The 70877-nt window shown below is 52.1% G+C and overlaps 1 protein-coding gene and 1 long non-coding RNA gene across 2 annotated transcripts; both read right to left on the bottom strand.

Moving 5' to 3' along the window:
• Window positions 1–12697: 12697 nt before the first annotated feature.
• Window positions 12698–19904, bottom strand: LOC135976809 (uncharacterized). Its single transcript, XR_010594104.1, has 2 exons — window positions 17967–19904; window positions 12698–15226 (listed from the first exon to the last, which is right to left on the bottom strand). It is a non-coding gene; the product is annotated as an uncharacterized LOC135976809 (long non-coding RNA).
• Window positions 19905–23970: 4066 nt separating this feature from the next.
• Window positions 23971–55152, bottom strand: LOC101934398 (IgGFc-binding protein-like). Its single transcript, XM_005314188.2, has 17 exons — window positions 55043–55152; window positions 53328–53926; window positions 52044–52593; window positions 47621–48210; window positions 46420–46993; window positions 45308–45507; window positions 42674–42815; window positions 41852–42183; window positions 39894–40464; window positions 38607–39202; window positions 36389–36953; window positions 35431–36026; window positions 33508–34078; window positions 31958–32157; window positions 28297–28677; window positions 27327–27610; window positions 23971–24108 (listed from the first exon to the last, which is right to left on the bottom strand). Exons 2-17 carry the CDS (start codon window positions 53691–53693, stop codon window positions 24102–24104), a joined length of 6525 nt encoding a protein of 2174 aa, XP_005314245.2. The 5' UTR covers window positions 53694–53926; window positions 55043–55152; the 3' UTR covers window positions 23971–24101.
• Between the last annotated feature and the right edge of the window lie 15725 nt (window positions 55153–70877).

Consider the following 70877-nt stretch of genomic DNA (forward strand, 5'->3'; position numbering starts at 1 on the left):
CAGAGCTATAGAAGAGCTGGGTGTTATGAATGCAGGTGCTAACAGTACTGCCTAGTAGTTAGGACCCAGGAGTCCTGACACCCAGCACTCTGCCCAGCTGTAGGCAAGGAGTGGGAGCTGGGGGCCTGGGCTCCTGGGTTCTGTTCCTAGCTCTGGGAGGGAGAGTCCTGTGGCTGGAGCAGGTGAAGTCAGTACAGTGGCATGTCCTGGCAGGGCTGGCTCAGCTTTTTTATGCTCCGAGTGGCAAATGGAGGGTGAGGGCCGCGATCAGCAGCACTTCAGCGGCTGCTCTACCGCACTGCTTCATTCTTTCTTTAGCGGCAATTCAGCTGGTCCTTCCCTCCAGGAGGGACTGAGGGACCCGCTGCCGAAGACCTGGACGCACCACCCCTTTCCATTGGCTGCCCCAAGCACCTGCTTCCTGTGCTGGTGCCTGGAGCCAGCCCTGTGTCCTGGTGCACTAGAGTTGCAGACTGATGTCTGGCTTCTTCCACCTAGCCCTGGACTGCCCTGAGAACAGCCACTCTGCTCTGTGCATGGACCCATGCTCTGCAGCTTGTCTGGCAAAGGAGGCTGGAGTCCCATGTCAGCGGGGGTGCATGGAAGGCTGTGAGTGCCACAAGGGCTACTACTGGGATGGCCAGGCCTGCGTAAGGCCAGGAAGCTGCAGCTGCTACAGCAATGGCACCACCTACAAGGTAGGGAACAAACATGGCATTGTCACCACAGGGGCAGTGTCCCAGCCTTTCCCAGAGCTGCAGCTGGGAATCTGAAAGGAAGCTGATGGTGCTTCATCCTATGGGAAAAGCTGGGTGAGGCCAAAACCACCAAGCTCTTCCATGGAAGCAACTTCCCAGTGACTGCTTTCCCAACTGCTCCAACTCAGCTGAAGATAGGGCTTGATTGATGGGCTGGCTGCAACAGCAGGGACTGATGTGCAGGCCTGTGTGAAGAATGGGACTTGGGTCCAGACTCTCCATTGTAGATCATAAAATATCAGGGTTGGAAGGGACCTCGGGAGATCATCTAGTCCAACCCCCTGCTCAAAGCAGGACAAATCCCCAGACAGTGGTGTTGAGTTTTTTGTTTGTTTACCCCAGTTCCCTAAATGGCCCCCTCAAGGATTGAACTCACAACCCTGGGTTTAGCAGGCCAACGCTCAAACCACTGAGCTATCCCTCCCCCTTCCAATGGCACCTCTCTAACTACAACAGCTCAGTACACCGCTAGCAGCCTCCTCTGCCCCCAGGGGCACAGATCCTGCTGGGATCTCCTGGGCACTGGCAACAGGAGAAACTGAAGTGTCTTCTGCATGTGGCATGCACACTCCTCCCTGGAGACTCTCACTTTAGTCTAACTGCGGTCATTGGAAGACCAGGGCATCTGGGTGAAACTGATGCTGCCTTCTGGCCTCAGGATCCCAGACTGGAGCCAAGCAATGGCATGTTGGCCTGTTCTTCTCCCCTAGCCTAGCTCTAGGCAAAGCCGGCCCTGCTGGAGATGAGGTTAAAGGCAACCCTCTAACCCCAATGGGTTATGCTAGTGTAAGCGGGGGAATGGTCCCGCTATTGTGGGGAAATTTCCTGACTTCTGCACTACCCCGGTGAGGTGGGCAAGCGAAAGGATCTGAGTCCCCGCTTCCACTTCCTTTACCCAGAGGCCTCCCTGCCCTTGAGGGCTCCCCTTCCACTCTCCTGTCTGGCTGAGTCCTCGTAACCCCAACAAGGCTGGGCCCAGGATTCCTGGGGGGCTCGACCCCCAACCCTGCTGTGGTCACCTAGGACAGGGGCTAGGGTGTCCCCACTCCGGGGTACTCTCTTTACACTGGGCACCTCCCTGACCCACTGATTATTCCATACAATTTAAAGCAAATACAAGTTGTTTAATTAACAATTAATCTAAAGAAAAGAACAAGGAAAAATGGGAAAGGTTAAAGGAAAACACATCACCCTGCTCTGTGGCAGGGAACATCACAACCAGTGTCTCTGGAATGTCAGGGCAGGTCACAGTCTGCTTCTTGTAGGTCCCAGGCCTCCTTCTCAGGCCCAGGCCGTGCTGCAGAGACGCTGCGGGTTGGACACTTGCAATGGTGGTGGCCACACACCTCCGGGCTTTGAGTGGTGGGACCCTTCTTCCCAGCGTCAGCCCCCCGTAGGGTTAAGGTCCCCCTCCCGGTCTGGCCTGCAAGGGCCCTTGTCTGGGGGTGTCTTTCTGTGCTGGGCCCTTTGCCCAGGTTCCCCCTTGGCTGGCCCCACTTGCTCACCACACCTGGCTCTGCAGCTGCAGCTCTGCTCCCAGCACAGGATCTGCTCTCCCCGGGCTGCGTCTCTGGCTCTGTGGCTGCAGCTCCACTCCCAGCACAGGATCTGCTCTCCCTGGGCTGCGTCTCTGGCTCTGCGGCTGCACCTCTGCTCCCAGCACAGGATCTGCTCTCCCTGGGCTGCGTCTCTGGCTCTGCGGCTGGCACGGTTCTGCTCTCCAGCTCAGCTTGGGCCCCTGCTCTCTCCTTAGCTCGGCCCCACTCAGTCTGACTCAGGCCATTCCAGTTCACACGGAGGACGGGACCCCCTCTGGCCTCCTGACTCCCTGATTAGCCTGCCCGCCCTGTCAATCAGGCTGATCTGGAGCATTGGCCTCTCCCCATGGTTCCTGGGGACCATCAGTCTCAGGCTCCTGATTTGCCCTCGACCCTTCCCCTTTTAGTGCTGGGAGCTAGCCAACCAAAACACCCCCACTGAATGTTAGTAAGGGGGCAACAGTCCCCTTACATTCCCCCTTGCTAAAATACTGCCACATCCACAATATTCACACCGGTACATCCGGGCCCCATGGTAACAACATAACCCATGTCATTGTATATCAACAACCCATTAACAATTATCAAAAGAACATTTAACATATTTAACATTCCACATCTACTTCTTAATACCATACATAACAATATTCATTAAAACACTACATAGAACCAATAACATAATTATCTCTAAGTCTAACAGGAAGTACACCCTTATTAGCCCTCTGGGACCTTCTTAAGACTGGTGGTTCGTTACCCATATTTTCTATTTCCCTATCCTCGGGTAATACTGGGTCAGTTTGAAGGATCTGGCCATTCTCGTTAGGGTTTGGGTTTGCCCCACTCGGTCCCTCTCTATATTCGGTTTGTGGGACTAGAACCATTTCCCAATTGGTTTCAGCCTCCTCGGGGTGTACTGATCTACGCCTCCTATGGTCCCTGTCTGGACTAAGAGTGCAATGTTTCAACTGGTCCCTATGTACTACTCTCTCAGGACCTCCTCGTTCAGGCCGGATGGTGTAAACTGGTAGCTCAGGATTGTTGTGAGCGACTACAATGTGGGGATTTGACTCCCATTTGTCCTGTATTTTATTACGCCCCCGGTGTCTATGGTTACGAACTAGTACACGGTCACCAGGCCTGATGAGAGCCCCACTGGACTTGCGATCATAAGTCCTTTTCCTACTCCGGGCTGTGTCTTTAGTTGTATTGAGAGCAACGTCACAGGCTATCTTCAGCCTGTCATGGTGACCTTTGACCCAGTCATCCAAATTGGTCACCTCATCCTCCTCAGGGCCCTCTCTGTCCAGAATATCCAATGGCAACCTGGGATCCCTCCCAAACATGAGATAAAAAGGAGCGTAACCTGTCGACGAATGGACATGGCTGTTATAGGCCAACACCAGCTCAGGAAGATGTTCCTGCCAGGCTCGCTTCTTTTCTGGCGGGAGCGTTCTTAGCATGTCATGCATTGTCCGGTTAAATCTCTCGCACTGAGCATTTCCTTGCGGGTGATAGGGTGTTGTTCGGCTTTTGGCTATGCCATACAATTTACACAATTCAGATATCACCTCTGATTCAAAATTCCTCCCCTGATCCGAGTGTAACCGTGCCGGACAACCATAGTACACAAACCAGTGTTTTATGAGGGCTTCAGCCGTTGTCCGCGCTGTCTGGTTTCTAGTTGGAACTGCAACAGTGAATCGGGTGAACATGTCCGTGAGAACCAGTATGTTCTCATACCCCTCTGAAGATCTCTCTAGCCGTGTGTAATCCATCGCTAGGACCTCCATTGGGGCAGTCACATTAGTACAGGTCAAAGGGGCTCGGTTGGGAGGAAACACATCCTTGGCTAAGGCACACCGTTTGCACTGACGGATCCACACTTGCACGTCGCTACCCATCGTGGGCCAGTAATAGTTTCTCCTCATTACCTCCAGAGTGCTCCTGTCTCCAAAATGCCCCCCATGATCATGCCTGGCTTCATAAACTTGACGGCGGAGTGACACAGGCACCACTAACTGCCACACTTCTTCACCATCTCGGGGATGATATGTTACCCGGAACAGCACTCCACGATGTAATCTAAGTCGTTCCCACTGTCTGGCTAGCTTCTTAGACTGGGGGTATCTGGCCCCAAATCTCCGGTCTGGCCTCGTTTGGCTCATGACTGCCACTAAGACAGGTCCAACATCACCTTCTCGTTGCAGAGTTTGAATCTCCTCCCATGAGTACCCCGAGATTATTGCGCTCTCTCCTCTTACCAGGTTTTGTACTGCATCCTTTACCGTCACTTCGTCCTCGGGCTTTGGATTCTCTAGCCACAAACACGTACGCACAACATCTGCAGGAATGACTAGGAAGTCTTTCTCCAGATCCTCGCCCTCTTCTGACTCCTCCTCCAGAGGCAATCTAGACAGGGTGTCAGCATTGATGTTCTGCCTTCCAGGTTTATACTGTACTTCAAAAGTGAACTCAGCGAGTTGGGCCACCCAGCGGTGTTCAATTGCACCTAAGTTAGCCGTTGCCAGGTATCGGAGTGGATTGTGGTCTGAGATTACCGTGAATTTAGAGTACACTAAATAATCCTTAAATTTTTCAGTGATAGCCCACTTCAAGGCCAACAGTTCTAGTTTAAAAGCACTGTAGTTTTTGTCATTTCTTTCTGACCTCCTCAGCCCTCGGCTCGCATATGCGATCACACGCTCGGCCCCCTCTTGCTTCTGGCTGAGCACCGCACCTAGGCCGTGCAGGCTCCCGTCTGTTGTCACTATAAATGGCAGGCTAAAGTCAGGATATGCAAGCACAGGTGGTGACATCAGCCGATGTCTTAATTTGTCAAAAGCTGTCTGACAGGCATCATCCCACACAAAACATTGATCCCTTCCCTTCCTTTGGGCAGGCTGGCCCACTAGTCCATATAGTGGTGCAGCAATGTGTGCAAACTTTGGAACAAATCGTCTGTAATAGCTCATGAAACCTAGAGCCTGCCGCACTTGCTTGGCATTCTTGGGGACCGGCCAATTTTCCAGCGCCCTGGTCTTCTCTTCATCTACCTGGATTCCATCCTTTGAAATCACATGGCCCAAGAATTTGACTTTTTCACGTAGGAGGCAGCACTTACTTGGCTTCAGCTTCAATCCATGTTCCTTCAATCGTGTGAAAACCAAGTCCAATTTTTCCATATGACTCTCAAAATCCTTGGAAAACACAATAACATCGTCCAGGTATATCAGCAAAGTGTCTAAGATATAGTCTCCTAACACCCCCTCCATTAGTCTCTGGAACGTAGCAGGTGCATTACACAAGCCGAATGGCATACGTGTCCATTCAAACAGCCCAAACGGAGTTGTCACTGCTGTCTTTTCCCGGTCTCGTTCTTCCACTGCAACCTGGAAATAACCAGAAGTTAAATCGAGGGTTGAAAACACTCTTGCACTTCCTAATGCATCCAGTGACTCTTCCACCCGGGGTAGCGGATAGGCATCCTTGTGCGTTACCTCATTCAGTTTCCTGTAGTCACAGCAAAATCGCACCCCACCATCTTTTTTTATTACAATCACTGCGGGTGATGCCCACGGACTGTGGCTTTCTTTAAGGACACCTTGAGTCACTAGGTCCAGAATGTGTTTTTTTACCTCCTGGAACACTCGTGGTGAGATCCGCCGGTATCTCTGTTTTATCGGGACAGCATCTCCAGTGGCTATTTGGTGTGTCACTGTGGTGGTGTAACCAAAGTCCCGCTCATCCCTGGAAAAGACCTCTTGATGTTTCTCCAGTAGCGCCCGCAAACGGCCAACCTGTGTAGGGGTTAGCTGTTGGAGGTCCACTTGGACTGGAATGGGTAGCTCTCCATCAGGTGCCGCTTGCGATGTGGTAACCTGTGTGCCTTTTTTTACTTCTATCACCCGCAGCTCATCCCCATTTTCTTCCAAGGCCACCCCCAATGGGGGCACCACTCCTTCAGGACGGTGTACCTCTGCCACTCTGGTTCGGGGGTACAATTTTATGGCCTTCTTACTTGAGTTTAACAGCCTGACTGGCACTTTTCCTTTGCTGGCATTAGCAAGTACATTTGCAACCAGGAGCCCATTAGGGAGACTGGCCCCAGGTGTTGGCTCGACAAGCACTCTGTATCCGTCAAAGTCGCTTGGCACCCGGCAGCGCCCATCAATAATCTTCTCACTCCAGGGAGGTATAACCACCTTCTGTCTCCCTGCCACCTTAACATAGCCAATTTGTCCCGTTGGACCCGGGAAACGTCCATGTCTCTCCACTTGGGCTAGTATCCGCTTCAGTGTAGCGTCCTTCCTAGGCTGCCCGTGACGGTTCATCTCCAGGGTTCCTTCTCCTACCAACAGTAATTCTTTCAGCTCTCTTATAATATTCATCCCGAGAATTCCCGGTACTCTGTTCTCCATTAAAGTCTTTCCTGAAGCTGTGTCCTTTAGGATAAAAATGCATTTCCCAGGGATTGTTCGACCCATGTACCCTACATCAGCTTCAAGACACCCCACCACAGGGATGGCAAGTCCATTAGCTGCCGTTAGCTGTACAAATCGGGTATTATGCATGGTCAGATCTCTCTCTTTTAAGTAGTTTCGGAAATATGATTCAGAAATAGTGGTGACTTCTGAGCCAGTGTCTATCAAACAGCGGGTTCTCACCCCTGCTATGGTTATATCCACTGTCAAGCAGTCCCCGAAAGCTCGGCCACAGAAGTCGTTGAATACACTAACATCATCAGGGTCCTTTTCCTTGCTGCTGACACACTGCCCTTTTCCTAGGGACAGCCGTAGAAACCCTTCAGTCCCCACTTGGCCTTCTGATGGTTGGCTGCTTGCTCCTGGTGCCTTTTGAATTTCAGGCGCCTGGGACTCCAGTCTCCTTCTCAGTGTACAATCTCGGCTAGTATGTCCTGGCCTTTCGCAAGTATAACAAATGTATCTTCCCAGCTCGTCCTTCAGTGGAGATCTTTGTGATCCTGGGGCCCTTGGATATCTTGGCATATTAGTGGGAGGTTTTCCTTTCATCACCTCAGTCATCACTTTCAGCATCTCCCCCTGCTGGACCGCCAGTTTTTGGACAGCTTCACTCAAGCTTTCCAATGTTAGCTGTGTTTGGGGCAGGGCCTTTTCCCCAGCAGCTGCATTCACAAGGCCGCCACTTCGTGTACGGGGGTTAGTCTTTGCTGTCTCTGCCACAGGAACTTCCTCTTCTTCTGACCACATAATAGCAGCCTGCATGAGTTCATGGAACTTCTTACTGGGCTCTTCCTTAAACCTCCTTTTCATTTCACGGCGGAGGGAATCATCCTGGAGCCCCAGCACTAACTGCTCTTTCAGAACCGTATCTGGGTCTGGAACTCGCTGAGGGTCTCGCCGCTCCACTCTGCTCATTTTCTCCTGGAGGTCATATGCATATGCCCGGATAGTTTCACCGGGCTCCTGCTTTCTCTCAAAGAACTCCTTTAGTCGGGTTCCAATAGGTACCTTGTCCCCATACACTTCTAGGAGGAGTTCAAATATCTTTTCCACATTTTTTTTGTCTGCCACTGCCATGAACTTTACTGTGGCCTTGGCCTGGCCCTTGAGGTGCTCCTCTATGAAGTCCACATGATCTTCTTCAGGTACTCTTAGCACACGCAGAGCCGCCTTCACAGACTTGACCCACTCCTCTACTGTAATGTCTCCTGGTCTAGTCGGGAAGCCACCAAACTCCGTGACCTTCCGCTCCCGTGGGACATAAATAGTAGGGGGTTTCTTAGCTTCTGCTGTCTGTTGCTCTATTACTGCCTTGGCCAGCGATAAGGCTTCTCTCTGTTCAGTTCTAGCTTGCTGTAATGCCTCCGCTTGGTCTGATAATCTGCGCTGAAGTTCAGCAAACTGGGTTCGTAGTTCTTCAATTCCAGCCATGGTAGGGTGCTCAACTAGGCCCGGACCATGCTACTAGAACTTAACCAGAAAACCAATGGGATGGACCCTGTGGATAGGATCCTGTTCGTGACGCCAATTATGTAAGCGGGGGAATGGTCCCGCTATTGTGGGGAAATTTCCTGACTTCTGCACTACCCCGGTGAGGTGGGCAAGCGAAAGGATCTGAGTCCCCGCTCCCACTTCCTTTACCCAGAGGCCTCCCTGCCCTTGAGGGCTCCCCTTCCACTCTCCTGTCTGGCTGAGTCCTCGTAACCCCAACAAGGCTGGGCCCAGGATTCCTGGGGGGCTCGACCCCCAACCCTGCTGTGGTCACCTAGGACAGGGGCTAGGGTGTCCCCACTCCGGGGTACTCTCTTTACACTGGGCACCTCCCTGACCCACTGATTATTCCATACAATTTAAAGCAAATACAAGTTGTTTAATTAACAATTAATCTAAAGAAAAGAACAAGGAAAAATGGGAAAGGTTAAAGGAAAACACATCACCCTGCTCTGTGGCAGGGAACATCACAACCAGTGTCTCTGGAATGTCAGGGCAGGTCACAGTCTGCTTCTTGTAGGTCCCAGGCCTCCTTCTCAGGCCCAGGCCGTGCTGCAGAGACGCTGCGGGTTGGACACTTGCAATGGTGGTGGCCACACACCTCCGGGCTTTGAGTGGTGGGACCCTTCTTCCCAGCGTCAGCCCCCCGTAGGGTTAAGGTCCCCCTCCCGGTCTGGCCTGCAAGGGCCCTTGTCTGGGGGTGTCTTTCTGTGCTGGGCCCTTTGCCCAGGTTCCCCCTTGGCTGGCCCCACTTGCTCACCACACCTGGCTCTGCAGCTGCAGCTCTGCTCCCAGCACAGGATCTGCTCTCCCCGGGCTGCATCTCTGGCTCTGTGGCTGCAGCTCCACTCCCAGCACAGGATCTGCTCTCCCTGGGCTGCGTCTCTGGCTCTGCGGCTGCACCTCTGCTCCCAGCACAGGATCTGCTCTCCCTGGGCTGCGTCTCTGGCTCTGCGGCTGGCACGGTTCTGCTCTCCAGCTCAGCTTGGGCCCCTGCTCTCTCCTTAGCTCGGCCCCACTCAGTCTGACTCAGGCCATTCCAGTTCACACGGAGGACGGGACCCCCTCTGGCCTCCTGACTCCCTGATTAGCCTGCCCGCCCTGTCAATCAGGCTGATCTGGAGCATTGGCCTCTCCCCATGGTTCCTGGGGACCATCAGTCTCAGGCTCCTGATTTGCCCTCGACCCTTCCCCTTTTAGTGCTGGGAGCTAGCCAACCAAAACACCCCCACTGAATGTTAGTAAGGGGGCAACAGTCCCCTTACACTAGCTCTGCCTGGGTTGGCACTAGGTCTCCCTGCAGGTAGCTGGCATAATGGCACTAGCCTGGCTTCAATTCCTTCTTCTACCACTGTCCTCTTCTCTCCAGCTGGGGGAATCACTCCTGTCCGACCTGCAGCCCTCACCGGTGCCCCAGCAGGAAGCCCTGTGGGCTGAGGAATGGTGTGCAAGGCTGCTACGCAGAGCAGCATCCCTGCCTGGTGGCCCCTGGGCAGCTCCTCTCTACCTTCGATGGCTTGTCTGGAGCAGCCCCGACCAGTGGAGCCCATGATGTGAGCAGGGTCTGCAAGCAGAACGCCACCGGCTGGTTCAGAATCGTGCTAGAGAGCTGGCAATGCCCGCCAGATGCCAGACATGTGGCCAGTGTACATGTTCCTCAGTGCAGTCTTCATTGCCATTGACACAGAGGGCACAGTCTGGGTAAGGACTGCCTCAGCAGGGGAGGTTAGATGATCCCTTTGATCCATGGGGCTGTAATTTAGGATTGCCTTTATCTCAAAGGCACAGATCTAGCCACTCTAGCATCAGGAAAATCACCTGGCTCCCTGCAGCATAGGGATTATGAAACATGGCTGGACAGCTTTTTCCAGCCAGTAGATCGCAATAGTACACTAGCAGGACATCTCTAGCCACATGAAAACTACTGCATGGGTTGCTCACCTGAATGGTGAGGGAGGTGACTCATACATGAGAACCCAAGGCACTGGGATGAGGAGGTAGGCCAGGCCAGGAGCCCATTTACTGTGGTATCTGGTCTCCAAAGGTGCAAGCAACCCGACAGCAGCCAACATCTAGAGAATCAGAAGTGAAGCACTAGAAGGAACCCCAAATCCAGCCCTCTGTGTTAAGGAATCTTGCTCAGCTCTGGTCTCTAGAGCTTTGTAACCGCCTCCTAATCTGTTCCTTCTCCTCACCCCATTAGGTCAATGGCCACACGGTCTCGCTACCCACCAGCATCGATGCTGAACTGTATCTAACCAGGTCCCAGCAGGGCATGGTGGTCCAGTGGCTGGAAAAAGTGGAGGTCCATCTCAATGCCAGCAGGGTGCTGGACGTGACTGCAAATGGGTCCTACGCTGCTGAGCTCTGTGGCATTTGTGGGAACTTCAATGGTGATAGCATGGATGACTTGATGACATGTGGAGGGACACCAGCCTCGGACACCCAGGAGGTCCTGGCTTCCTGGGTAGCTGAGGACTTTGCCTCTTCATGGTAAGTCTTAGCTAGCAGGGTGACACATTCCCTCTGCGGAGGGGATGACAGAGGGCTGCTATACAAGCTACTTATAGAGGCAGGATGGCTGTTTTTCAGGGACTCAGACCCAGGTTCAATTCCCCAGCTCTACCACAAGCTCCATGTGACTTTGGGCAGTCCCTTAGCTTCTGTGTTGGTGCCCCATGATCAGGGCCGGTGCAACCCATTAGGCGACCTAGGCAGTAGCATTTGGGGGGCAGCATTTCGGGTCCTTCGGCAGCGGCCAGATCTTTGGCCGCCCCAGTCGTCATCGGCATTTAGGCAGAGGGAGCTGGGGCAGGGGGGTGCAGGGAGGGCCGCCTACAGCAAGTAAGGGGGGGCAAGGGGGCATGCAGGGGAACTCCCTGCCCCAGCTCACCTCTGCTCCACCTCCTCCCCTGAGCACACTGCCCCGCTCTGATTCTCTCCCTCCCAGGCTTGCAGCATCAAACAGCTGATTGGCGCCGCAAGCCTATGAGGCGGGAGAAGTGGAGCGGCAATGACGGCGTGCTCAGGGAGGAGGCAGATCAGAGGTGAGCTGGGGTGGGGAGCTGCCACGGGGGGGGCACTTTAGGGCAGGGTGGGGGAAGTTGCCACAGGGCATGGGGGTGGGGGGGGCAAGGTGGAAGTCTTGCCTAGGGCGTGAAACATCCTTGCACCTGCCCTGCTCATGGTACAAATGGGGCACTATTAGCCTCACACCCCTGGGGAGATGGGGTAACAGAAATATAGGGCAGGAAGAGACCAAGAGGTCATCCAGTCCAACCCCTGCACTGAGGTAGAACCAAGTAAACCTAGACCATCCCTGGCAGGTCTGTCTAACGCAGGGCTGGGCAAAATTTTTATCCCAAGAGCCCCATCTGGGTGGGGAAATTGTATGCAGGGCCATGAGCGTAGGCTGGAGCATGGGGTTGGGGTGCAGCAGGGGGCTCAAGGGAGGGCTTTGGGGTGCAGGCTCCAGCCTGGCACTGCTTGCCTCAAGCAGCTCCAGGGTGGCAGCAGGGCTGAGGCAGTCTCCCTGCCTGCCCTGGCTCCATGCTGCTCCCAGAAGTGGCCAGCATGTCCAGCAGTGGCTCCTGGGGGGGGGGGGAGGGCAGGCAGCTCCACCGCATGCTGCCTTTGCCTGTGGGTACCCCCCCCCAAGCTCCCATTGGCTGCAGTTTCCTGTTCCCAGCCAATGGGAGCTATGAGGGGCAGTGCCAGTAGGCAAGAGCACTGCACAGAGCCCTCTGCCCTCCCCCAGGGGCCGCAGGGACATGGTGCAGGCTGCTTCCAGGAGCAGCGCAGGGCCAGGGGAGGCAGGGAGCCTGCCTTAGCCCCACTGCACCCCAGAGCTGGCAATCCCGTGGATAGGATTGAAAGCCCTGATGGGCCAGATCCAGCCCATGGGCCATACTTTGCCCTCCCCTGGTCTAACCTGTTCTTAAACCTCCCTGACAGGGATTCCACAACCTCCCTTAGGCTCTGGAATAGGCTTCCAACTTGCCTTAAAATTAAATTTTGTTTCCTTAACTAATAAAATAAAAAAAATCTCCCTTCCTGCAAATAAAGTTGCATTATTGCCTGTCCTACTTTCAGTGGACATGGAGACCAATTGATCGCTGTCCTCTAACAGCCCTCAGCCTTCAACTATGTTCTCAGGTCCCCACTTGATCTTGTCTCAAGACTAAACGTGCAGTTTTTAACTTTTCCTCATAGGTCAGGTTTTCTAACCCTTTGATCCTCTTCATTGCTGTCCTCTGGTCTCTGTCCAGTTTGGCTCCCTCTTTCCTGCAGCCTGGTGCCCAGAACTGGACACAGTACTTGAGCAGAGCAGGACAGTGACCTCCCATGCCCTACATACAACCCTCCTGTTAATACAGCCCCAGAACGATATTAGCCTTGTTTGTGTCGGAGAAAAACAGAGTTCTCACTATTTGTTTAGGTATAGCAAGTCAGATGCTTTATTAACTCTCACAATTGCGCAGAGGGAGAGAGATAAGCAGGTCTCTCAACAGGTAAACAATTACAGCAAGCATTTATACCTTTTGTTACAGACAATAATGAGCAACAGTTGCATTTTGTTTATACATAGGTCATTCTGATATCTTGTTTTGCTCACTAATGTAGACTCTTAGTCTACATTCCATATTATCTACACAAGGTCGCAACAACTTCTCACACAGTTCTTTCCCACTCGCCTCACACATTCCTCGCTTCTACAAATCTCGCGTTATTAGGGTTACAGTTAGCCTGACTCTTGCTAACGAACTGTCATGCATTGCATCCCCTTCCTGTCAGTTCTTTCTCTGCTTCCACAACCCCCCCTTTTGTATACTAGTACAACAAACATTTTCAAATCTCTATTTGCATTAAATCTCGGAATTCAGATTCTACATCAGATGCTTCAACCTTAGGGGTTTTGATTGGATGTAATGACAATGCATGATGAGCATGGACATGAAAGGTATTACTATTATTACGTCTTTTACAACAACAGTAACATAATCCTAAGCTAACTAATAACAAATACAAGCAATAACATTCCCATAGCAATACTATAATGGGGTTGTTGTACAGCCTTAGTCATAAAGCACAATACATCATACTTAGTACATAAGATAGATACTCTATAAACAGTATGAAAGGCATACTTTTCTACTTGATATACATTTTGAAGCATGTGAATTTGCCCTTGTACTTCAGAGATTTTCTGAACCTCTGGTAACAGTGAAAACAAATTTTAAAATCGATCAGGTACTAAACTAGTCCAATTAAAGGGTATCTGGAACCTAAGGGCTACTTGCAAAATTCTATCTGCAGGCCAGTAAATAATATGATTGCCTGCAGTGGTAATGAGATTAAAATGTATGTCTTGCAATGTAGTGGCTTTAACATACACACAGCTATCATTAGCTTAAAAAAATAAGTGTCCTGTCAGGGTAGTTCCTTGTCCCCTACCCTCCCAGCAAACGTAGTCATGAAGAGTAACAACTTCTCCTGGCTTCAGTTTACGGATACACTGAAGCTGTGGGGGTTGTAACGGCCAAAATGTCCATTGACTCCCTAACCCCATCCAAATGTCAGATGTAATCCCAGGAGCACTGACTAAAAATCGATTGGGCATACCAGGAGGTCTAATTTCCCAGATGTCTCGGTGAATTACCCAATCCCACATGCATCCTCCCCATGGACCCGGCAGGATTCGGTATGTGGGAGCCCACACCCCCTGAACCGGTCCATATGCTTGGAAGGAGCACTGAGAACGTCCACACTTCCACCCAGAAAGTTTCCAAGTATGTCTCCATGGCCACAGATCAGATGGTACTCCTGATGTGTCTGTAAGGGCAGTGGGCCAAGCCTGATGCTCTAGATCATTCCAAATGGCCATTAGCTGGTCATTCAGGAAATCCTGACTTCTGAACATGCTAGATCCCACTGCAATGCCTTCCCAGCCTCAGTGATATTCAATACCATCTCTGTCAGCAACTTCTGGGTCATTGAACTAAGGGCAGAAATAACATGTAACTCACCAACTCCAGCCTGTACCTGGGTTAGTTGTGCTCCAGAAACAAGGCCAATGGCCTTCTCTAGTTGCCCCAATTTCTCATCATGTTCTTGGTTCTTAAAAATATTCCAAACTGCTGCTGCATTATTGGCCCCATCCCAAAGGGATCCGGTCAAGTCTCTCTTCTTTCTAGAGGAAATAACCCAAGCCCTCTGTTGTGCTAATCTAATGGCAGCCCCCTGTGAGCAATTTGGGTATGTAGAGGTAATCTGGAAACTGGATAAGGGTAATGAAAATTTAACAGTCCCTAGTGTAGTGTTAATCACAGTTCATTGATATCCTAATACATTTCTTTTTGGTGTAGTACTATACCACATTCCCAAGCATGGGTCCCACAAGTTTCTTCCTGCCAGCGTATAATTCTTTGTTTCTTCACCAGGGTCAGTTCTTAATGTCTCTTGTAGTCAGGAATCCCTGGACTTTGTGGTTTCAGTGAAGCAAGTGTTCCTTCTTCTCTTTTCCTGAAACAGTGTGGTTTAGCATCATACAGGGGAGAGGTTACTAGCACATCACCCTGTAATGGTTTTGCTTCTTCTAGAAAAAATCCAGAGGCACAGTAGGTCTGTCAGTGGACAAGGGAGAGGTTACTAGCACTTCACCTTGTCTTTTTTTTTCTTTCTTTCTTTTTCCTGCTGTCCAGAAGACACAGCAGAGCTAGAAGGAGAAATAGGCTTATCATCAGTCGGAGGTGGAGGGGTCTTTTTACAGTGAGAAGCATGGGTCCAGGCAGGTAGTCCTTGGCACTTCACAGTGGTGGTGGTGGTTAACAGGACTTGGAAAGGGCCTTTCCAGTGTGGAGCCAAAGCAGTCTTTCGTTGATGGACTTTACGTAGACTCAGTCTCCTTGTTTCAATAAATGGCAGGGCTGCTAGGGTCTTTGGGTAGCACTTCTTTTATCTGTGAGAAAAGAAACCTAACACATTTCATTAGTGCCTGGCAGTGTTTTGCAGATCTCATAGTTGCTTGGGCACATTCAGGCCCCCCTTTTCTTGGCTATCAGCCAAGTCTTAGCTGTGGGCAGTGTCCTTGGATGGTGCCAGCATCTTATCTTTGGACTGAGCTTGCTAGCTATTTTTCCTCAGTTAACTCGTTCTGATCTTTTTCCTTCTCCCCTTCTTGGCTTCTTTTAACCTACAAAGGAAACTTCCACTTTTCACTCATACACCTTTTCCCAACAATGAACACATACACATTGCCATTATACAGTACATTAGCCTTATTATTCAATGTATGCCATGTACACCCTTCCAGTAAAATAACTTTATTACAGAGCTTTGGACCAACAAACCAGGACAAGCACACCCACTTTTGAGGAGTCCACTCGGTACAACCTCAGGTGTCCAATAGCTTTCCTCCCTCCCCAGCCCTCTGGCTAGAAATCTGAGGTAGCCAGAAGGATCCCATGGGCAATATGGGGAGTGGGTTAACCTTCCATGTCCTTGCTTCCAAAGACTGTTGGTATGCAAATTTTAACAACAATTTTTTTCAATTAAAAAAAAATCTGGCCAATGAAGTTTCTTTTTCTTACTTAAGCAACTGTATTAGACTTTAGTATATCACATTTTCCTGATTTATCCAAACACTTTTTGTATTCCAAGTTGAATAAAACAAGTATCTGCTTTTTTGATTTAACCCTTCTATTTAATTTTGAACTAGACGGTCTTATGAAAATATTAAACCCAACAATTCTGGCCACAAGACAAACACCACAAGACAGGACAAAGAACACAAAAATAATTCCTATTGTACCAGTAAATGCATGGTACATTGAATGCTGTTCAGCTGGCATCCGTTTTCTCTGATGATCTGAAAGACAAAAGAACAGAGGTCTACCCCTTCTGGGTAGTCAGTCATTGCTTAAAATATTTCCTTTATATACACACATACTCTTGTTGATTTTAGACAAAACAGAGGAATTACCCCATATTTCCTTGTATTTGTTTCATAGGCAGCCCAGGTTTCAGTGGCTTCTACCTTATTAGTTAGAAAATTGCATTAATACAGATGCTTTCTGGCTTGCTTCCAGATTCAAAGCTATCCACAGCTTAAAGATTCTTACTTAAGAAGTCACAATTAACTTTCCCAGACTTTTGATTGCCTTTTACTTCTAACTCCTGCTTTCAAACACCCAGTGATCTGAAAGAGACGACACAACCTATATTGGTAGGTTTGCATTTCTTTTACCTCTGCTACAATATACACTGCACATGTTCTGGGGAAAATGCACATCCTATCCACAATTCAATTTCCACAACACTAGCCACATCAATTTCTGCACAAGGTGTAACTGTTTCTTTTGTGCTTACAAAATCTCCATGCACCCCTAGTAAAGTGACAGTTCGACCACACAGAGCCAGGGGCACTGTCCTTCTCTCTCTTTTTACCAGATCTTTTATCTGCTATTTTGTTACCCAAAAACAAATTCAAATCTTTATTCTTTCCTGAACACCGGGTAAAGGCCATTTACTTAACATATAATTCAAAGGGCTATCCTTAGAGGGTTTTACCAGAGACTCACCCATCTGCCTGCTGATACTCTAACAGAGAATTACACAGAGAACAGAGGGAATTATGGCCTAATAGGATCCTATTACAGGAATTTCTACTAATACTGACCGCTACAGGGGACGGGACAGAAGGATCCCAATTCAACCTCAGAGCTTCATCGCACGCGATGGCTTCCACTCTGAGGAATTACAAATGAGAGGCTCAGTTCCGTCCACACACCTAACACCTAAATGTATAAGACAGAAATTCATTAACCGGAGTCGCTAGTAACTGTCACCAAAATATCGGGTCCACCTAGCTGAGAGCCAATAACAGCCAGACAGGGATAAGGAAGAGTTGCTTTATTCTGCAGAAGAAAGGAGAGCCTTGCACCTTGGTACAAAGACTCTGTCTTACACACATTTTACCATTTCAATTATTATCCTGGGGATTTGAAATCCCCATGCTTATAATTACTTACTCCTTTCCTTCCACTATGCCCTCAAAGTTTCCAACCTGTTCTTCAATCTCTCTATCTATTGCCTGCCCGCTTGGGCCCGATCCTGCTTTTCTCGCTGAACCGTCCCTTCCATGGGCACCAGCTTTTTCACTACCAATTTAGATAGGAGGGTGGGCTTCTCAACTAGCCCCCACCCTTCCTGGTCTCTTCTCTTAAACATTCTTACTCACAAGGCTACCCGAGTCCTCCCTCGTGAGGCTTGCCACTTGGGCAAAACGCATGACCCATTGGCATTTAACTATTCAATTTTCTCTTGTGGCAAACACACTGCTCTTACAGCATATGCAAACACAAATGGTTAAATTCTGACAAGTCCCTGAAGGACCGGTACTTGCTTAGCCAGTGCTTCCTTTTCTGCCTGGAAGTCCTGTCTCAAGGCTTGCAACTTGCCCTGGGCGTAGGTTTGAGTTGCTGCCTGGTTCATGATCTATGCTCTTAATTGCTCAATTCTAGTTATCAAGTAAACAACTCTTCCCTTTTCTCCAACTTCTCTATTGCCCAGTCCTGCTACGACTGGGGTAGATCCACCTGACACCCTTCCCGGTCAGCCTGGGTGGAAAGAGGAATGCTAAATCCCTCTCCGGTTCTCAGACTTACTGCGGCTGAGAGTAGGCACACTTTCATACTCACACACGTACGTCCAGACTGGCCATGTCTGTGTATAACGTTCAGAGAAGGTGCTGTGCAATCTCCAACTTGCTTCCTCTCTTGGGAGGGCAGTTCTTTTACACCCTGAGGTCTCCTGGGGCATCTTTTCAGTGATTCCAGTCCAGGCCGGCTGCCTGTGGCTTCTTCAGCTTCCCCAAACCACGCCGGCTCCAGGGTCGCAAAGGCAGACTGTTGGATCTCACTGGACAGTTAAGCTTTGCAAATGTAATCTCAGCACTGTAACTTGTATTGCCTTTGGTTTGACTATGTCTATATTTTTTTTCACAGTCCGCTGGGGCTGAAAGCAGTTTTTCTTTGTACTTAGCCTGGTCTGCATTGATTCTTGACCTTGAACGCAGATTAACTTTCTCTTTATCTCTGGACCAAGCTGAATTTCAAATTAACCCGTTCCTTTCCTCAATAGACAAATTGCTCCCATTGTGTGTCAGAGGCTTTTTGGTGATTAAAAGCTCCTCTGAGATGTATGATCTTATCTAGATTGAAGGTACCTTCTAGTAGGCATTGTTTAGATGAATTTTCACGCGTGTAATGATTTCAATTCTCTAAATACCTGCAGGTTTTAGTACCATAATGTACGTACATGAAATAAGCTGGGGTACCCTTAGTGGGTGAGAGGGAATCCTTAGACTGTCCCCCACCCATTTTCCAATCACACACACAGGGAGGAGGATGCCCTGTCCGCGCTAGTGGCACATAAACTAAGGATCTCTCCTTACAGGGTATTCACACAGGAGAGACTAACGAGGATGGCCACGACCCTCCTACACCTCCCTTCAGCAAAGAGCGTCGGCTAGTCTCAGAGAGACGGCGCCGCTTACTCTGTTGCATCCAGTGAGATGATCAGACTGTCAGTGGCTCACACAGAGAGGAAAAGGGGGAGGGAAGATGGGTTCACACACTCCTAGACCCAGGTAGCCTCCTCGCCGGACGATGCCAGGCCGAGTTAGCCCACCGTGGGTCGGATCGCCTAAAAGATCCTCTAGTTACCGGGCTTGCGTTAGAGTAGTTCTGGTCACGAGCCAAAAGACTTCGCAGAGTACTCTGGGCGTCTTCCGGTAACACTCAATTCACACTGGTGTACACACACACACACACACACACACTAAGGCCTTATTCCAGGTACTATTCCCAAGTACCTCCAGGTACTATTCCCAAGTACCTCGATGCATCACTCGAGGCGGTAAAAACCCCTCCTGAGGGGGTAACAACCCCTCAACACCAGTGCATTCCTATGCACCTCGCATATGCATACAGGGGGCGGCAACAATTCCCCTAAGCCGCTCAGCATCTGACCTTGCTGCACAGTCAATAAGTTCGGATGGCGTGAGCCCAACAGGGACAGACGGCCCCACGGACAGTCCTCCTCCGACACCCCAATAGAGATTTCAAAAGGTCTCCTACCTCTATTGTGGCACCATGGGGTTCGAAGGGGAACGATCCGTAGCAGCTGCCGGTGCCTCTGCGGGCGTTGCCATCCCGGACGAGCCCCCAAATTGTCGGAGAAAAACAGAGTTCTCACTATTTGTTTAGGTATAGCAAGTCAGATGCTTTATTAACTCTCACAATTGCGCAGAGGGAGAGAGCTAAGCAGGTCTCTCAACAGGTAAACAATTACAGCAAGCATTTATACCTTTTGTTACAGACAATAATGAGCAACAGTTGCATTTTGTTTATACATAGGTCATTCTGATATCTTGTTTTGCTCACTAATGTAGACTCTTAGTCTACATTCCATATTATCTACACAAGGTCGCAACAACTTCTCACACAGTTCTTTCCCACTCGCCTCACACATTCCTCGCTTCTACAAATCTCGCGTTATTAGGGTTACAGTTAGCCTGACTCTTGCTAACGAACTGTCATGCATTGCATCCCCTTCCTGTCAGTTCTTTCTCTGCTTCCACATTTGCAACTGCATCTTATTGGACCAGATTCAATTTGTGATCTTACACCCAGCTTCTTGTCAGCAGTGCACCCACCTTGCACTAACTCCCTGGTTTGTAACTGTGCATTGGGCTTTCTCCTTCCTAAGAAGCTATGGGCTGGGTGCAGGATCCCTGCCTGATATCTGGTCTGTGCCATACAGGTGCTCAGACTGGATGGGCCATCATGGTCCCTCCTGCCCTTAAATCTATGAAGCAACTTCTCCAGCTGGCTCTGTGGACCAGCCACTAGATGAGGGTGTTGCCCTTTGCTATATAAATGTGAAGCACTTGGCTGCTGGCTTCCTCCCTGACCCGGGCTCATGTCTACAGCTGGAGCTGAGAAAGACATGCAACCCTAACCCCAACCCAATACCAACTGCTGCCTGGTTACTTGCTGTGTAATGCCCTCCACGTGGAAGGGCAGTACCACTAGTTCCTACCCCTCCTCTTGGTAGAAGGGTCTAGTGGGTAGGGCACAGGGGGAGGGAAGGATCTGGGGGCCAGGACTCCAGGCTTCTGTCCCCTGTTCTGGGAGGGGAGTGGGTTGGAGACAGGGGGATGGGTTGGGGCACTGGGCATCAGAATTCCTGGGTTCTAGTTAATTCTCATGGGGTGGGGGAGCTGCTAGGTGTGGCGCGCTCTTGAAATCTGGTGACACAGGATATGATCCTGACTGAAACTAAACTGCACTGGGACTAGAGCCATGCTCCTAATCCAGGCATAAGAAGAGCTTCCACTTGCAGGGGGACTCAATTGACCTGCTATGGCATCTCCTGAGGCCACTTGTTCCAGCCATGTCAGACCTACTGCTCCCCACTGATCTAGATTCCCCTTGGCTTTTTTTTTTCTAGCAGTGGCGGAATCCTAACTGGAGGGTCCAGTCCGGATCAGAGCTGCAAACTAAGACTTCAGTGTTCATATATAACCAAATAAAGCTGAAATCTCTTGGAACAGTCTGGTCCCTTGTGCATTCCTCTGGTGTCACCTTCAAGTGCCAGGGCAGTGTTGTCAATGAGGACCTAATACAAGGAAACATTGAATGATTCACTGCAGGGGAACATGGATAACAGAATGTGCTGCATGGCATGTCACACTGGGGGCAGCCCTGACTTTGAGGCAAGTTCAGGTCCATGTATAGTACTCGCCAAGCCATTCACATGCTGTGAACTAGATCTTGGGGGACTCGTCCAGCTTTACACTGACTCTAATGGGAGTCGCTCTGGATTCACACCAGAGAACTGGGGTGTCCATGTACCATGCAAAGGGTGACCTCTGCTGTGTCGCCCAGACATGAGACCCTCATGGAAAGGTGAGTTTCTAAACTTCACTGCCCTCCTACCATCCATACAGCTGGTGGAGGTTTTCCAGCCTCTCCAACTAGGGGTTTTTGGCAACTTTTCTCAAAAGAAAATTGGGGGGGAGGGGCTGACTCTCTGGCTATTTTTATTTTTTTCTCTCAAAAATAAAGCTTTGCACTCATGGGCCATGCTAAGCGTCTCTTCTTCCATTCCCTGTGTTGGCTGGGCTGGGGAGGAAGGCACTTTGTAAGAGATTGGTCTGATTTTTAGGGTGGGGGTGGTGCTGGTGTCTCCTGACATGCATTCAGGAGGGCAGACTAGAGCTGGTGACTTCCCCCTTGCTAACTTGCCATGTAATGCCCTCTACATGAAAGGGCAGTACCACTAGTTCTACCAAGAGGAAGGGTCGGGGGGGGAGGGGGTAGGCCCAGGGGGAGGGAAGGAGCTGGAAGCCAGGATCAGGGAGCCTTTTTAAGTTATTCAGCCTTTCTCCCACCCCAGGGAGCAGGGCCGGCTTTAGGCCGATTCGGCTGAATTGGGCCCCGTGCCAAGAGGGCCCCATGCTGCAGCTCTCCACCCCGCCCCCAGCTCACTTCCCCCTCCTCCCCTCTCCTGAACGCTCCGCCCCCTCCCCTGCTTTCCGCGAATCAGAGATCCACAGGAAGTCTGAAAAGAAGCAGGGGCGGGCCAGCAGCACCAGGTAAGCTGGGGTGGTGGGGGCGCGAGAAGGGCTCCGGGGAGGCGCCGCCCGTTCCCGCCAAGCACGCAGGCCCCAGCGGCGCCGGCGCGGCTTCGGCGCCGGCCCCAGCCCGGTCCCCGCGGCGCGGCTCCGGGTCGGACCCAAGCCCGGCAACCCCGGCCGCAGCGCGGCTCGATTCCTGGGGACAGGGCTTGCAGCAAGCCCCGCCCCCAGGAATCGGGCCCCGCTCTTGCTAAAGCCGGCCCTGCCAGGGAGGTGGGAAGAAACTAAGGAACAAGCTACACTTTGGGGCTTGGTGTTCAGTGGCTTTTTTCCTCCCCACTTATAAGACTTTTTTTCTCTAAGGCAGTGGTTTTCAACATGGGGGTTGCAGACGGTCTCAGATTTCCAAAGGGGGCTGCACCTTTATTTGAGATTTTTAGCAGGGCTGGAAATGAGAAGTTGAAAATCACTCCTCTAGGGCATAAATCAGGGATCTTTCCAGAGGGGGAGGAGCCTCAGTTGTCAAACCCTCACAAAATCTCTACTTCCAGGAGATGTAGGCTGAGCTCAGCCTACTGCTCCTTCTCTCATCCCCCTCTGTCTGAGGGACTCTGTCCTCCTTCACCATCACCACAGCAGCAGGTCTGTGCCCCCCACACTTATCTCCATTCTTCCCCATGCCAGGGTCCCTGTGGGTACCTCCTTTCTGTGAGGTTATTCAGGTTTTCAGCCTGTTAAAAGCCAGTGAGAGGATGGGCTGAGATGGAAGGGTCTTGACAGAATAAGGAGTAATGGTCTCAAGTTGCAGTGCAGGAGGTCTAGGTTGGATATTAGGAAACACTGTTTCACTAGGAGGGCGGCGAAGCACTGGAATGGGTTACCTAGGGAGGTGGTGGAATCTCCATCCTTAGAGGTTTTTAAGGTCAGGCTTGACAAAGCCCTGGCTGGGATGATTTAGTTGGGGTTGGTCCTGCTTTGAGCAGAGGGTTGGACTAGATGACTTCCTGAGGTCCCTTCCAACCCTGATACTCTGATTCTCTTTAGTGGAAAGTAATAGACCTGGTTGCAGCTGTTCAATCATCAGCTGTGTCCTTTTTCTCTTCTCCTCCCCCACCCCCTATCAATTTTGAACCAAAATGGCTAGGGTTGTGCGTAGGGCTGGCAGAACCCTTCCTGATACTACAACTTGATCTACTGTGGTGTCTAAAAGTTGTTTAAGGCCTTACTGTGCTTAGTCAATGGAAACACGGCCTGTTGCAAAAACTCATTGATTGCCTTCTTAAAAACATCCATCAGTTTCCTCCTGTAAGCTCTGGAGCCTGGCCAGCCAGTGAGAGTTGTCCTAGCAGTGCTTTGAGATGGCCTTGGACTGAAAGGCAGTGGAATATGCTGGTTTGAATCCCAGAACTACCCTGGGGCTTCCTTCAGTCAAGGTGACTTCATGCTGCTGATGGCTATCTGAGAATCAGGAACTCTGCCTTGGTTCCCCATATGTGATCATTTCACCTATTTATACCATGGGCTCAGCAGGGTAGGTACCAACATGGCTGGCCCTGTTCAGACATAGTGAGGTTCTGATCTGTCTAGGACTCTATTGTGTGCTGGAGCAGAAGCTTGGTAGAGGTTCTTCAATCTCACAAACTAAGGCCTAACAAGATCCAAGGGATGGAAACTGATATGTTCAGAAGTAAGGCGCAAAATGTTTAACGGGGAGGGTAACTCACATGGGGGAACATCTTACCAGAGGTCATGGGCAATTCTCCATACACTTTTAAATCAAGATTGGATGTTCTTTCAAAGAGATCTGCTCTCATTCAATTAATTGGTGTGGGAATTAAATTCAGTGAAGTCCTGTTTTCTGCAGGATGCCAGTGTGTGTAGATGACTACAATGGTCTGGGCTTGTCTATGAAATCACAGTTCCCTGTGGCTCTGAAATGCTCTGCCAAAACCTTCCGCGCGTGCCTTGCTAAGAGGGATAACATGAACACAGGGTGAGACAATGAAGCTGCACAATGGTATTGGAAGGATTGCAAGGATTTATTGCTCTAGAGACACTGACTGATATTACTGTGTCTTACAACTGGCCCTCAGGTATCACAAATACCTTGGGGTGGTTAGCAATTGTTTAGACAATGGGCCGAGTCCAATGTAGATGCAGGGTTGATCTTTGATGGTTCCAGGTGGAGCTGCTATTTGCTAAAAGAGAGAAAATAGTAATTAGCATCCACATTGATCAAAAACACCCGTGAACTAGAGCTGGGCTGCTGCTGGGTTGGGGGGTCCGCAGGGCAAAAATTCATTTTGGGTCGGAGCAAAAAGGTTCAAGCTCTCAGCAAACTGAAAACTCAAAATTGGTGTCAGCTGGAACACAACTTGTTTTGACCAAATCAGAACAGTGTCTGGCCACATTTAAAATGTAACGGAGGTAAAGGAGACCTTGAAAAGTCCATTTGGAAGCAAAATCAAAACTTTTTGTTTCAAAAACTGTCAAAAGAATGTTTTAATTTAGCAGAACTGTAAAAGGTTTTTACACACGCAAACAATTCAACAGTCAAAACTCTTTCATTGTTGCTCAATCTGCATTTTTTGGTGCCAAAAATTTCAAGCAAAAAGTTTCACCCAGCTGTAGAAGATAAAAGCGGCCACACTGCATCAGACCAATGGTCCATCCCAGCCCAATAGCCTGCCTCTGATGGGCCAATGCACCAGAGGAAATGAAAAGAATGGAGCATTTTAGAGTGATCCATCCCCTGTTGTCCAGTCCCAGGTTCTGGCAGTTGGAGGCTTAAGGCTTGTGTTCCTAGCTATCCACCGTGAACTTCTCTAGTTCTTTTTGAACCCAATTATACTTTTGGCCTTCACAAGACTAGAATAGACTCTACCCGTATGGGGGGGACCCTTTGCTGAGCACTTCAAAATACTTGGACCATCTGCAGCTCCTGCTACAGCTGCTCTATCTATTCCTGGAGGGCTTGGGTTAGCATACCGCCCCATGCAGAAGGTTGATTGCTCCACCAGTAAGATGTAGAGCCAAGTTTTCCAGGAGTTCCAGGCAACCTGCAGCCCTGTCTACACCACCACCACCCAGAGAGAACCTCCATCTCAAAGAGGCCTCCTTTCCCCCCAGAGATGAGCTTCCCCATAGCAGCATCACCGTCCTCCGCTATGATAAGAGATGGGGGCTAGTAGGGTGACGTGTTGGCAAAGGGGAAGCATGGGGTTCTAGGAGGGAAGGGTTGGTGATTGGAGATGGAAGAATTGTTTGATCTAGTGCATCAGAGCTGGACTGGGACCAGGAGCCCCTAGGTTCTATCCCCAGCTCTCCCACAAGCCTGCTGGGTGAGCTAAGGCAAGTCTCTGTGCCTCCGTTTCCCTATCTGTAAAAGAGGGTAACTCTGACATGCTTTGAGATCCACCAATAAAAAGTGCCACAGCAGAGCTTAGGGTTACTAGGAGTACTGAACTGATGGGTTCTGAGAGGGAAAACATGCAACTGCAAAAGACATCAGTTGTCTTTAGTGGGGAGAGTAATTTTTCTTTTTTCCTGTCGCTAAAGGGGAGGGTGTCTTTATATTTTCCCCGTGGAAAAATGACCAAAAAATGAAAATGTTGGCGTCTTGGCAAACAGAAAATCAACAACAAATTATGGTTGGGTGAAAAAATTTTCCCGGAAAACTGAATGAATTTTCTGCTTGTTGTCCATCGAACGTGTTTGGAGTTTTTTGGTCAAAAAAAACCAAAGCCCCCAAACTGAAATATTTCAATTTTGAAATGTTGTTGCAGTACCTTATGGATGCTGTAGTTCAGGTTTCTCATACCCATTCTCTTCTATAGGCCAGGCTCCCTGGCAGGAATATATCTCCCATGATGCACCAGTCTTTCCTCTTGGTGAAGGGAGAGGGTCTATCATGGCAGTCGCCTGGCTGTGCTGTATCATGGGAGATGTACTCCAGCAAAAGAGCCCAGCCTATCCATAAGAATGGTGACATGAGGCACCTGAACTACAACGCCCATCAAAAAGAACAGGAGTACTTGTGGCACCTTAGAGACTAACAAATTTATTTGGGCATAAGCTTTCGTGGGCTACAGCCCACTTCTTCGGATGCATATAGAATGGAACATATAGTGAGGAGATGTGTATATATACACATACAGAGAGCATGAACAGGTGGGAGTTGTCTTACCAACTCTGAGAGGCCAATTAAGTAAGAGAAAAAAAACTTTTGAAGTGATAATCAAGCTAGCCCAGTACAGACAGTTTGATAAGAAGAGTGAGAATACTTACAAGGGGAGATAGATTCAATGTTTGTAATGGCTCAGCCATTCCCAGTCCCTATTCAAGCCTAAGTTGATTGTATCTAGTTTGCATATCAATTCCAGCTCAGCAGTTTCTCGCTGGAGTCTGTTTTTGAAGCTTTTCTGTTGCAAAATTGCCACCTTTAAGTCTGTTACTGAGCGACCAGAGAGGTTGAAGTGTTCTCCTATTGGTTTTTGAATGTTATGATTCCTGATGTCAGATTTGTGTCCATTAATTCTTTTGCGCAGAGACTGTCTGGTTTGGCCAATGTACATGGCAGAGGGGCATTGCTCCCATCAGGCACTATAGCACCAATTCAAAATCTAAATATTTTGGTTTTCCAGTATTCAGTTTTCAATTAATCTCTTTGTCATAGGAAACGGACACTTTTGGAGAGAGAGAGAGAGAGAGAGACAGAGAGAGACAGAGAGAGAGAGAGTGTGTGTGTGTGTGAGGAAATAGTTTCAACATAACCCCAATTTTTCAAATCAGTTTGGTAGAAATTTTTCAACCTATTCTAATTTTTACACAAGGCTCATCCCATCCCCACACGGTGGCCTTGTAATTAAAACACTGCATTCGGATGTGGGAGATCTCGCTTCAGTCCCCGGCTGGGAAACAGGCTTCCTAGGTTCTCAAATGCTACAGCAGTGTCTCCGCTCCTGTTCTGGGCCATGTTGTAAATCACAATTTCTGGGTCTCTTGTTTCCCCACGTATGAAACAGGCATGATCATCCTTCTCTTTGTCTAGTTGGAGACACTGGGGCAGGGAGCTCTCTTGCTATGCAGCAGGAGATTTGTGTTGGTGGCAGCGGGAGGCACCTGCAACTCATGCAATCGCAGGAGGTGCCTGACCCGGTGACAAAGGGAAAGCATCCCAGAGGGATGGGGGGCAACACTGCCAGGGATCCCGGAAGTGAGCTCTGCAGTGGGCACCACTACCAGAGTACCGATAGAGCTGAGATATGGTGGGAAGCCATGTTGGCTAGATGGCTTGAGAGAGAGGTTGGGAACAAGTTGGGTGTGGGTCTGAAAATCAATGGGATTTGGGCATCCTCTGGAGACGCAGAATGGGGTGTTGAGGTTGCCAAAATAGGCTGTCTGCAGAGCCACTCACCACCCGGAGAAATCTCTGGCCTTCCAGGCAGCAACGACCTCCATGAGGTTCCCCGTGACCTGCCCGCTGGGCAGCCGCAGGTCATCGGAGATGTCGCTGTTGAAGTTCCCACAGGGTGCGCACAGCTTGTTAGCTAGGCTCTCAACAACTCTCAACGTCACCTCCCCGCTGGGGCCAAACAGAACCTGCAGTCCCGAAGCCTGGACCACGGCCACACCGCCCTGAGACTCGCTCACAGACACGTTGGAGATCTTCGCTGGGAGCGGCACCGGACGCCCGTTCACCTGGAACACACAGACTGGGAGGTCAGGAAGACATGGGGATGAGTGAGATGGAGCGACAACATCGCAGGGCAGCGGGGCCTGGAGTCCGTGGGCCACGTTGCAGGGCAGTGGGATCAGCTGGTTCCATCAGAAAGTGGAATTCCTCACCCCTCCTATTTGGAAAATGTCCGCTTTGGGCATAGAAACAATTTGATAAATCGGTGAAAAACGTCAAGAAAAACCAGGCCCATTTCCAAAACGGGCAGCACAAAAATTGCTTCCTGTGGATGTTCGATATTCCCACGATTTTAATTTCCAGCAGCTCTGTCTGCAATAACTGTAAAAAGCCGCTATGTCCACGCACAACAGGAGGGGCAATGGACGTCTTGGGTCTGTGCAGAGTCAGTTCTAGTAGGTTAGAGGAGTGGGGTAGGGAGGGTTTGAGAGCCAGGACTTCTGGGTTCTGTCCCCCGCTCTGGGAGGGGAGTGGGGTCTAGTGGGTTAGAGCAGGGGGGCTGAGAGCCAGGACTCCTGGGTTCTGTCCCCAGCTCAGGGAGGGGAGTGGTGGGGTCTAGTGGGATAGAGCAGCACAGGGGGAGGGGCTGGGAGCGAGGACTCCTGGATTTTATTATTTAGTTAGAGCGTGGCTCTAATAGAAGGAAGCTCTCCCCTGTGTCTCAGCCAGTTCTGACCCGGTCCCCTCTTACCCACGTCTCCTTGTTCCTCTTGACAACGACAAAAGCCTCCTGGAAGAAGATGTAGACGGCTGCACCAGCCACCACTCCCCCGTTGCTGCACTGCTGGACCTCTACCACCACCCTAAACCAGGAGGGGGCGCTGTTGTTGCAGAGTGAAGCCATCTCATAGGCCCCACTGTTGAGGATCTTCCCCGAGGCACCGTCGAAGGAGGTGAGCCCGCCTCCGGGGAGCAGTGTGCACCGGCCTTCCCGCTTCACGCAACCACGCACTCCATCCTGGAGCGCGCAGGCCTCTCCGGCAGGGCAGCTGTGTGGCTCGCAGATGAGCCCGCTTGAGGCCTGGCAGGTGCACTTCTCAGAGCAAGCGCCGGAGACGACGCTTTCCCCGGCCTGCAGAGAAATTCCCAAACAACTTCGTTAAATTTTCACTGGCGAGAGTGTCAAGTCTCCATATCAATGGCAGGAAGCAGCCATATCTCCCTCCCCAACACTCCTGATGCAGGCAATGGATGGGGACTCTGCTAAGAACAGATGCAGAAGCACTGATAATACCAAGACAGACTGCCCAACTCAGCTGGGAGAGGCCTGATTTCAGGTGCCCACTCCCAGCCTCTCAAGCAGCTGCTTGTCTCGCCCTTCATCTTTCAGCTTAAGGGAGTCAAATCTCAACATCTCTGGAATCGGTGGTGTCAAACCCCCCCCCCCAGAGTGAAGCAGCGAGCAAACAGAAAACAGCAACAAAGATACGAGTGAGCTGTGTGAACAGCAATTTTTTGCCTTGCTGGCAACTCCAAAAGAAATTGTTTCAGGTCAAACTGAAAATGAAATTTGTCAAAACTTTCAGCGCATTGAAAAGTCCAAAAAATATAGTTTTAGGTCAAACCAACTATTTTGTTTCAACAAAATCAAAATGTTTTGTTTCAATGTCCACCATTTTTAAACCCTCGAGATTGGCTTTATTCATACAACTGAAGGAAATTTTGAAACAGAAAAGCTGATTTGGACCACAAAAAAAAAAAATGTTTTGTTTCACAGCTGATCCTTTTAAAACATTTGCGATTGGTTCAAACAGTGGCATGCCCCAGAATTCACAAAAAAACTGGTCCAATTGGCAGCCCATGGGATGGATCCAGCCTACAGGATTATTCCATCCAGCCCACAACCACACGTTCTACAACAAAACCGTGTTCTAATCTCTGCACAATGTAGGGTGACCAGATGTCCCGATTTTATAGGGACAGTCCTGATTTTTGGGTCTTTTTCTTATATAGGCTCCTATTACCCCCCAGCCCCTGTCCCGATTTTTCACACTTGCTGTCTGGTCACCATCCATGCGAGGTCACTCCACATGGAGGAGGCACTTCTGTGGAACATCACTAAAAAGGTTGGACAACCAACAGCGTGGAAGCGTAAAATTGAATCATCCATGATAGGACAGAGCCAGTGGCAGGAATTCTTCATCGGGATGGAAAGTTTAGTGCAAAATTTGTTCATTTAAAAAGTTGTTGCATGCCTCACTCATCACAAGCCACTGGTCTCAAGATTTCCTTTAATTTTATTAACAAAAACAATCACAACTGTTTGAGACCTCTCTGGCTTTAAGATTAAGCTAGATAAGTTTATGGAGGGAATGGTTTGATGGGATAACGTGATTATAGTCAATTAATCAACAACGTGCCATCGCTGGTAAATAGTATCAATGGTCAATGAGGGTCTGGCTGGAGAATCTTGCCTGCATGCTCGGGGTTCTACTGATCGCCATATTTGGGGTCGGGAAGGAATCATAGAATCATAGAATCATAGAATATCAGAGTTGGAAGGGACCTCAAGAGGTCATCTAGTCCAACCCCCTGCTCAAAGCAGGACCAATTCCCAGCTAAATCATCCCAGCCAGGGCTTTGTCAAGCCGGGCCTTAAAAACCTCCAAGGAAGGAGAGTCCACCACCTCCCTAGGTAACGCATTCCAGTGTTTCACCACCCTCCTAGTGAAATAGTTTTTCCTGATATCCAACCTGGACCTCCCCCACTGCAACTTGAGACCATTGCTCCTTGTTCTGTCATCTGCCACCACTGAGAACAGCCGAGCTCCATCCTCTTTGGAACCCCCCTTCAGGTAGTTGAAGGCTGCTATCAAATCCCCCCTCATTCTTCTCTTCTGGAGACTAAACAATCCCAGTTCCCTCAGCCTCTCCTCATAAGTCATGTGCTCCAGACCCCTAATCATTTTTGTTGCCCTCCGCTGGACTCTTTCCAATTTTTCCACATCCTTCTTGTAGTGTGGGGCCCAAAACTGGACACAGTATTCCAGATGAGGCCTCACCAATGTCGAATAAAGGGGAACGATCACGTTCCTCGGTCTGCTGGCAATGCCCCTACTTATACAGCCCAAAATGCCGTTAGCCTTCTTGGCAACAAGAGCACACTGTTGACTCATATCCAGCTTCTCGTCCACTGTGACCCCTAGGTCCTTTTCTGCAGAACTGCTACCTAGCCATTCGGTCCCTAGTCTGTAGCAGTGCATGGGATTCTTCCGTCCTAAGTGCAGGACTCTGCACTTGTCCTTGTTGAACCTCATCAGGTTTTTTTCGGCCCAATCCTCTAATTTGTCTAGGTCCCTCTGTATCCGATCCCTACCCTCTAGTGTATCTACCACGCCTCCTAGTTTTTTTCCTCCAGGGTAGATTGGCAGAGGCCCTGGAGGTTTTTCGCCTTCCTCCGCAGCATGGGGCGGGGGTCGCTAGCTGGAGGAGTCTCTGTGACTGAAGTCTTTAAATCACAGGATTTGGGGACTTCAACAGCTGAGTCAAGGGAAAGGGGGTGGGTCAGCTTTTGTGGCCTGCATCATGCGGGAGGTCAGACTAGATGATCATAATGGTCCCTTCTGACCTTAAAGTCTATGAGTCTATGAGAATGCTCAACACTGAAACAAAACTTTCCCATATTTTTAGTTCAAATCAACTTGGTTTCAAAATTTCCTTTAATTTTATTTTAAAAGAGAAAACCAAACTGAAAAATCAAAATGTTCCATTTAGAAAACGGTGAAACGAAACACTTGGATTTTTTCTGAATTTTTTGTAAGTTTGTTTTTGGCTGAAACAATTCAGCTAAACCAACACAAATTCGCAAAACAATTTGATGTCACTGAATCTGCATTTTTCTCCAGTGGGGGGCAAAAGGTCTTGGGCAAAAATTCACCCAGCTCTAGTTGCAAGACCACCACTGCTCCACAGATTTCCAGATGCAAAGGACAAAATTCAGCCAGGTCGTGTGGATTGCAACCCTCTGATGTTGAAAGAAGCTGTCAATTCATTAGTTCAGAGCTAGAAATAGCCAGATGCAATTAGTTCTATAGTAGGAATTTCAGAGTTCTGTGTGCATTTCCCAGTTCCTGCCCCTAGCAGCCATTGGTCCCCGGCTGGCAGCTGCAAGGAACCAGCTTTGAAGGTCTGTACAAGCCAAGCAGTGACTCGTGGGCGAAGCTTATTCTGTGGGTGGAGCTTAGGGAAGTACTGTGCCCTCTTCTGTTTTTCCAGTTGGACCCCTTGTGTCCTCAACTCAGCTCCTCTCCCTCTTCCTCCCGCTTCAGTCCTGTGCTAACCCTGCAGGTCAGCAGGTAGCAACGGCAGCAGCCAGCCTGAGAAACTTCACACCCTGATAACCTAGCACCCACCTTGATGTAGCGTCCGTCGCGCACACAGCCACACCTATCCATGGCCACGCACCCCTCCCCATCGGCCGCGTAGCCCACGTCGCACTGGCAGCCTTCAAAGCACTTCCTGGTGCATTGGGCAGGGGTGGACAAGCCAGCACAGGTGAAATCACAGGATCTAGTGCACAGCTCGTAGTGGCTGTTGGCTGGGCAAGCCAGGGCTGGAGAGAGAAACAGATGTGAGAGAGAGGAATAAAACAGAGTAAATGCCCAAGCAACATTGCAGTGAACCCATGTGTTTTAGATCCATCACATGCACCCACCCACCCACACATAGGGGAGTGGGTCTGGTACAGCAAAGCCAGGTGAATAAGGGTATGTCTACGCTACAGACTTAAGCCGACCCATGTAATTACTGCCATGGCTGATGTCCACACTACCCTCCTTCTGTCAGTAATGCGCATCCTCACCAGGAGCACTTCCACCGGCTGAAGAGGGCCAGTGAGGGGGGCTGAGCGCCAAGGGTGTCCATCTGGGAGCCCATCTGCCCTTCTAGCTCCCGGCTCCCAACTGGGTGCAGGGGCCAGCCGCCTGGGCTTCTTGGCTCCCTGCTGGGATTAGGGAGACAGCCACTCGGGCTTCTCGCCTCCCTGAGCAGGGAGCTGGGCAGGCACAGCCTGGCTCAGAGCAGGGAGCCAGGGGCAGCTAACTGCCCAGCTTTCTGCATGGAGCTGTTTAAACTGAAGACAGCCAACAGCCGTGGTAAGGAGCACAGTGTCTACACAGACACTGCCTTGCCCTAACTACACTGACAAAAGCCCGCCGCCGCTAATGGAGGTGGAGTTATGATGTCAGTTGTATTAAGGCACTTACACCTGTGGGACAAGGCTGTAGTGTGTACACTGACCTAGCGAGGTCGCCTATGCTGCTACAGCTGGTACAAACAGGCAACTTGTGGTTATCTGTCAGCACTTTAGCTTATAACAGCACTCTTGACATCTTGAGACAGACGGTCACAAGACACCTTTTGGTTAGTTGCTTGTATCAAATCTTTAGGCCTTGAACCTTAGCTAGTTTGGCGATGCTACTGTTACAGGGTCCTGTAGGCTTTTCCGTTACTGCCTTCAGCCACACCTACACCTTACTTAGCGTCTGCCCATATACCTATAGCAACATGGGTCAATAGCAGTGCAGATGTTCCCACCAAGGCTCTGAGACCCACCCCCCGAATCCTATTCACAGCCTGAGCTCTGGTTTTTCGGCTGGGTCAGTTGGTTGGTTGTGTTGCCATGGAAATGCACCTTTTAAGACACCAGTGTTCTGGGTTCAATTCCCAGCTCCACCAGGGACTCCTTGGCCTGAGCAAGTCAAGTTATTTTTCTGGAGGTTTCTTAGTTTGTTTGGGTTTTTAAAGACCAAGTTGCTGATAATAAGCAGATTTTTGGGGGGATGGGGCAGTGGGAGGGTGGAGAGAGGGTTGGGATCAGGAGATCTGGGGTCCCAGGGAGTGGGGATGATGGGGGCGGGGGCAGACAGGGGTCCCAGGGCTGTAGGTTGCTCTATAAACTTACGGCAGAAGGAGGCCGTTCTCCAGGCTCTGATCTTGGCCCCAGCTGCCTGGCACGCGGCCACGTAGGACTGGAGGCTCTGGCACAGGGTCTCTCCCGCCCCATTGGTGGCACACATGTCGTAGAGACAATGGTTGAAGTACTCAGCAGGGCTGACCAGCAAGTGACAGTCTCTGAAGGGACCTGCGGCGGCTCTGATCAGCCCACAGGAGTTCTCGACCTGGTATGGCGCCGTCTTTGCTGCATCACAGACGAGGCATCTTTCCCCACAGCCATCGGTGCACGTGGCACCATCAACGGGCACCTTCCAGGAGGCCCCAAACTCATCTGCGTTCCGGGCGCTCTTCCCACTGGGCAGCAGGAAGTCGTCGTTCTTGTCGCCATTGAAGTTGCTGCACAAGCCGCACACATGTCCCTTGTAGGAGCTGGGGACAGACACCAAGGCGTAGTAGGAAGCATCGTAAAGGACTTTGAGGCCAAAATCGGTCTGGACAACGACATTCTTCCCCTCTTGGTTCACATGGATTCTCCCGTTGTCTAGGGCCAGGGGCAGAGCATAGAGCTCCCTGTTCACCTGTGCCAAGGAAAGGGACGTTCACCCATCACTGCATTAGATTCCGGAAAGACTGACCTGAGCTTTGTCATGTAGCTTCCATAGGCTGATCTACTGGGGCTTCCTGGGACTCTCCTCTAGCTAGTCCTCCAGGACACACACCTGGGTGAGACAAATCACCAAGGCCTCTCTCATTGCTGTCGATTTCTTTATTTATCTCGTCTTAGCTTAATGCAGGATCTTGATTTAAATGCAGTTGGGAGAGGTTGGGTGGATTTTGGGGAGAGGCTGCCCTAATGTTCGTGAAGACGTAACCCATACTACCACCATTTTTTGTCCCACTCTTGGGGCTAGACTACATCTAGACTCGGCGTAGAAGACCACCAGCATTTCTGAGTTAGTAGAACTGCTCTGAAAATGGGCTTTTTCCCACCCCGGCCCCAAAGAAAATTTCAACTTTTTTCAGCAAAACACCAAATTATTTCTGACATGGTGCCGCAGGGGAGTTTGTTATACAGTTGGGGAAAATGAGACACATAAAGGGGAAGGGACCGGCCCACGCTCAACCAGCAGAGCAGCTGGGAATATAGCCCAGGTGCCCTTGCTCTATTCTAGGTCCTTATCTGGCCTGCATTAATTTGGTATCTGAGCAGCCCTTTAGCATATTTATTGGGACAATCTGCCTGGGAAGCAAGGCAGTGCCATTATCCCCATTGTACAACTGGGGAAACCGAGGCACAGATGGACAAAGAATCTGTCTTCATTGCACAGCTAACCCGAGTGATTGGTACTCGATTCTGAGCTTAGCCGAGCCTGGGTGTGTCCCTCCCCACTGCACAGCCCTCCCCACATTCCCAGGCCCTTGCCCTCACCAGGCTCGCCCTTGTCTGCCTGGGGATGTAGCTTGAGTGATGAGACACTCTGGGATCCTTTCCCAGTCAACTGCGAGAGAACTTGCCTGTCCTTAGGCAGGGATTGTGGGAAGGCACTGGAGGACCATCCACACTTGAATGACTGAGCCTGCGTCAGCTTCCAGCCCACGCTGAAATTCTAACCCACCAGGAGCTAGGTCAGCTAGCCAGGGTTTAAAGCCCCAGCTCAGAGGTTTTTCCATGTGGACTGTAGAAAGGTCTGGGCTAACACACAGGTTACATGTATAGGGACTTGCTCAAGGTCACACAGCAAGCCTCTGACGGAGCAGGGACTGGCACCCAAATCTCCAAGCACCCTCACCACGGGGGCCATCCCTCTCTTCCACTCCAGCCACTAAGCTATGCTACCTCTGGACGTCAGGGCACCCAGGTCAGGCTGAGGAACAACCAGCAAACATGGAGTTGGCCAGCAACGGGGCTCAAAGCACACGGGGACCTTACCACGACTGTCCATTTCCTCCCCCTCTCCACGGTGATGGTGTAGCCTTGGACAGAGACTACCAGCGACCTCATCCGAGCCACGCGACCATCGCCAGAGCTCTCCTTCTCCACCACCAAAGAGAAGTTCGCCAGTCGGGGGACACTGCTGCAGAGCTCGGCTAAGGTGTAAGCGCAGGAGCCCTGGAAGTCAAAGGCCCGTCCATCGAAGGTCAGGTAGTGGGAATCGCCAGACACTACACATTTGCCGCAGCCCATGGGGTGGCAGCCTAGGATTCCATTCTCCACCCTGCACTGCTCATTGGCTCCGCAGGAGGCCTCCTGGCACTCGACGACCCCGTTGTCTTTGCATCGGCACCGTTCCTGGCAGGAGGCGCTGGCGTAAAACTCCTCTCCCTTCCTGTAGTACCTGCCCTGGTGCACACAGCCACACTGCGCGACGGGGACACACTGGTCTCCGCTCAGGAGGAACCCGGCGTCGCAGAAACACCCTTCGGTACAGGGGGCATCGCAGCTGTCCGGCGCCGAGAGGCCGTGGCAGGTGGCAGGGCAGCCGCTCCCACAGAGCTCGTAGTGGGAGTTATGGGGGCAGGTGGGGCCTGCAGGAGAAGATCAGAGGGAACGTGCAGATGTGGGTGAGATAAAAGGCCCATTAAGGTACAGTGGACAGAACTGGGGTGGGTGTGAAACTGGGAGTCAGGACTCCTGGGTTCTATCCCCAGCTCGGGGAAGGGAGTGGGGTCTAGTGGTTAGAGTGGGGAGGGCTGGGAGCCAGGATTCCTGTGCTCTATCCCTGGCCTGGCTGCATGAGCCTCAGGCCAATCTCCATTAGATAGCAATAAGCCACAAATGTGAGTGGCATGTGGGTGAGAAATTCTGAGACACACCCACCGCGTCCCCAGCAGCAGGGCTGGTGCGCATGCGCCCGTCCCTAAAGCAGAGTCCCAAAGGCAACACTCACTGCAAAATGAGGCCATTCTCCAAGGCCCTATCTGGATGCCCCCAGCCTGGCAGGCTGTCGTGTAGGCACCGATCGCGTCGCACAGAGCCGAGTGATGCCCCTTGTACTGGCAGGTGTCGGAGAGACAATCATTGAGGAAGGGGGTTGGGTCGATGGCCCCATGGCACTGTCTGAATGGCCCGTCCCCTCTGGTGATGACCCCGCAGTACTGGTCTCCCTTGTAGGGTTGTCTCTGAGCCTCACTGCAGACTAGGCAGTCCCCGGTGCAGCTGTCCGAGCACCCTGGGACCTCCCTCACCTTCCAGCTCTCTGCGAACTGGACAGCATTGGCAGCCCGGCTCCCATCCCTCATGATCAGATCTTGGCCGGGGCTCTGGTTGCCGTTGCCACACAGACCGCAGAGGGCATTGGTGTAGGTGTTGGGCATGGTGACCCTGACCAGGCCGCTCCCGTCGAAGGTCACCCTCAGGTCGAAAGCAGTCTTGATGAGGACTTGGGCTCCGCTGACGTAGGCCTGGAGCGTCTCCTCGTGGTAGAAAGGCAGGTCCACAAAGACTCCATCCACCTGGAACAGACATGGCAGAGCCTGGGCTTAATTTTGAATGAACACCGCAAGGAGGGGGCAGGGGACAGGGACCCAGGACTCCAGAGTTCTATCCTGTGATGAAGTTGAGGATTTTTGTCGTGTTTTACATGAATAGTGTGTGTGCGTGCCTCAGTTTCTCTGTGTTGCCTGTTTAACAAGGTGGTGGGAGAGGGTTTGTTGTTGCAGAGGACCAGGGGAGACCTCGCAGCTGGAACCCCCAGACAATGGCCTGGAGATGGGGAACCCTAACAACTGGTGACCTGGTGACTAAGAGTCCCATCCCAGCTTGGCAGTCAGCTGGTTCTGGCCAGTGGGAGGACAAAGGACTGAGGAGAGAGGACCCCGGTGACCCAACCAGCCAGAGGGGAACAAAGGATGGAAGAGAGAGGGACCCAGCGACCTGTCTACCTGGGACAGAGGACAAAGGACAGGGGAGGAACTGTTGGGGGAGGGGATATAGGATGCCCAGCTGGAAGGAGGGGGCTGCTGGACTGGAGAGAGAGGGAGCAGGCAGAGCCCACCTGGATGCAGGGGAGACTTAGATGTATTGTGCTGAGGGAGGGCAGGCCTGAGGGCCCTGAGAGTTTCCTGTGCTGGGTTCAGATGCTCAATAAACCCTCCTGTTTTACACTGGCTGAGAGTCGCTCCAGTCTAGAGAACAGGGTGGCATTATTCCCTCTGGGTGTGGAGGCCCTGAGGGTCCAGAGCGAGTGGACTCCCTGAAGAGGCCCACAGCGAGAGACGTGCTGAGGGCTCAGAGAGGTGCGGTTCCAGGAGGAGGAGGGGCCTACAGCTTGACCCCCAAGAAGGGCTGTCGCACTGAAGGGGGTTGCCCCCAGGTATCGTATGGAGCTGAGAGAGAGCACGAGTCCTGTGAGTCCATGACACATCCACAGCTTTGGGTGGGAGTGGTGTCTAGTTGTTAGGGCTGGGAGCCAGAACTCCTGGGTTCTATCCACAGCTCTGGGTGGGAGTGGTGTCTAGTGGTTAGGGCTGGGAGCCAGGACTCCTGGGCTCTATTCCCAGCTCTTCCACTGACTGTCTATGTAATTTTGGGCAAGTCTTTGTCCTGCTGTATGCCTCAGTTTCCCTGTTAATTAAACAGGAATGGTACGTATTCTTTCTACAGAGCCTGGAGACCTGTGCCTGAAAATCACCAAGGAACGGCTGAGTAGAATCCATGACCGTTGTAACAGTAATCTCCTCCCCGTTCCCTGCACCACAGCTCTGCGCTGGGCAGCTGGGCTGAGCACTAACATCGAGGGGAGAGCGCCCCCTACTGAGCCCCCACCCCCATTATGTAGTGTGGATCATACACACAACATGGCACTGAAATTTTCCAACATACCAGCTACCTGCTTAACTATGGGCTCCTTGGTTTACACAGACATCAGAGCTCACATCCTCTGTGGATTTCCACCAGCTGGGATCTGGCCCCATTGACCCCAATAGAGCTATGGCTGATTGACCCCCGCTGGGATCTGGTTCCATTGACTCCAATGGAGCTATGGCCGATAGACCCCAGATGGGATCCGGCCCCATTGACTCCACTTCAGTGATGGCCCATTCCCACCCACTGGGGATCTGGCCCCAAGAGCCCCGCTCTTCAGAGGGCCATGGTTGCGTCCCTACCTGGATCCTGCGAGGGTGCTGCTGGCTGACAGCGATAGTTCTGCCGTACACCTCCACGGTCACCACCTTGGCAAAGGACAAGGCCCTGCTGCCACGGTTGTTCCAGATTGTGATGTTGAACGGGGTGAGCGTGGGGTCCTTGGAGCAGAGCCCAGCCAGCTGGTAGATGCACGTGCCCTGGAAGTCATATCTTCGCCCAGTGAAGGTGGTGTAGTGGTGGTCCCCGGAGGCCGTGCACGTGGAGTAGCTGATTGCGTGGCAGCCACGGACCCCATTGATCACGGCGCATCTCTCGCTGGCCTTGCAGCTGGTCTCCTGGCAAACCACCATGCCCAAGCTGGGGTCACACCTGCACCGAGAGCGGCAGTTCTCATCGGCCCAGAACTCCTCACTAGGTTTGTAGTATCGGCCGTTGTAGTCGCATCCGCAGCTCCCCACAGGGACACACTGGCCAGCACTGAGGATGTAACCATTGTCACACTGGCAGGTCTCCACGCAGGGCTCCCGGCAGGAGGAGGGGGCAGTTCGGTCAGAGCAGCTGGCAGGGCAGGCGTTCCCACAGGCCTCATAGTGGCTGTTCTCAGGGCAGGGCAGGGCTGGGATCAGAGTTGGGCGAGAATTAACAACAGCCAAACTGATCAAACAGCTATCCTGATGCATAAGACCGTGGTCCAGCCAATTCTGTATCCCACTTCCCTTTGAGGATGCTACACACTCAAGCATCACACCCGCAGCAGCTAGCTGCAGACTGGAGTAAAATCCCTTCCTGACCCTGCAGTCAGTCATACCCTGAAACCTGAGAGCTGATTGAAAAATGAGGGTTTTCCCCCCATGGAAAATGTCAATTTTGGGTGAAAATTTCAGCTGACAACAAAGAAAGAGAAATCTAAAAAGTTCTATTCAGAAATGCTGTCCTAGTGCCTCCTGGGGGCCATAGTTCAGGTGCCTCATTCTCCTCCATAAACCAAGCTTTGTGTTGGACTGCATCACTTTTGGAAAGGGGGGGCAGTGCATCATGGGAGTCGATAGCCCTGGTGCATCATGGGAGATGTAGAGCTGAGGATAGAACCCAGAAATCCAGACTCCCAGCCCACCCTGCTCTGACCCACTAGACCCCACTCCCTTCCCAGAGCTGGGGATAGAACCCAGGAATCCTGGTTCCTAGCCCCCCTGCTCTAACCCACTAGACCCCACTTCCCTCCCACAGGATAGAACCCAGGAGTCCTGGCGCCTAGCCCCCCCACACCCTCCCCGCTCTAACCCTCTCCCCACTGACCCCACACTCACTGCAGCCGGATTGCGTCCTCCAATCGCGGACCACAACCCCCTCCTTGCGGCAGCTGGCAGCATAGGCACCCAGCGCCTGGCACAGCATGCTCTTGGCACCCCCGTTGAGGCAGACATCGTAGATACAGCTGTCGAAGAAGTTGTCCGGGCTGAGCTTGCGGTGGCATTCGCGGTAGGGGCCATCCACCTTGGCAATCAGCCCGCAGGCCTCGTCCCGGTGGTAGCGCTGCCGCTGCTCCTCCTCGCAGGTGGGGCATTTCCCCTGGCAGACATGCCAGCAGAACGGGTCGCGGTCCCTCACCTTCCAGCTGGCGGCCCACTCCACCACCGTGCTGAGCCGGGCACCGGCTGGCGTCGCCATGTCGTCTGCTGGGTCCTGGTTGTAATTCCCACACAAGCCGCAGGTGGCGCCATAGTAGCTGCTGGGCAGGGTCACCTGCAGCAGCCAGTTCCAGTCGAAGGAGACCTCCAGGCCGAAGGCCGTCTGCAGCACGGCGCTCAGGCCGCTCTGGAAAAGCTGCAGCTTGCCGTCGGCCAGGGTCAGCGGCAGGCTGGTGACGACGTCATTCAGCTGCAAAGGGGAAGGGTGGGGGCATTAGGGTCGCGGCCATCCACACCCGGGACAGGAAAGGGCGTGCATGACAATGCAGCGGTGGGGCGCAGCACGTTAGGGTACGGGTGCTCCGGAAGATGCTCTATACAATATAGGTTGGCGTTGTATGTTGTGTTGTGTTGTGTTAGGAGTACACATGTATTGGAAGATGCCATACACAATACATGGTGGCCTTGTGTGCTGGGGGTACGGGTGCTACAGAGGATGCAATACACAGTAGAGTGGTAGTGTGGTGTATTGGGGATGACAGTGTATTGGAAGACTGGGGAGGTCTAGGTTGGATATTAGGAAACACTATTTCACTAGGAGGGTGATGAAGCACTGGAATGGGCTACCTAGGGAGGTGGTGGGATCTCCATCCTTAGAGGTTTTTAAGGCCCAGCTTGACAAGGCCCTGGCTGGGATGATTTAGTTGGGGTTGGTCCTGCTTTGAGCAGGGGGTTGGACTAAATGACCTCCTGAGGTCTCTTCCAACCCTAATCTTCTGTGATTCTATGCCATACACAATACAGTGGCAGCCTTGTGTGCTGGGGGTACGGGTGCTACGGAGGATGCAATACACAGTTCAGTGGTAGCGTTGTGTGTTGGGGGTGACGGTGTATTGGAAGATGCCATACACAATACAGTGGCGGCCTTGTGTGCTGGGGGTACAGATGCTATGGAGGAGGCTATAAGCAATATATTAAGTGTTGTGCTGGAAGTACAGGTGTATTGGAAGATGCTATATAGCACACAGTGGCAGCATTGTGTGTTGTGTTGGGAGTACAGATGCTACAGAACATGCTACACAATACAGTGGTGGTGTATTGTGTTGCAGGTACCAGTGCTACAGAAGATGCTATACACAATACAGCGGTAATGTTGTGGTGCTGTGTTGTGTTGAGGGTACCAGTCTATTGGAAGATACTATATTCAATACCATTGCAGTACTGGGTGTTGTGGTGTGTTGGGGGTACCAGTGCTACAGAAAATGCTATATAGAATATTGTGTCAGTGTTGTCTGTTGTGGTATATTGTGTTGTAGGTGCTATGGAAGATACTATACACAATACAGTGGCAGCACTGTGTGTTGTGTTGGGGGTACAGGTGTATAAGAATATGTTGTGTTGCTGTGAAGTGTGTTGTGGTGGCGCGATGCTATGTGTGCTGTCTGGTGCCACGGTTGCGCTGTGCAAAGGTGCGTTGTATTGCCATGAGGTTTTGTGTGTTGCAGCTGTGCTATGCTGTGTTGTGTTGGTGTGAAGCATGTTGTGTTGCAGTTGTGCTATGCTGTGTTGTGTTGGTGTGAAGCGTGGTGTGTTGCCCTTGGGCTGGCTGGAAGCCCGACCCGACCTGGGAGACTCACTCGGACTTTGCCGACTTCTTTCTTGTAGATGGAGATGTTGTACCCATAGACGTAGATGTTGGTCAGGCGCACGTAGGAGACAACCTGGTTACCCCCTCTGTTATCGTTCTTCTCGTCGATGGTGAAGGGCTCCAGGGTGGTGTCGGTCCCGCAGTACTTGGCCAGGGTATAGGTGCAGGTACCCTGGAAGTTGAAGTTCAGCCCGTCGAAGGTGTGATAGTGTGGGTCCCCCCAGCCCCAGCAGGTCGTCTTGTAGTCAGGGACACACGTTGCACGACCATTCTCGACCTTACATGTCTCCTTGGTCCGGCATCTCAGGGATTTGCAGGGGTCTGAAGGGAGAGAGCCCAGCCAGGGCAGGACAGAGGGGTAAGAGCTGGTTGGGGAGCTGGCATGGGGTACGCTCAGAGCCGCCCCCATCAGCCTAAGGAGGTGTCCAGCCAAAATGTTCAGCAGAACTTAGCTCAGTAGAACAAAGCAGTTAGGGCTAGACTTTAAATAACTGCAAGGCAGTAGCAGAGCTGGGGAAAGAACCCAGGAGTCCTGGCCCCTAGCCTCCATTCCTGCTCTAACCCACTAGGCCCCATTCCCTGCCCAGAGCTGGGATACAACCCAGGAGTCCTGACTCCCAGCTCCCCACCCCAACCACTAGACCCAACTCCCCACCTAGAGCTGGGATAGACTCCAGGAGTCCTGACTCCCAGCCCTGCCCCCCGCTCTAACCCTTAGACCCCACTCTTAGCTGGTAGCATTGACAATCATCTATATACTCTGGCCCCAATAACCCCTCACAACATGTTTACATCAGCCACTGTCCTTTACCTTTGTTGATGCAGCCCATGACACCATCTTTGATCTCACAGGTTTCATCACTGGCACAGCTGTGGGACTCGCAGCTCAGCCCTCGGGCCGGGCTGCAGCTGCATCTTTGCTGACACTCGCTTGCCAGCACCGTCTCGTTGGGCTGTTTGGAAAAGGGGAAATAATCCCATGTCACAGAGCAGAAAAATCAAGTTTTCAGTTTCACTGGTGAGAACTTCTGTTGGAGGTAAACCAAAGCTAAGGATAGAATCCTGGCTGTCAGCCCCCCTGCTCTAGCCACTAGACCCTGCTCTCCTCCCAGAGCTGGGGATAGAACACAGGAGTCCTGGCTCCTAGCCCCCTCCTCTAACCCACTCGACCCCCTTCCCCAAAGTTACCCCTTTTTTTCCCCAATTGTAAGAAACAACTCATGGTGTATTAAGCTAGAAAGAAGCAGAGATGTGGAGGCATGAAGTGAGGCCTGGATGATTAAGAAGGAACCATCCATTGCCTCCTTTAGACCCGGAGAATACATGGGTCACTCCCCTAAAATTGATGGCCAGAGAATTTAGGACATTCTGCTTCATCAACCTGTGGAACCCACTGCTGCAGGAGGTTAGAGAGAGGATCCTGCAGTGGGAGCTTGCTTAGATTTCTACTGGATCATCTCGTCTGATCTCCTGTAGAACACAGGCCAGGGAACTTCCCCCAGTTATTCCCGGGTTGAGCCCAATCACTCGTGTTTGGCTAAAGCATCTTCCACAAAGGCAACCAGACGGGGTTGGAAGACACCAAGGGACGGAGAATCCAGCACTTCCCTTGGGAGTTTGTCCCACTGGTTAATCACCCACGGTGCTAAACAACTGTGCCTTATTTCCAATTTGAATTTGTCTGGTGACAAAAAGAAGAAAGAGCAAGTTACAGGAGGTTCCGGTCTCTTTCAGGGAACAGGCCAATCAGGGAGATGACCCCAGCACTGTGGGATAGTGTTGACCAATATATGTGGGGCTAACATTTAAAAAATCACATTAATGATATGTATTATTCCCACCACGCACATTAATATGTGGGGGTCAGGATGGATAATCAGCTAAACATGAGCCGTGGCCAAAAGAGCTAATGTGATCCTGAGATGCATAAACAGAGGAGACTCAAGTAGGAGCAGAGAGATTATTTTGACCTCTATATCTGGCCCTAGTGCAACCGATGATGGAATCCTGTGTCCAGTTTTGGTGACTGCAGGTCAAGAAGGATGTTGATAAATTGGAGAGGAGACAGAGAGCAGCCAGGAGAATGATGAAAACATTAGAAAACATGGCTTCTAGTGATAGACTCAAGGAGCTCAGTTTCTTTACTTTAACAAAGAGAAGGTTAAGGAGTAACTTGATCCCAGTCTATAAGTATCTACCCAGGAAACAACGAGTTAATAATGGGCTCTTCGCTCTAGCAGAAAAAAATCTTACATGATCCAATGGCTGGAACTTGAAGCTAGACAAATTCCGACAGGAACGAAGGCGTCCATTTTTAATGGTGAGAGCAATTAACCACTGAAACTATTTCCCACGGGTGAGGTCCATGTCTGACAATCTTTAAATCACGACTGGATGGTTTTTTCTAACAGATCTGCTCTAGGAATGGTCTGGGGGCAGCTCTCTGGACAGTGGTCCCTTCTGGCCTTGGAATATACAAATCGATTAATCTATGACTATGCATTAAGCAGACAAAGCACTATAACATTATATTGTGTGCATATTTCTGGCAGTTACAGGGCCCGAACTGGCCTACATCTTCCTATAAACCGGTTTACTTGTGCTAAGTATCACATAATGCCCTGCATTGACTTTGGCTGAAGCTGATAGAAAAACTGTCAGGATTAAGATAGGGGTGTTACCCTGGTACAAGCCGAAGAGATGCCTTCACACCCATGTGTCAGAACACAGGGATAAGAGGTACACCACGGTACCCAAAAAACAAGATACAAAGATGATTGGTTACATCTAGCCTCCGGATGATGGTTACAGTAGCTTTTTATTTGTAAACAGGATGGGTGTAAAAAGGAGCAGTAACTTTGGACACATACCTTCTTTCTAGGGGGAATTCAACAATGTGGCATGCGACAACTTCCCAGAAATTTCTATTGTATTGAACTCTTTTTTCCTGTACTATTTTTTAGGCTTGGCAGGATTAGATTTGTATCGGCAAATGTCAACAAACATTGTTTTCACCATACACACAAACCAAGGACAAAAATATTTCCATCCATAATAGTCGAAATTCATAGCTAGGCAAAGTAAGAAAAATGCTGCAACTTAAATGCTGCTACACCCACACTGCATCAGCCTAGCTCTACTGCTATTCACTGTTATCGAGAAAGCTAACTGCGGTTGGTTATTTGATCTCTTGAGTATCTTTCACAACACATCAACGTGTGATCAAGGAGCTGACTACAGAATGTAGCGACAAGCGGCACATCAGGGTTCTTTGCTTGTCTCTAGAGCATGGCCAATGGTTTGGATGCCAAGCCCAGGGGACCAATGTTTTGATCCAGCATACGCGCCCCTGAGCTGTAGATCTGCTTCATCCCAACTGAGGAGCTAGCCTTTCCCAGTTCGGAGTAACAGGATCAGATCCTCATCTACCAGCAGGGGGCAGTACCTTGTAGTATCTCCCCTCCTCGAAGCAGCCACAACTCTCCACAGTCACGCAGCCCTGGCCATTGAAGAAGAAGCCATCGTCGCACTGGCAGCCTTCGGCGCAGATCTCCAGGCACGGGGTGGAGTCGGTGATCCCGGCGCAGGTCGCAGTGCAGAGGTCGGCACACACCTCATAGTGGCTGTTGGCTGGGCAACTCAGAGCTAAAATAAAGAGAGAAATTATTGATTCACAGAGCCATAGATTTGCAGGAACCATCCTGAGCAACCAGTCTGCCCCAGCCCAGATCTGATGGTCGAGCTAGAGCACAGCTTTTAGAGGGAGATCTCCCTAGAAAGCCTCAGAGGCCTGGAAACTGCCCTGTCGCTGGGGCAGCCGTTCCCAGGGTCAGTTCCCCTCCCTGGGGAAAATCTGCTCTTTATTCCCTGTCTCGATTTCTCTGACTTCATCCCCCAACCCACCAACCGTCAACTCTCGCTCTGCCTCTGTCTATTGGGTTAACGAGCCCTCCGCTCCCCGAAATCTCCTCTCCAGGTAAGTGCTGATAGACCGGGACTAGCCTCTGAGCCTTCTCTGGGTTAAACACACTAGATCGAGCTCCTTCAGTCCCTGACTCTCGGGCAGGTTTTCCAGCCCTCAGATCATTCCCGTAACCTTTCTCTGACCCCTCCCCCATTTCCAACGTCCTGTCTGACGTGCGGCACCCCAGAGCTGGGCACAGTCTCCAAACGTGGACTCCCCAATGCTGTATCTCAAGGGGACCCCATCTCCCTGCTTCTCCTCACCATCCCCTGCTTCTCCAGACCAGGGTCATGCTCACCTTCTTGGCCACAGCTCATGGGCAGCTGCTTTCCAGGGTACAGCACCTCCCCCACAGTCTGCGAATCTGACCCACAGTCTGTATCCCTCTGTGCATAACTTTAGGACTAAGGAACATGTGGCTCAGATTATTCTGTGCACCAGCATGGATGGAAAGGGAGCAAAAGTGGGAGGGTGAGGAGAGACTGGGTGAGAAGAAACAGATAAGCTGTGAGATGCCCAGACCTGATGCTCCCCAGATCAAGGGGGGGTGAGCGGGACAGCCCCCCACACCCCATCAGCATCGCGGCACTTACGGCAGAAGGAGGCGCTTCTCCAGGGCTGGATGGGGGCCCCGGCATCCTGGCAGGCCGTCACATAGCTGTGGATGCTCTGGCACAGGAGCTGGGAGTCCCCGTTGCCCAGGCACAGATCATAGAGGCAGTTGTTGAAATACGTGCTGGGGCTGACCGTGCTGTGGCAGGCGGTGAAGGGACCGTCGGGGGCCGTGAGCAGCCCGCAGTAGTTGCGCTGTTTGAAGATGTCCTTTTTGGTCTCTTCACAAACCGGACAGCTGTTCCCAGCGCATCCGTCCGCACAGGCCACGCCTGGGACTGGGATTTTCCAGGCGGAAGCGAACGCTGCCACGTTAGGGGCCGCCCTGCCATCGGGGAGCAGGAACTCGTCGTCCCGACGCCCGTTGTAGTTCCCGCACAGGCCGCACGTCTGGCCCTGGTAGTTCCCCGGGACGGTGACTCTCACGTTGTACAAGAGGTTGTAGCTCACGGTGAGGCCGAAGTCGGTTTGCACCAGCACATTCCCGCCGTGCTGATACGCCCAGAGCCGCCCGTCAGCCGCGACCACAGGCAGGTTGTGGGACACCCCGTCCACCTGGGAGAGAGAGAGAGCAAGCATTCCCTGTGAGTGGGGGAGCGGACACTGGGGCGAGGGAGAGATCACAGAATCATAGAATATCAGGGTTGGAAGGGACCTCAGGAGGTCATCTAGTCCAACCCCCTGCTCAAAGCAGGACCAATCCCCAACTAAATCATCCCAGCCAGGGCTTTGTCAAGCCTGAGCTTAATGCAACAGGAAAACATGCAGGCTGAAATCCACTCTGTTCTACGCGCGTAAATCCCAACAGAGCCAGGGCCAGATTCGGTGTAAATCCAGAGTCACCCCTGACTGCAATAGGGTCAAGGCTGGATTCTTATTGCAGCTTCCCCAGGATAAATCCAGAGCCGGCTCACAGATTTCAGAGGGATGACTCCAGAGTCACTCAGGATCAACCCCTCTCTTCCCCAACCCCAGGTCTCTGAACCCGTGTAGGGGGGTCTAATTCTACGGCCTTGCAGGGGCCGGTCCCAGATGCAGACGGGGGACAGAGCTCAGCTGGGGGCACCCCTCTTAGGCAGCAGGCACTCTGCTGTCTCCGAGATGTAGGGACCAGCCCTGCTGTTCTGCCCACCCCACTATGGAGTCCACCCCTCCTTGGCCCATCCCATGAGCAAGACTTACCCTGATCAGCCCCCTCATGCCCTGCAGCAGGGCAAGGGTGGTCCCATAGAGGCGGATGGACACCAGCTTGGCCACAGAGACCTGCCCGGTGCCCCACGGCTTGTTCTCCAGGTGGACAGCGAAGGGCGTCAGCGTCTGAGCGTTGGCGCAGGTCGTGGCCAGGGCATAGGTGCAAGTACCCTGGAAGTTGGCGGCAGTGCCGTCGAAGGTGATGTAGCGGGAGCTGCCGGAGACGGTGCAGGTGGCGGATCCCACAGGGTGGCATCTCCGGATGCCGCCCGCCACCTTGCACTCCTCGTTGGGGCCACAGGACAAGCCCTTGCAGGCCACATCCCCACCGGCCCGGCAGACGCACTGCTCCTGGCACGTCGGGTGGAAGGTCTCCCCGGCCTGGTAGTAAAAGCCCTGGTGGATGCAGCCGCACTGGGACATGGGCACGCAGCGGTCGCCGCTCAGCACGAAGCCCTCGTCACAGACGCAGCCCTCCCAGCACTGGGCTGAACACTGAACTGGGGCGTAGAGGCTGCTGCAGGTCGGCTGGCAGCCCTGGGCGCAGATCTCATAGTGGCTGTTCCGGGGACAGGCTGGCTCTGCAATGGGAGCAGAATGAGGTGACATTGCAGCAGCTTCTGATCTCAGCTGGCGCCCCCTGAAGGGGGGGCATTCCCCGCCACCCTGAGCCAGCCAACCCAACAACCTGGGGCAGGATCGGAGCCGGCACCCCCTGCAGGGGAAAGGCCCCATGCCCCATTCCCCACTCCCCTCCCCACCCCCTAGCCAGCCAGTCCCCGCCCTGGGGCTGGATTGGAACCAGCACCTCCTGGAGGGGAAAGAACATAAGAATGGCCGTACTGGGTCAGACCAAAGGTCCATCCAGCCCAGTATCCTGTCTACTGACAGTGGCCAATGCCAGATGCCCCAGAGGGAGTGAACCTAACAGGTAATGATCAAGTGATCTCTCTCCTGTCATCCATCTCCACCCTCTGACACAGAGGCTAGGGACACCATTCCTTACCCATCCTGGCTAATAGCCATTAATGGACTTAACCTCCATGAATTTATCCAGTTCTCTTTTAAACCCTGTTATAGTCCTAGCCTTCACAACCTCCTCAGGCAAGGAGTTCCACGGATTGACTCTGCGCTGTGTGAAGAAGAACTTCCTTTTATTTGTTTTAAACCTGCTGCCCATTAATTTCATTTGGTGGCCCCTAGTTCTGATGATATGGGAACAAGTAAATAACTTTTCCTTATTCACTTTCTCCACACCACTCATGATTTTATGTACCTCTATCATATCCCGCCTTAGTCTCCTCTTTTCCAAGCTGAAAAGTCCTAGCCTCTGTAATCTCTCCTCATATGGGACCCGTTCCAAACCCCTAATCATTTTAGTTGCCCTTCTCTGAACCTTTTCTAAGGCCAGTATATCTTTTTTGAGATGAAGAGACCACATCTGTATGCAATATTCAAGATGTGGGCGTACCATCGATTTATATAAGGGCAATAAGATATTCCCCATCTTATTCTCTATCCCTTTTTTAATGATTCCTAACATCCTGTTTGCTTTTTTGACTGCCGCTGCACACTGCGTGGACGTCTTCAGAGAACTATACACGATGACTCCAAGATCTCTTTCCTGATTAGTTGTAACTAAATTAGCCCCCATCATATTGTATGTATAGTTGGGGTTATTTTTTCCAATGTGCATTACTTTACATTTATCCACATTAAATTTCATTTGCCATTTTGTTGCCCAATCACTTAGTTTTGTGAGATCTTTTTGAAGTTCTTCACGGTCTGCTTTGGTCTTAACTATCTTGAGCAAACTTTGCCACCTTACTGTTTACCCCTTTCTCCAGCTCATTTATGAATAAGTTGAATAGGATTGGTCCTAGGACTGACCCTTGGGGAGCACCACTAGTTACCCCTCTCCATTCTGAAAATTTACCATTTATTCCTACCCTTTGTTCCCTGTCTTTTAACCAGTTCTCAATCCATGAAAGGATCTTCCCTCTTATCCCATGACAACTTAATTTACGTAAGAGCCTTTGGTGAGGGACCTTGTCAAAGGCTTTCTGGAAATCTAAGTACACTATGTCCACTGGATCCCCCTTGTCCACATGTTTATTGACCCCTTCAAAGAACTCTAATAGATTAGTAACACATGATTTCGCTTTACAGAAACCATGTTGACTTTTGCCCAACAATTTATGTTCTTCTATGTGTCTGACAATTTTATTCTTTATTATTCTTTCAACTAATATGCCCGGTACTGACGTTAGACTTACCACTCTGTAATTGCCGGGATTACCTCTAGAGCTCTTTTTAAATATTGGCGTTACATTAGCTAGCTTCCAGTCATTGGGTACAGAAGCTGATTTAAAGGACAGGTTACAAACCTTAGTTAACAGTTCCACAATTTCACATTTGAGTTCTTTCAGAACTCTTGGGTGAATGCCATCTGGTCCCAGTGACTTGTTACTGTTAAGTTTATCAATTAATTCCAAAACTTCCTCTAGTGACACTTCAATCTCAGGTTTGTCACTTACAAAGAATGGCTCAGGTTTGGGAATCTCCCTAACATCCTCAGCCGTGAAGACTGAAGCAAAGAATTCATTTAGTTTCTCTGCAATGACTTTATCGTCTTTAAGTGCTCCTTTTGTATCTCGATCATCAAGGGGCCCCACTGGTTGTTTAGCAGGCTTCCTGCTTCTGATGTACTTAAAAAACATTTTGTTATTACCTTTTGAGCTTTTGGCTAGCTGTTCTTCAAACTCCTTTTTGGCTTTTCTTATTACATTTTTACACTTAATTTGGTAGTGTTTATTGTCCTTTCTATTTACCTCTCTAGGATTTGACTTCCACTTTTTAAAAGATGCCTTTTTATCTCTCACTGCTTCTTTTACATGGTTGTTAAGCCAGGGTGGCTCTTTTTTAGTTCTTTTACTGTGTTTTTTAATTTGGGGTATACATTTAAGTTGGGCCTTTCTTATGATGTCTTTGAAAAGTGTCCATGCAGCTTGCATGGATTTCACTCTAGTCACTGTACCTTTTAATATCTGTTTAACTAACCTCCTCATTTTTGCATAGTTCCCCTTTCTGAAATTAAATGCCACAGTGTTGGGCTGTTGAGATGTTCTTCCCGCCACAGGAATGTTAAATGTTATTATATTATGGACACTATTTCCAAGCGGTCCTGTTATAGTTACCTCTTGGACCAGATCCTGCGCTCCACTCAGGACTAAATCAAGAATTGCCTCTCCCCTTGTGGATTCCCGTACCAGCTGCTCCAAGAAGCAGTCATTTAAAGTATCGAGAAATTTTGTCTCTGCATTTCATCCTGAGGTGACATGTACCCAGTCAATATGGGGATAATTGAAATCCCCCACTATTACTGAGTTCTTTATTTTGATAGCCTCTCTAATCTCCCTTAGCATTTCATCATCACTATCACTGTCCTGGTCAGGTGGTCGATAATAGATCCCTAATGTTATATTCTTATTAGAGCATGGAAATACTATCCATAGAGATTCTATGGAACATGTGGATTCATTTAAGATTTTTACTTCATTTGATTCTACATTTTCTTTCACATATAGTGTCACATGACCCCCCGCATGACCTGTTCTGTCCTTCCGATATATTTTGTACCCCGTAATGATTGTTTCCCATTGATTGTCCTCACTCCACCAGGTTTCTGTGATGCCTATTATATCAATATCCTCCTTTAACACGAGGCACTCTAGTTCACCCATCTTATTATTTAGACTTCTAGCATTTGTGTACAAGCACTTTAAAACTTGTCACCGTTTATTTGTCCGCCCTTTTCTGATGTGTCAGATTCTTTTTTATGTGAATGTTTCTCATCTGATCTGGTCCCTACTTTATCCTCTTCCATCCTCTCCTCCTGACTAAAACCTAGAGAAAGGCCCCATTCCTCGCCCCCCATCCCCACCCCTTGAGCCAGCCAGTCCCTGCCTTGGGGCTGGATGGGAGCCAGCACCTCCTGGAGGGGAAAGGCCCCATGCCTCATTCCCTGCCCACCCTGAGCCAGCCAGCTCCCCACCCTGGGGCAGGATTGGACACAGCGCCCCCTAGAGGGGAAAGGCCCATTCTCTCAGCCAGCTCAGGGGATAAAAACAGAGCAAAACCTCAGTTGCTGTTTGTCGGCGTAACACAATTGGTTTGAATGCAATGGTGCAGATTCACACCAGCTGGGATCCAGCCCCATTGACTCCAATGGGGCTACGGCTGATTGACCCAAGCTGGGATCTGGTTGGACTTATCTAGGTTTATAAATATTCTCCCTCATCAGGGATAAAGCAAGGCATAGGGTCATGCATTGGAGACCAGGTGGGCACCTCATGCCGGCCAGCCTGCCCTGTGCGGTAGCCCGGCTCAGGAACCCTGCCCAGCGGACACTCACTCCAGAAGACGTGGTATCTCCATGGATATACAGTCAGCCCAGCGGCCTGGCAGGCTGAGGCGTAGCCGGCGACCACCTGCCCTAGCACAGCCAACTGCCCCTTGGATGCACAGTAGTCGGACACGCAGTCGAGGAAGAAACCCTCGGGGTCAATTTTGTTGTGGCACTCCCTGAAGGGGCCAGTTTTCTCCAGGATGATCCCACACTCGGTGTTGATGCCCCGCTGGCGACTGGCGAGGGCTTCCAGGTCGGGACAGGCCCCCACGTCGACTTCGCCGCAGCCCAGGGGCTCGGCCACCCTCCAGCTGCGTCCGGCACCCGCGCTGTCCTTCCCAGCCGGCTCGTCACTCCTGTCCCCATTGAAGTTGCCGCACAGACCACCCAGGGCACCAGCGTAGGTGCTGGGCACGGTGACGGTGGCCCGGCTGTGCCAGTCAAAGGTGACAGTGAGGCCAAAATCTGTCTGGATCACGGCATCCCAGCCTCTCTGGTACATGGAGATCTTCCCTGTGCCTATTTGGTATGGCAGATTGGTCAAAACACCATTCACCTAGGGATAAATAGACACCTTGATACAAGACTGTGCAGCTTTCACTGAGCCCCAGTGCAGAAATGCAGTTGCCTCTAAGGTGGGGCAGCTGGGGAACAGCCACACATAATGCCACATAGGGATGGCTCGCCCGGCTCTGAGATGCAGCCACATCTGGGGTAGGGCAGCTGATTCACAGACCACAAGTTACTGAGGAGGACAGATGGTCTCTAGGTTAAGGCACAGTATTGGGAGCTCTGGGTTCTCTCCCCAGCTCTGGGAGGGCAGTGGGGTCTAGTGGTTAGAACGGGGGGGGCTGGGAGCCAGGACTCCTGGGTTCTCTCCCTGACTCTGGGAGGGTAGTGGAGTCTAGTGGGTTAGAGCAGGGGGTGCTGGGAACTAGGACTCTTGAGTTCTGTTCCCATCTTTGAGGTGAGTGGGGTCTACTGGTTACAGTGGCGGTGTAATGATAGGTTCTAGTCCAGACTTGCTGGGTGATTGTGTGACAGTTCCTTAATCTGTCAATGCCTCAGTTTCCCCAGCTGTGAAATGGGGACTTCCCAGCCTCAGGAAGGGGTTGTGTCGACGTCTGTGCTTTGGACTTCTCTGATAGGGCCGGGTGGAGGCTACTACTGGACAGAGAGTTTAGGACAGGAAGTGTGGAAACTCAGGATGACGTAGAATCAGACCAGCTGGGGAGCCAGCCCTTGCCCTTGACTGGTTGGTGTCTCCCCAGTCCAGGCTCACAGACTCACCATGATCTTGCCTCGATAGGCCCAGCTGATGGTGGTCTCCACTCCGTAGACATGGACCTGCACTACTTTGCTGAAGGACACCGATCGGCCACCCCGACGGGCGTTCTGCACCAGGACCCGGAAATCCACCAGCTCCTGGCTCTTCTTGCTCAACCCGGCAAGTTGGTACTGGCAGGTGCCCTGGAACTCGAACCTCTGCCCATCAAAGCTGCGGTAGTGGGAATACCCGCTGGTCGCACAGCTGGCGTAGCTGATAGGGTAGCAGTTCTGGATGCCTTTCTCCACCCGGCACTGCTCCCCAGTCCTGCACCCCGCAACCTGGCAGCTCGCCTGCCTGCTTTGTGGGTTGCAGATGCAGCGTCTCATGCAGGCACCGTCCCCCCAGAATTGCTCTCCAGGGGCGTAGAGGCGGCCCTCAAACTCGCACCCGCAGCCAGCCTTGGGGATGCATTTCCCAGCATCCAGCACGAAGCCCTCGTTGCACTGGCAGGTCTCCACGCAGGGCAAGGAGCAGTTGCTAGGGGCTGCTCGGTCGTTGCAGGTGGCAGGACACGCGGAGCCACAGAGCTGGTACCGGCTGTTCTCCGGGCAGGGCAGAGCTGTCAAAGGGATGGGACATGGGTCACTGGGAATATTGCTGCATTCAACACATGCTGCAGCTTGAACCACCAGCTTCTTGCATCAGCCTCAGAGACAGGATAAGAGCTCTACTATTGCTGCCCACTGAGGGAGCTCTCCTTTAGCTCAAGCACCAGAGGCCAAGCATGACACTTAAAATAATCCCCCTGCCAGCCCACTGAAAAATGGAGAGATTGGTCAAAACTCATAAAACTTTTGTAGGTTAAATTAAATAAATATCCTGTGTCAGACGGGCGTTGGTTGTTTCCAGCTTCTGTTACCTGCAGCTCCACACCACCACCACCAACTGTTGTTAGGAGTTATCTGCAACGCGGCAAAGGCCAGAGTCCTGAGAAAACAGCCCTGTCCTGAGGGAGGTGTGGGAGGGTGCATTGCAAAACAGTCTCAGGTTAAGAGAGAGAGAGAGAGAGAGAGAGAGAGAACACTGCCCTCTGTTGGAGGGGATGGGTCCTGCTGTGTGTGTGTGTGTACACTGCCCCCTGCTGGAGGGTATGGACACTGTGTGTCCCTGCTGCCCCCCTTTCTGCCCCATCTTTTCCTTCCTGCCCCCTAACCTCAGACCCTTCTGGACCCCAAACATCCAGCTTTCCACTCATCTGCTCTCCCACATTTCTCCCCACCACACTCTGTCCCCCCCAAACTCTCCTTGTCCCCCATATTATTCCCCCCACATTCCTCTGTCGCCCAGACCCTTTTCCTTTCCCTCCTGCCTCCCATATCTGCCTGCTCCCTAGTCTCCTCCCTGCTGCCTCCTCTGCCCCCCAAATTAACCATCTTCCAAGCCTATCCCCCATTGCCTGGAAGCAGAGCCCCATAAGCACATCCTGGTGTCAGTACCACTGGAGGGGGTGGGAGTTGTTGCCTTATTTATTAAGGGCAACGTTGTGATACCATGGCGCGCAGTGGTTCTCAACCTGCAGCCCAATCAGCACACAGCTGCGGCCCATGTGACACCCTCAGGGCCATACAGGTCGTATTAGATGCAGCCCATATCATAGGCACCAACTCCGTGGAGAAAAATTAGTGGGTGCTTTGCACCCACTGGCAGCCAAGCTCCCTGCCCAGCCCAGCCTCACCTCACATCCTCCTCTGCCTCCTCCCGTGAGCGCGCCGCGTCCCTGCTCCTCCATCTGCCTCCCAGCGCTTGCCGCCACCAAACAGCTGTAGTAAACTCCGGGAGGAAGGGGGAGGAGCGGGAACGTGGCGTGCTCAGGGGAGGAGGTGGGGAAGGGGCGGGGCCTGGGGCGGGGATTTGGGAAAGGAGTCAGAATAGAGGCAGGGAGGGGGCAGAGTTGGAGCGGGAACTTTGGGGAAGGGGTTGGAATGGGGGCGGGAGGGGGTGCGGCAGGGGTGGAGTTGGGGTGGGGCCGGGGGCAGAGGGGGATCGAGCACCCACCAGCGCCATTAGAAGTCGGCACCTATGGCCCACATATAACACATGGTTATGCAGCCCACCATGGTAAATAGGTTGAGAACCACTGTTGCAGCTCTGAGGGGCGACAGACGCGGCTTCCAGGTCTCCTCCCCAAACCGGGTGCGCTAGTAAATGGATCCGTTCTCTCCAGCCCCTTGTTACAGGCAAATGTGTAACAAGGATCTGCCACAAATTCCTCGCCAGAACCGGGCCAGCATGTTTCCACCTCCCTAAAACAGCCCATCTCCCAACGGCGCCCCCTATAGGGGAAAGGCCACATGCCCCATTCCAAGCCCCCCCAGAGCCAGCCAGTCTCCCCCCTGCGGCCAGATGGGAGCCACTGCCCCCTGGAGGGGAAAGACTCCATGCCCCATCCCCTGAGCAGCCAGTGCTCTGAATTTCTTTGGCACTAGCTGCCATGATCAAACCAGGGGTTAACCCCACTCACTGCAGCCTGTGAGACTTCTCCACTCAGAGATATCCACCCCCTCTCTCCGGCAGGCATCAGCGTAGGCCGTCAGCGCCTGGCACAGCATCTCCTTGAGGCCGTCGTTCATGCACAGATCATAGACGCAGTTGTCCAGGTAGATTTTGGGGTCGATCACGGAGTGGCATCGGCTGAAGGGGCCACCCGCCCCTTTGGTGATCCAGCCACAGAAGGGTTCAGCTTTGTACCTGCCGACCAGCTCTGGGGAGCAGCTCTTGCACACCCCATGGCAGTCGTCCCAGCAGAACCTGTCCCCGTCCTCCACCTTCCAGCTCTTCCCGAACTCCACGGGATTGGCAGCCAGTGCCCCCGTGGGGGTGGCAAAGTCATCCCCAGGTTCCCCGTTGTAGTTGCCGCACAGGCCACGCACACTCTCCCAGAAGCTGCTGGAGATCTTCACAACCAGGGAGCTGCCCCAGTCATAGGAGACCCTCAGGGAGAAGTCAGTCTCGATGACCACAGAGCCCCCACTCTGATACACCCTCAGTTTCCCCTCCATCAGGGAGATAGGAAGGCGGGAGTGCTGGGCATTCACCTGGGAGGGCAACCACAAGCAATGGTCATCGGTTCAGGCAAACCTTTCAGCCTATGTCCTATTCCCAGCAACCTCTCCCTAAAAAACCAGGCAAGTCCAAAGCCCACCCAGGCCAAGTCAAGAGAACCCACTTCACCTTGAGCCACCTGGTGTTTACAAGAGATATTTCCCAGGGCAGGTAACTCTGCCACCACCTCCCTCAGGTTCCCTGCACCTTCCCCTGAAACATCTGCTGCTGCTAGAGGTGGGACCCTGATAGGTGGACCCCCAGCCCTGCTTGGCAATAGAGCCGGGGGAAATTTTCAACTGAAATAGTTTTTCAGCCCAAAAAAAAGCAGATTTGGTGACACCAAAACAATTCAGTGAAAAAGAAAAATCCTCAAAAAAAAATTCTGGAAAAAATCTAAAGGTTTTGGTCTTTCAATTCGAGACAACTTCTCAATTCAAAAGTTCCTTTAATTTTTTAAAATGTAATATGTTGAAATCAAAATGAAACTTTTGTTTAACCCAAAACAAAAAAGTCAACTTTTCAATTTGTGAAAAATTTCTAATTTATTTTTGTTTTGACCTGAAATTATTTTTTTATTTTAGAAAAGAAAAGAAAAGAAAAGAAAAGAAAAGAAAAGAAAAGAAAAAATGAAGAAAGAAAAAAAGGAGAAAGAAACATGAAGGAAGAAAAAAGAAAAATTAAGAAAGAAAAGAAGGGAGAAAGAAATGAAGGAAGAAAAATAAAGAAATGAACAGGGAAAAGCAAAGAAAAGTTCGATGGATAGCTAAGAAAGGGGATGGGTACACTCTTACCCTCACAAGCCCGTATTCATTTCTAACCACAGAGATGGTGTAGCCGTAGACCTGCACGGTCACAAAGCCCACGTAGGCAACTCTCTGGTTGCCCCGGTTCTCGTTCTTAGCCGTGACGTGGAAAGCTGGGAGAGCTGAATCTGAGCTGAAGGTCTTGGCCAGAGTGTAGGTGCAGGTGCCCATGAAGTCATAGTTGCGCCCATCGAAGGTGCGATAGTGGGGATCACCAAGCGCCCAGCAAGTTGCCACAGAGGTGGCCACACACCCGGGTCTGCCATTGGTCATCTGGCAGGTCTCCTTCTTCCGGCACTGCACGGAGCTGCAGGAGGGCACCGGGGATTCTGGGGACAGGATGGGAAGGAAAGGGCGAGCAGAGAGATAGACAGGACATTATAACAGGAAGCAAACTGGCCACCAGGTCAACCCTTAGGGTCCAGTGGGTTGACCTGGTGGCTTAGAGCAGATAGGGCATTATAATATGGTGAAGTATGGAGGGATGGGTGGAAGGAAAGAATGGTTGGTGGGATTGATTGGAGATGGATGGATGGATGGATTTTGCTGTGAATGTTCGTTGGGGTGACCATAGCAGGATCATGCCAGGCTCCCTGTGCAAGCACCCCTGCCCTAGAGACACCCCCACGCCCATCCATGCATGGGGACCCCCGTAGGGGCTATTCACACTGCTCACCACCCTAAGATTTCACAATTACAACAGGACAAGCACCCAGATACACCCCCATAGCCCCCTTTTCCCTCAGATACTCACCACTCTGGCAAAGGGCGGCCACGCCATAGCCGTTCTGCTGAGCGATGCCGACGCTCAGCAGCCCAAAGGTGGCACTGGGATGCTCCACCGAGCGGGCACTGGCCCCGCTGCCCAGGTTGAACTCTCCCCAGGAATACTCCGTGCCAGGAATCGATTTCCAGCGCACCCCGCTCAGGAGTCGCTGATCCATGGTGATGCCGGCGGCCGATGCAGTCTTGGCCACAATGATGGCATAGTTTTGGAAGCCCTGCTGGCCAGCGATGGAGTAGGAGGCACAGTAGCTGGAGACATCCGGGATGCTGACCAAGAAGGGGTCGTAACGCATGATGTCCTGGGTCCCGCCGGTGCAGAAGAAGAAGACTTGAATGCCGGCACTGGCGGAGATGTACAGTGGTTTGGCCAGACTCACCTCCAACTGCAGGACCTGCCCAGACACCAGACCCTGTCTCCCCTGGGCCCCACCAGAGAGGTAGGTGAGCTGCGTGGCTTGGGAGGCGACCACGTATACCAGGTCGTAGCTGGCCTGGAAGGGCATCGGTGGCACGAAGAAAGCCGTACCCCACTTGGAGACGGGCAACAGCTGCTCGGCCACATGGTTGCACTTGGTGTTCTTCTGGGCACAGCTGTGCCCGCTCTGCACTGCCACCGGCTTCAGGGACACCACCCGGGTGCCAGACAGGTCCTGGCTGCTCTGGAATTGGACAGCCTCGTAGGGCGCAAGGGAGATGGTGATCTTGCTGCCGGCCCGGTAGACCTGCTCTTGGAACCTCACACTGCCCTTCAGGTGGATTTCCACGGTGGTGGGCTCCCGCCATGCCATGACAGAGAACTCTTTGTAGGTCCCAGAGACATCTCCAGCTGGCGTGAGGATGTAGTACTCTACACCCAGGCTCTGGACCGGGTACACCACACCAGTGTCAACCGTCAGCTCTTTGGCATTGAGCGACATCACTGAGACATCCTTGTCCGCCTGCACCAGGACGGTGCTGCAGAACTTGGTGGTGCCGGACATCTCAGCGCTGGCCGGGATCTTCACTGAGACCGTCTGGCCCTGGCCAAGCTGGAAGGTGTGGCGGAACTGGGACTTACGCACCTCGACGGTGACGGTGGTGGAGGGCGAGTAGCCAGAGACAAAGAGCTGGAAGTCAGCCTGGGAGTAGCTGATCTGGTAATTCTCCATGAAAGCCGTGATGAACTCCCGGCCCATGGGGGCAGCCATGCCGGGGCCTGAGGGGAGAAGGACAGAGAGGGGTCACCAAGTCGGCAACTCTAGTGGGTCTTGCAGCGGCTTTTGTGTGTATTAGTGATGGAAAAGAGCTAACAGCAATGGCTAAAGCTCTCAATAACCCATACTCTGCTCTGCCAGTGCCCCTCAGGCCTGACCTGTAGACCCCAGCCATGGGCAACCCCACACACAGCTCTGCTGGCCCCTCAGTGAGGCCAATTCACCTCTCACTCAGTGTAGTGTGATGAGGAGTAACCCCAAGGAAGTTACAGTCGGGTGTGCGAGAGCTGAGTCCAGGTGCTGCTGTTACCATCTGGGGCCAGCTCATCTCTAAAGCCAGTGGATTTACCCCCAGTGAGCTGGGAAACCAGATTTCAGATTCCAAATGTAAGGGGGCCTGTTGTCTAGGTTTACCATATTTTAAGCCTCCAAAAGGAGGACACTCCACGGGGCCCCGGCTCCGCCCCCAGCCCCGCCCCCCAACTCCGCCCCTTCCCCAACGTCCCCGCCCCAACTCCGCCCCCTCCCCTGCTTCCCGCGAATATTTGATTCGCGGGAAGCCTGAAGCAGGTAAGGAGGGTGTGGGGGGAGGAGACGCGGCCCAGTCTGGCCCCCGCCAGCGTCTCCAGCCTGGGTCAGCCCGCCCAGCACTGCCGGCCCCCGGCCGAGCACCCCCGGCCTGCCCAGCACCGCCGGCCCCCGGACCCCCAGCCGAGCACCCCCGGCCGAGCCCCGCCGACCGCCGGCCCGGCTCCCGAGCCCCCAGCCCGGCCCCGCCGGCTCCCAAGCCCCCGGCCCGGCCTGGCCGACTGCCAGCTTCCGAGTCCCCGGCCCGACCCGGCCGACCGCCGGCCCCCGAGCTGCCAGCCCCCGGCCCGGCCGGCCCCGAGCCCCCGTGCCCCTGGCCCGGCCGACTGCCGGCCCCCGAGCCCCCAGCCCGGCACTGCCAGCCCCCATGTCCCGATTTTCCCGGACATGTCCGGCTTTTTGGGATTTCCCCCCGGACGGGGATTTGGAGCCCAAAAAGCCGGACATGTCCGGGAAAATCCGGACGTATGGTAACCCTACTGTTGTCCCCTTACTAAAACTCAGTGGGGTGGGTTTGGTTGGCTAGCTCCCAGTACTAAAATAAAGGGGAAGGGTCAATGGGAAATCAGGACCCTGAAATTGACAGGGCAGCCAGACTAATAAGGTAGTCAGGAGGCTGGGGGGTCCCGTCCTCCGCATGAGCTGGAATTGCCTGGGTCAGACAGGGTGGGGCCGAGCTAAGGAGAGAGCAGGGGCCCGAACGGAGCTGAGCCACGCCGGCCAGAGAAGCAGCCCAGGAAGCAGGTCAGAGCTGGGAATAGGGCCACAGAAGCGTCCCGGGGAGCAGACCTGCGCTGGGATGGGCAGAGCTGTAGCAACCAGAGCCACAGGGGCCAGAGAAACAGCCCAGGGAGCTGGAGGCAGAGCAGCAGCAGCCGTGCTGAGGCAGAGTGAAGTTGGGGCTGAGCTGGGGCTGGAGCAGTCCGGAGCCGGGTGCGGTGAGCAGCTGGGGAGAGTGAGGGGGACCCTGGGCAGTGGGCCCAGCGCAGGGAGATGCCCCCAACCAAGAGGCCTTGCAGGCCAGACTCGGAGGGGGATTGTCACCCTGACAGTGCGGGGGTGACGCTGGGAAGAAGGGTCCTGCCACCTAGAGCCTGAGAGCGTGGGACCACCGCCAGAGCAAGTGTCTGACCCGCAGCATCCCTGCAGCGCAGCCAGGGCCTGGGCAGGGGCCTGGGATGTGTGAGGAACAGACCAAACTTCCCTGACATCCCAGAGACGCTGGTTGTGATGGAAGGGGAGCCCCTGAGGTCAGGCAGGCCTCTGGGTAAAGGGAGAGGGAGCGAGGACTCAGATCCTTTCAGTAGCCCATTTCACCAGGGTAGTGTATAAGCCAGGAAAGTTTCCCACAATAGCGGGATCATTCCCCTGCTTACACAGATACTCCTGGCTCTAACCACTAAAACATCTCCCTGAGCTGGGGATGGAACCCAGGAGACCTGGCTCCCAGGTCCTTCGCCACTCTTGTGAGCCTCAAAGCCCAGCTTAACCTTGGGAGGAAACACCCCTAAATCTGGAGTAACCAGGTCTGGGGCGGGACCCCCATGCCCCTCCCTGCCACTAGCACCCCTGTGGGCAAGTGAGGCTGAGTGTCGGGGAAAAGGCATGGCCAGAGGGGAACAGGCATGGTCGAATGGCAGGTGTGTCCAGGTGGGAAAGGCATGGCCAGAGGAAGAAAGAGCGTGGCAAAAAGGGGAAATAGGCGTGGTCAGAGGGAAGGGGTGTGGTCAGAGGGAAAGGGGTGTGGTCACAAGAAATTCAAGAGTGACCAGGGGAAAGGGTGTGGTCAGAGGGGAAAGGGGCATGGTCAGCAGAAGAAGGGGTGTGGTCAGAGGAAATGCAAGAGTGACCAGCAGGCAAAGGGGTGAGTTCTGAGAGGAAAGGGGTGGCCAAAGAGGAAAGGGGGTGTGGTCAAATTGAAGTGGGGCGTGGCCAGCAGACCCTTGCTCTGTGCCCATCCTCAGCTGTATTCGCAGCCCCTTCCCCAGCTTGGAGGCAACCAGGCTGCAGGAGGGGCAGGGCAGAGGGGAAGAGCTAAACCACCCATGCACACTGACATGCACACACGCTGACACACACAAACACAGACACACAGACATATGCTAACACACATACACACATGCTGATGTGCACACACTAACGTACACACACACACACTGATGCACCCAGAGAAACATACACTGACATATGTACAGAGATGCTGACATACACACACACACACACACACACACTGCCATGCATAAAAATCCAGTCACACTGACACACAGAGACACATGCTGACTCACACACTGACACACATACACACACAAACACGCAGATGTACACACACATTGACACACACAGACACACTGACATACACAAACACACACAGACACATGCTGACACACACAAACACGGAGACCTACGCACACTGACATACATATCTATGATAGCATACATGCTCACACGTGCACGAGCACACACACACACACTGATGAGCTCTGTGCAGCTCCCCCTCCCCCTATTGCATGTGAAAAGTGAGTGTGATGCGCCCTCTGAGTGTGCAAACTAAAGCCACTTGAACTTTGCACACCTGGGGCATGGCCCCAGCCGGGGTGGGCAGAGGGGTGATGCCCCAGTAGAGTGTGGCAGTAGCTGAAGTTATGCCACACCCCTTCCTCAACATGGGGGTGTGGCTAAGGCAAGGGGGCGTGGTCCCAGCCACCCACCCCTTGGAGCAGGAGCAGTTTGCAAATGTTAAAGCAGCCCCAAGGCTGTGTGAACTGTGCCCATCTGGAGCAGCACCCCTAGGACCCCAGCTATGCTGGGCACCGGGGAGGTTGGCTCAGGGGGCTGGCCCAGCAGTGAGCTTGAGTTTACATAGAGAGAAAAATCTGACCCATCGACTCCAGTGGGGTTACTCCAGATTTATACTGGGGTGAGCAAGAGGTGAATCAGCCTCATTTACCCCAGTGAAGTCACTCCTGATTTACACCGGTGTGTGTGAAAGGGATCAGCCCCACTGACCCCAGTGGAGCCACTTCCGATTTACCCAGGGTGATTGGAGAATTTTCCGTCCCTCCCTGCCCTGTGGTTCCCCCCTTGCCTAGGTCACAGCCCCTGGATGCTCTTTACTGCCCCACTCCCAGCTCTAGTAACCCCATGCCCTGCTCCGCCCCCGGGACCCTCCCTCACCCTGAACTCCCCTGGCCCTGGGTTGGATCCCCACTCACCCGCCAGCAGCGCCAGCCCGGCCCAGAGCAGCAGCATCCTCCTTGTCGCCATGGCTGAAACACAAGGGAGTTAATCAGGGGAGACGGAGTGGGGGGCTTGGGGTCACCTTTGCCCCAGGAATTGGGGAGCCTGGGGAGAGCAGAGGTGGGCAGACCAGGAGACCCACTGAGTATGGGGATGGGGGGAGGCAGCACTGATGGGGAATTGGGATTCCCAAGGCAACAGGGAGCCAGGATTCCTGGGTTCTACCCCAGCTCTGGGAGGGGAGAGGGGTCTAGGGGATCTATTCCCAACTCTGGGAGAGGAGTGGGGTTTAGTGGGTTAGAGGGGGGGCTGGGAGCCAGTACTTCTGGGTTCTATTCCCAGCTTTCGGAGGGTCTCCTGTCTGTTACAGGTTAATGCAGATGAATCTCACCCTCCCTCAATCTCTCCCACACAGGGCTGGCTCCAGGGTTTTGGCCGCCCCAAGCAGCCAAACAAAAACAAAAAAAGCTGCAATTGCGATCTGCCGCAGCAATTCGGCAGGAGGTCCTTCGCTCCGAGCAGGAGTGAGGGACCGTCCGCCGAATTGCCGCCAAACAGCTGGACGTGCCGCCCCTCTCCGGAGCGGCCACCCCAAGCACTTGCTTGGTAAGCTGGTGCCTGGAGCCGGCCCTGCCCACACCCCAATACTGTCCCAACCACAATGGGTTAAAATAGGACCATCCACCCCTAGATCGCCTTAGCAAAGTGGTAATGGACATGGTAGGAGGAGCTGGAGACCCCCAGGCATGTGATCCCCCTGAGACCCATCCCTCCTGGCATGAGGTCAATCAGCAGTTTCCCCTGTAGCACATCATTCCTTCATTGGCTATCAGGTGGTGTCCTGCACCTACTCTAATGCAGCTGGGACTGGTCGCTGTTGGCAACGGAATACCAGGGTAGATGGGCCCATTGGTCTGATCTGTTCCCCTGGGTCTACAGGGAGGTGAGGCCTTATATGGGCCCTGCAGGATGCTCCCCACCCCAAAACAGCACCCACGGAAGCATCCCTGTCTGTCATTTATCTCTCTGGTCCTGCTCCAGAGCAACCCCCTTCTCTATTCCTTCCCCATCTACCCATGCTCTCCTCTGTCCCCCTCCATTATCTGAGTATCTGCTCCCCTCTTGTCTCTCTCGCCATGCCTCAATGCACATCTGTCTGTCCATACATACCCCTGAGGTAGAGATGGACATAGGAGACAGAAGTGTTGAGAGTCTCTGGGTTAGGCTTAAAGGGGCAAAAAACAAGGGAGATGTCATGCTAGGAGTCTACTACAGGCCACCTAACCAGGGGGAAGAGGTGGATGAGGCTTTTTTCAAGCAACTAACAAAATCATCCAAAGCCCAAGATTTGGTGGTGATGGGGGACTTCAACTATCCGGATATATGTTGGGAAAATAACACAGCGGGGCACAGACTATCCAACAAATTCTTGGACTGCATTGGAGACAACTTTTTATTTCAGAAGGTTGAAAAAGCTACTAGGGGGGAAGCTGTTCTAGACTTGATTTTAACAAATAGGGAGGAACTCGTTGAGAATGTGAAAGTAGAAGGCAGCCTGGGTGAAAGTGATCATGAAATCATAGAGTTTGCAATTCTAACGAAGGGTAGAAGGGAGAACAGCAAAATAGAGTCAATGGATTTCAGGAAGGCAGATTTTGGGAAGCTCAGAGAGCTGATAGGTAAGGTCCCATGGGAATCAAGACTGAGGGGAAAAACAACTGAGGAGAGTTGGCAGTTTTTCAAAGGGACACTATTAAGGGCCCAAAAGCAAGCTATTCCGCTGGTTAGGAAAGATAGAAAATGTGGCAAAAGACCACCTTGGCTTAACCATGAGATCTTGCACGATCTAAAAAATAAAAAGGAGTCATATAAAAAATGGAAACTAGGACAGATTACAAAGGAGGAATATAGGCAAACAACACAGGAATGCAGGGGCAAGATTAGAAAGGCAAAGGCCCAAAATGAGCTCAAACTAGCTACGGGAATAAAAGGAAACAAGAAGACTTTTTATCAATACATTAGAAGCAAGAGGAAGACCAAAGACAGGGTAGGCCCACTGCTTAGTGAAGAGGGAGAAACAGTAACAGGAAACTTGGAAATGGCAGAGATGCTTAATGACTTCTTTGTTTCGGTCTTCACCGAGAAGTCTGAAGCAATGCCTAACATAGTGAATGCTAATGGGAAGGGGGTAGGTTTAGCGGATAAAATAAAAAAAGAACAAGTTAAAAATCACTTAGAAAAGTTAGATGCCTGCAAGTCACCCGGGCCTGATGAAATGCATCCTAGAATACTCAAGGAGCTAATAGAGGAGGTATCTGAGCCTCTAGCTATTATCTTTGGAAAGTCATGGGAGACGGGAGAGATTCCAGAAGACTGGAAAAGGGCAAATATAGTGCCCATCTATAAAAAGGGAAATAAAAACAACCCAGGTAACTACAGACCAGTTAGTTTAACTTCTGTGCCAGGGAAGATAATGGAGCAAGTAATTAAGGAAATCATCTGCAAACACTTGGAAGGTGGTAAGGTGATAGGGAACAGCCAGCATGGATTTGTGAAGAACAAATCATGTCAAACCAATCTGATAGCTTTCTTTGATAGAATAACGAGCCTTGTGGATAAGGGTGAAGCGGTGGATGTGGTATACCTAGACTTTAGTAAGGCATTTGATACGGTCTCGCATGATATTCTTATCGATAAACTAGGCAAATACAAATTAGATGGGGCTACTATAAGGTGGGTGCATAATTGGCTGGATAACCGTACTCAGAGAGTTGTTATTAATGGTTCCCAATCCTGCTGGAAAGGCGTAACGAGTGGGGTTCCGCAGGGGTCTGTTTTGGGACCGGCTCTGTTCAATATCTTCATCAACGACTTAGATATTGGCATAGAAAGTACACTTATTAAGTTTGCGGATGATACCAAACTGGGAGGGATTGCAACTACTTTGGAGGACAGGGTCATAATTCAAAATGATCTGGACAAATTGGAGAAATGGTCTGAGTTAAACAGGATGAAGTTTAACAAAGACAAATGCAAAGTGCTCCACTTAGGAAGGAAAAATCAATTTCACACATACAGAATGGGAAAAGACTGTCTAGGTAGGAGTACGGCAGAAAGGGATCTAGGGGTTATAGTGGACCACAAGCTAAATATGAGTCAACAGTGTGATGCTGTTGCAAAAAAAGCAAACATGATTCTGGGATGCATTAACAGGTGTGTTGTGAGCAAGACACGAGAAGTCATTCTTCCGCTCTACTCTGCTCTGGTTAGGCCTCAGCTGGAGTATTGTGTCCAGTTCTGGGCGCCGCATTTTAAAAAAGATGTGGAGAAATTGGAAAGGGTCCAAAGAAGAGCAACAAGAATGATTAAAGGTCTTGAGAACATGACCTATGAAGGAAGGCTGAAAGAACTGGGTTTGTTTAGTTTGGAGAAGAGAAGACTGAGAGGGGACATGATAGCAGTTTACAGGTATCTAAAAGGGTGTCATGAGGAGGAGGGAGAGAACTTGTTCACCTTAGCCTCTAAGGATAGAACCAGAAACAATGGGTTTAAACTGCAGCAAGGGAGGTCTAGGTTGGACATTAGGAAAAAGTTCCTAACTGTCAGGGTGGTTAAACACTGGAATAAATTGCCTAGGGAGGTTGTGGAATCTCCGTCTCTGGAGATATTTAAGAGTAGGTTAGATAAATGTCTATCAGGGATGGTCTAGACAGTATTTGGTCCTGCCATGCGGGCAGGGGACTGGACTCGATGACCTCTCGAGGTCCCTTCCAGTCCTATAATCTATGATTCTATGATCATCTGACTAGCTAGCCGCCCATCCATCCCCATGTGAGCCCATCAGCTTTCTAGCTATATATACACCTTCTATCTATTCCTATATACAAACTTTCTCTCCCCCCCATCCCCATACACACCCTCTATCTGTCTATCTATCTATCTGATGCCCACTGAATTTGAATCCAAGCAGCATTAAATCTCCTGCCCCCAAAATGTCCCCTCCGGTTCCCCTACCCCACCCCTGTGCAGAGTGAGTGGCTGGGGCAAGAGAGAAAGGAAAGAATTTGCACTCACCTGCTGGGAGCACCTGGCTAGCTCAGCAGCAGAGCCTGAGGGGCTTATATGGCAAGGGATTCCCCCAGGCGGGTGGTGACACCCATGGGTGAGGCAAATGGGTCGGGTTTCATCACAGCTTCCTGGAGGAGGGCAATTCTACACAGAGTCAGCTCGGGGCAAAGGGAGCTGGAGAATAAGGTGTAGAGAGATGACAGATAGGAGGGGCTGTGTCAGAGGGTTACAATCTCTGGAATGGGAGAGAAGGCAGAGTCAGGTCCCTTTACCCTGTCATTCAAAGAACGAGGGGATGGGACAATGCAACAGAGGCCTGTGGAACTCCTCGCCACATGGTGCCCTTGGGATCAAGGACTCAGCAAGGCTTGCAAAAAGGGCAGAGTTCTTATGCAGTTGCTGCAGTTGAGGAAGGAGTGTCAAAGTATTATGGGATAGAACCCCACAATGCCTCGGGTTAAAGAGAAATGCCCCCCCACCACCACCAAATGCCACTAGCGGGTTTCTTTACCTTCTTGTGCCAAACCCTAATCCTAAAACCACCAGAGACAGGATTCTGAGGTAATGGGCCCCTGCAGCATCTGTGAGGGGTGGACATGGCAGAGACGGGGGATGTGGGTCGGATGCCTCTCCTGGGAGAAAATGTTTCACCAATTTCTTTCCTCTCCATTCACCCACGATTAACGGGGCCACTGCTTGACTTCCAGCTACTTGACCCCCCTCACTTCCCAAAGCCAGGGATATAACCCAGGAGTCCTGACTCCTAGCTCCCCCTGCTCTAACCCACCGGACCCCATTCCCCTCCCAGATCCAGGGATAAAAGCTAGGAGTCCTGGCTCCCCAATCCCTCTGCCCCCCGGAATCCTCATCCTTTCCCTACCCCCCCCATGTGGCCCCACCCCTTGGCCCAGCACTCCTGCATTAGTGTCAATATTTGTGACTCTTTTCACACAGGCTGGGTCAGGTCAGGGCCACCGCAGGCATAGCTTCCTCATCCCACCTCTGACACCAGTGGAGGCAGTGCAGGCACTGTCATAGCAGCTCCACTGCCAGGACCTCTCCCTGAGTCCCCTTTCCCCACTTCCTGTGCTCCTCGGGCATCTACCTCTGCCAGGATCCTTCTCTGATCACACCTGGCTGCACTCCCCATGCCTCCCCTCCTCCCCTGTTTCCAGGATCCCTCTCCCATCCCTCCCCCCAGCCTGCACTTCCCACGCTGCCCACCTCCCACGCTGCCAGGATCCTTCCATTCCCCTCCCGCCCCAGCCTGTGCTCCCCACACCACCCACCTCCCCTGCTGCCAGGATCCCTCTCCCCCCCAGCCTGCACTTCCCACGCCACCCACCTCTCCCGCTGCCAGGATCCCCCCCGTTCCCCTCCCCCCCAGCCTGCGCTCCCCACACCACCCACCTCCCCTACTTCCAGAATCCCCCTTAACCCTCCGCTCAGCCTGCACTTCCCACGCTGCCCACCTCCCCCGCTGCCAGGATCCACCCATTCCGCCCCAGCCTGCGCTGCCCGCCTCCCCCGCTGCCGGGATCCCCCGATCGCTCTCCCCCCCCAGCCTGCGCTCCCCACGTCACCCACCTCCCCCACTGCCAGGATCCCTGCCTGGTGTCGCTGCGGGGGTGGGGACCCCAGCACACTGCCCTTTCACACAGTGGGTATGGCAGGCCCCACATGTCCATTGCTGGCACAGCCGGTTCCCGCCAAACTGGCCACAGTTGAGTGAATGGCAGGCGGACCGTGGTCCGTCACAGCTCAGGGGATCCCGCGGCCTGGACACTGTATTGCACAACCACCTCTGTTTGGGGAACTTCTCTGCCTGACTGCAGGGAGCGTGCCATATGGGGCCATACCCAGCACCCAGCTGGGGGGAGGGGGGCGCTGCCGTGAGGAGCCAGGGCTGTGAGCATCCATGAGAGGAGGTGTGGAATCATAGAATATCAGAGTTGGAAGGGACCTCAAGAGGTCATCTAGTCCAACCCCCTGCTCAAAGCAGGACCAATTCCCAGCTAAATCATCCCAGCCAGGGCTTTGTCAAGCCGGGCCTTAAAAACCTCCAAGGAAGGAGACTCCACCACCTCCCTAGGTAACGCATTCCAGTGTTTCACCACCCTCCTAGTGAAATAGTTTTTCCTGATATCCAACCTGGACCTCCCCCACTGCAACTTGAGACCATTGCTCCTTGTTCTGTCGTCTGCCACCACTGAGAACAGCCGAGCTCCATCCTCTTTGGAACCCCCCTTCAGGTAGTTGAAGGCTGCTATCAAATCCCCCCATGAGCACCTCCACGGAGCCCCCACAGTGCTCCCCACAGCACGGCCCCCCATTGAGCTGCCACCCCACTGCCTGCAGTATGGCGCCCCCTGCTGAGTCCCTCCTGCCGAGTACCTCCTGCCACCCTCCCTACAGCACAACCCCTACTGACCCCCGCCCCGCTCCCTGCAGCACAGCGCCCCCTACTGACCCCCGCCCCGCTCCCAGGAGCACAGCACAACCCCTATTGACCCCCCGCCCCGCTCCCAGAAGCACAGCACAACCCCTATTGACCCCCCGCCCCACTCCCTGCAGCACAGCATCCCCTACTGAGTCCCCTCCTGCTATCCTCCCTGCAGCACAGCGCCCCCTACTGACCCCCGCCCCGCTCCCTACAGCAAAGCATCCCCTCCTGCTACCCTCCCTGCAGCACAGCGCCCCCTACTGACTCCCCGCCCCACTACCTGCAGCACAGCATCCCCTACTGAGTCCCCTCCTGCTACCCTCCCTGCAGTACAGGTGTTCTTGTTCATCCTCCCTGTGGAAGGAAAAGGCCTGGGTAGAGACCATCGAATCGTGGAAGTCAACGAATGGCTACGCGGGTGGTGTCGGAGAGAAGGCTTTGGATTCTTGGACCATGGAACAACAAACCATCCCGATGTGTAGAAAGACTAGTAAATATGGCAGGTGACCAGCTTGGCTTAACAGTGAAATCCTTGCTGACCTTAAACGCAAAAAAGAAGCTTACAAGAAGTAGAAGATTGGACAAATGACCAGGGAGGAGTATAAAAATATCGCTCAGGCATGCAGGAGTGAAATCAGGAAGGCCAAATAGCACTTGGTATTGCAGCTAGCAAGAGATGTTAAGAGTAACAAGACGGGTTTCTTCAGGTATGTTAGCAACAAGAAGAAAGTCAAGGAAAGTGTGGGCCCCTTACTGAATGAGGGAGGCTTCACAAACAAGGTCTGCTCCCAGACTGCTGGACTGGGCAGCACAGTATGGGGAGGAGGTGACCAACACTCCGTGGAGAAAGATATGCATCCGAAGAAGTGAGGTTTTTTACTCACGAAAGCTTATGCCCAAATAAATCTGTTAGTCTTTAAGGTGCCACCAGACTCCTTGTTGTTTTCGTGGAGAAATATGTCATTCGGGACTATTTAGAAAAACTGGATGAGCACAAATCCATGGGCCCGGATGCGCTGCATCCGAGGGTGCTAAAGCAGTTGGCGGATGTGATTGCGGAGCCATTGGCCATCATCTTTGAAAACTCATGGCGATCGGGGGAGGTCCCGGATGACTGGAAAAAGGCTAATGTAGTGCCCATCTTTAAAAAAGGGAAGAAGGAGGATCTGGGAACTACAGGCCAGTCAGCCTCACCTCAGTCCCTGGAAAATCATGGAGCAGGTCCTCAAGGAATCAATTATGAAACACTTAGAGGAGAGGAAAGTGATCAGGAACTGTCAGCATGGATTCACCAAGGGGAAGTCGTGCCTGACTAACCTAATTGCCTTCTATGATGAGATAACTGGC

The sequence above is a fragment of the Chrysemys picta genome, chromosome 20, assembly GCF_011386835.1.
Source record: "Chrysemys picta bellii isolate R12L10 chromosome 20, ASM1138683v2, whole genome shotgun sequence".
In the NCBI taxonomy this organism is placed as follows: Eukaryota; Metazoa; Chordata; order Testudines; family Emydidae; genus Chrysemys; species Chrysemys picta.

Excerpts from the sequence above, each read along its gene's own strand:
- LOC101934398 (XM_005314188.2), bottom strand. The coding sequence starts at position 53,693 with ATGAGACGCTGCATCTGCAACCCACAAAGCAGGCAGGCGAGCTGCCAG. Across the intron at positions 45,508-46,419 it reads GAGAAGCGCCTCCTTCTGCC|CTCTGAGTTGCCCAGCCAAC; the intron begins GTAAGTGCCGCG and ends TCTTTATTTTAG. Across the intron at positions 36,027-36,388 it reads GAGAATGGCCTCATTTTGCA|GCCCCACCTGCCCCCATAAC; the intron begins GTGAGTGTTGCC and ends CTTCTCCTGCAG.